At 52.2% G+C, this 69,874-nt stretch overlaps 2 protein-coding genes across 3 annotated transcripts; one reads left to right on the top strand and one right to left on the bottom strand.

Moving 5' to 3' along the window:
* The first annotated feature begins 1,433 nt into the window (after positions 1–1,433).
* Fam110a (family with sequence similarity 110 member A) lies at positions 1,434–11,988 on the top strand. Of its 2 annotated transcripts, none has more exons than XM_075962481.1 (2): positions 1,434–1,636; positions 10,475–11,988. In XM_075962481.1, exon 2 carries the CDS (start codon positions 10,551–10,553, stop codon positions 11,439–11,441), a length of 891 nt encoding a protein of 296 aa, XP_075818596.1. In that variant the 5' UTR covers positions 1,434–1,636; positions 10,475–10,550; the 3' UTR covers positions 11,442–11,988. The 2 variants fall into 2 exon arrangements, with proteins under 2 accessions (XP_075818596.1, XP_075818595.1); XM_075962480.1 differs by lacking the exon at positions 1,434–1,636 and adding an exon at positions 7,255–8,046 and having other exon boundaries at positions 10,475–11,982.
* A 19,249-nt stretch (positions 11,989–31,237) lies between these two features.
* Positions 31,238–65,761, bottom strand: Angpt4 (angiopoietin 4). Its single transcript, XM_075962479.1, has 9 exons — positions 65,332–65,761; positions 49,695–49,850; positions 48,074–48,186; positions 46,179–46,417; positions 42,579–42,694; positions 40,144–40,245; positions 37,604–37,770; positions 33,499–33,629; positions 31,238–32,435 (listed from the first exon to the last, which is right to left on the bottom strand). The coding sequence occupies exons 1-9, from the start codon at positions 65,641–65,643 to the stop codon at positions 32,275–32,277; spliced, it is 1,497 nt and encodes a 498-aa protein (XP_075818594.1). The 5' UTR covers positions 65,644–65,761; the 3' UTR covers positions 31,238–32,274.
* Positions 65,762–69,874: the final 4,113 nt, after the last annotated feature.

Below are 69,874 nucleotides of genomic sequence, written 5' to 3'. Positions count from 1 at the left end.
GCTTTGCAACTCACAGTGGCTGCACAAGATCAAACCAGTTAATATTTCAGTACAGAGCAGGGAGGGGCTGATGAGCTCGCAGCCCTAGCTGAGGCACTTTGGACAGTTGATGGCTTCTGGGGAAGGAAAATCAGTTGTTTTTTTAAAGGGTGCAGCCCTTGGTAGTTTAATCATGGTTTAGTATATAGCTCTCCACCCATGAAGAGACAGGCAGCAGATTGGACGTGGTGGGTTATAAAAAAGCAAAGGAAAGGAAGGAGAGAGAGAGGATGGATGTAGGAGGAGTTAGGGGGAGGAGAGTGGAGTAAATATGATCAAAATACATCATTTGTGTATATGGATGACATTCTCAAAGAATAGATAAAACATATTTAAGTGTAAAAGGGAAATTAGCTGCTGTCATTGCAAATAGGATATGTTTATTGTATGAATAGTATGGTTATGTGTTTATTATCTATTTGTGCTGTAAGGAGTGCTTTGAAACCTATGTTTAAAACACAATACTATGGGGCTGGAGACATGGCTCAGTGGTCAAGAGCACTGACTGCTCTTCCAGAGGTCCTAGGTTCAATTTCCAGCACCTACAACCACCGCTCACAACTGTTTGTAACTCCAGTTCCAGGGGATCCCAACACCATCATATAGACATACATGCAAGCAGAACACCAATGCACACAAAACTAAAAATAAATAAAATTTAAAAACCCTGCAACACTTCCTTAGCATTCCTCCAATATTTTTAAATGTTTTTTAATCATGTCATTTTAAGTTACTGCATAATATTCCCCACTAGAAAGTGGAGACAACTGAAGGTAGGTACCTCAGTTTTGTCGTGAGTACTGACATGAATTATGCAGAGGGCTCAACCTAGCTTCTTCCCGGGGTGGATATTAGGTACTATAACTGAACTGATTTTGATAAGCGTTGTGGGAACTACTGAATTAGCATTGCAGTAGGGGAACAGAGAGAGACAGGGGCTCGTGGGAAATCACACAGAGAGTTGGGAGTGGGGCCCAGCTTGGTGGCTTGGCAAGTAATACCAACTCATCGGTAAACTGAGGCAGAAGGATAACAAATTTGAGGGCTCCTTGGACTACAGCGTGAATTTAAGGACAGCCTGGACAGTTTAGTGAAAAAAAAAAGTTGGGACTAGAGCCTGTGCAAAACCAAACCAAACAAATCTGGGACTAGCAATTCTTGTAGCTGGGGACCGAGGAAATCCCAGCTGGAAGAGGAGGAGAAGAAAGGGAATGCATTGGCTGCCAGGGGTCGGGGCAGCAGGAAGGACGAGCGGCCAGCTGGGCTCCGCGGTCACCGTGGGCCCGCCCCCCTTCCATCTGCCGCTCCTGAGGTTGCTTGGCAACTTTGGTGGCGCGCCGTTCGAACGGAAGCGATGGGCCAATCAGGAAGTCCGGGGCGAACCATTGCGGCGACGGGGACGGCTCGCTCACTTCCCTTTCCTCCGGGCTCTGGGGACCTTCGCCCAGCAGGACCGTGGGACAGCCAGGGCCTCTCTCTCCCGAGAGCCCGTCGGTCTCAACACGCGACGGCCGCCTCAGAGCTGCGGGGACCAAGTGCTCCAGCTGTCAGCCTCGGCAGCCCGCGAAAGGCGGGGGACTCCAGACACAGGGTGCAGGTAAGCGTGGGGTGAGGCGGGGCACAGGGTCCGGGGGCAGCAGCGTCCACACACTGTCCCAGGCAAGCGTTCCAGCACAGAGCACCGACAGAGGGTCCAGGTCTCATGTCCAGTCCGGGCGGCCCGCGGAGTATCCAGGCTGTTCCCTGTCCCACCCTGCAGCCTCCACCTCAGGCAGATTGCCTTGAGACGTTCAGAGGGTCCCTGCTGGTCACTCTCATGGCTTTGGGAGGACAAGGCTCAGGGGATCCCAGGGCTAGATTACCTCCACCCCACCAGTCCTTGGAGTTCCCCTCCAGGCCATATGGCCTCCCCTTCCCCAGGGACTCTCTGGCAACTTTTCTGCCTGAATGGTCCGGAATCCCAGGGCTGCCCTCTGAGAGAGCCTCCCTGGGGGCAGGCTAGCAGGACAGCAGAGCCAAAGGGCCTGGAAGTCACGTGGGCCTCTCGGAAGTCTGCTCCTGTGAGTGCTGTGCACTGTGTGTGTGTGTGTGTGTGTGTGTGTGTGTGTGTGTGTTGGGGGTGGGTGGGTCAGCCTTGCCAGTCACTGAACTTTAGAGCCGTGGGCTGGGTCAGGCCCTCCCAAGTTAAGCTTCTGGTTTAGGCTGGACTGTGCTTCTTGCTCAGGCTGCCATTGTCCGTCTCTTTTCATAGGTGGGGAGACTGAGGTGCTGAGAAGTTGAGCCCATTGTTCAAAGTCACAGACTTAATTCTTCAGGATTCTTCCAGTCCTCGACACAGGGAAGAGGCAGATTTGATGGAGGCTCTCTTCTGAGGGGAACTTCTCGTCCTCCAGTCCTCATTCTGGCTCTGGGGGGAGTCTGTGCTTGCCTGTCTGTGTGTCCTTGTGGCGTCCCCCCTTACCCTCAGGGTCTCGCATGGGCCAAGCTGGCCTCAGTCCTACTCTGTATGCTAGACTGGTCTTGAACTCGCCATTGCCCTGGATCTGTCTTCTCTGATGACAGGCATGTGTCACCACCACGCTAGTTTATGCCATTTTTAGGATGGAACCCAGGGCTTGGTGCGTGCTAAGCAAGCACTGCACTGACTGGGCTTCCACCCTTTGGGCGTCCAATCTATCCCCTGCCTCATGTGTTCTTTCCGCATTGTCTGGCTTCCTGTGGCCTGGTCTCTCCCTGTGTGCCTCGTTTTTCTCAGCAGTGTCTGGTCCATATTGTGCACTAGGTATCTTGTTAGGTGGTTTATTATCTTCTTCACAGGAATGTGTCAGACAAGTGAGATGCTTAACACAGGCACAAAATGTCAGGGTGCCTGAACCTTCCAGAACCAAGATGATCAAAGCCAACATCTGTTGGCCATTTGCTGTGTGGTGTCCTGGGGGTGGAGCGGGGTAGGGTGGTGTCCGCTCTGGCCGACTCTGGCAAGCATAGGCATCACTGTTAGAGTAAACGCACCCCTGCAACCCCCCAATCCAGTTACCTCATTTTTAGGCAAAGATGACAGGTACCACAATGCTGCATGGCTTGTAGCAAGCAGGGACTGGACAAACGCGCAGCGGCCATCAGTAGGGGCTGATGGGAAATAATCAGAAACTGCTTAGGTACTGATGGGCACCAAGAGAAACGTGGGCTACTGAGCAGAGGAGCTGAGTGAAAATGGCGCGCGTACCATGACACGCTTTGCCGTCCCAAGCTTCCACCGCGGGTCAGCTAATTGAGAAGCCACTAAGTAGATATACTGATGACATCTACAGAAAGTTATGAGGTCACGGCTCTGCCTGTGATTTGTCACTGGTTGTGTGACTTTGGGCAAGTTTCTTCACATTCCGAGCTGGGATAAAACACTGCATGTGAGCTCAGGCCTCGACAGGGTACTGTAGGGCAGGAAGTGGGTGTGACCACAGGTCTAACTCAAGCCTCCCATCCCCCATAAATCTGCCTTTGCTCCCACTTTGTCAGGGTGCAAACTGAGTCCCCAAAGTCTGAATTAGTGGAGGAGCATATATGAGGGAGGGGAGATCTGTATAGATGCTCACTGCCCTAGGCATTCACACCCACGCCCCTCCCGTGGTGGCCCACTCATCACTCCCTCCCTGAGGTTCATGCAAAGTTACTCTGAGCAAGGCTGACTCCCGGGCAGGCCAGGGCATGATGCTGGGGAAAACTCCAGAAATAGCTTGGAACCTGGCCTGCCCTGGAGAATGCCCAGTCGGGTGTCTCTGACCTGGACAGCTGGGCTGGCTCTTCCCCACTGCCTGGAGCCTTCTTGATCCTCCTCTGTCTACCAAGCCTGAGCCAGGTTTCCTTTGAAAGGACGGAGAAGCAGATGGGGCGGTGAAGAATGTTATAAAAATGATCAGCCCTAGAGATCTACCTTCTACTGGGAAGAAAGGATACAAAGGGAAGAGTGGGCACAGCTGCTTGGGCTCAGGCCGCTTGCCTTGTACTCAGTACTAAACCAGTTTGAGCCATGATTTCCCCCACTCTATGAAGTGAGGGGCTTACTGCTTTTATCTCACGAACACATATTCTACAACAGGCATGCGGAAGTCAGAGGACACATCTACACAGAAGCACACACTGTCTGCCGCCGTGTTCAGCTTACTGCCCTTAGCCTGGTGTCTTCAAGTTTCATTCATGTAGTGTGTGTCAGTCCCCTTTCCCTCGTAAAGGCTGAATCATCTGTTTTATGTTTCCTTACCCATTCATTCACTGGTGGGACCTTGGACTGTGCCTGCCTTTTGGCTGTGGTCACTAAGGCTGCTGCGGGTTTAGTGGGAGGATCTTTGCTGCCGTGCACGGTCTGGGTTCCTTACGACGAGCGTTGAGCGATTTCTAGGTGCTGCTCTGGTCATTCACTACTTAACCCACACAGAACTCTCATGTTGTGGTTTTCATATCCGCTGTGCAACAGGGTCCTAAAGCCGCATCTCCTAACCAACACTAAATACCTTAATGTATGTTTTGGATAGGACCCGTGCTAATGGGTGTGACACCGTGTGCTACTATGATTTCGATTGGCATTTCTTTAATGGTCTAGAGGTGTGGAACTTATTTCTTTACATTCATTGGCTCTTTAGATAGCTTTTACCTATGTGTGTATGTGGAGGGGGCCAGGCTAGTTTCGAACTCATGACCCTCCTGCCTCAGCCTCATTAATCTCAGTGCTGAGATTAAGATATGTGCCACGATGCCCAGCTTCGTTTCCTTCTTTGTGGAAGGTGCTGTTTCAGGTGCTGCTTCCAGTGACTGAAGTTTTAGCTGTCACCACGCTGCTTGCAGCGTCATGGCGGATGCCCCCTCCGGAGCTGGGCCTTGGAAGATCTGTGTGTCCAGCTAGCATCACGGTTTTCTCTTTGATGACAGCTTCGTGCCTTAGGCCTGTTTTATAGTGGGGGAAACTGAGGTATGGAGAGGTTCCCCGCAGCAGAGGTATGGGTGGGGTGAGCCAGAGCCCTGAAGATTCTGACTCTGCATCTTTGGAGGAAGAGCAAGGCTTGGCTGGAAGTGGTCAAGCTTGAACAGGGCGAAGGGATGCTGGCAGCAGTAACGTGGTGGCCGAGGGGAGACTTGGCACTCAGAGATCCCGGTCCCCGCCCACCCCCCGCTAATTATTAAGTACAAGGGGGGGATGATCAGTGTGCCAGCTGGTCACCAAGATCTTGTCAAATGCTCCTGCGAGGGACGCAGGCATGTCCATACTCCTTCCTTACTGTGTTCCTCCCTTCCTCCTTCCATCTTCCTCCTTGTCTTCCCCTTCCCTCCCCCTCTTTCCTTCCTTTGGAAATTGGAGTGTGATTGACATACAGAAAGCTGTATGTGTTTGATGTGTATCTCTTGATGCTGGCCTGGGCCTTCTTCAGCCTCTTGGACAGCAACGTTTCTTCTCGCTTGTTCCTGGGAGGAGGAAACAGCAGAGCTGTGGCGCTCAGTCCAGTGGGCAGCTAGGAAATAAATGACAAGGACGTGAACGCCAGGAATGGCAGGATCAGCAGAGGTGCTGCTTTAAGGGGAACAGGAGGTGCAAGAAGGATCATGGAGGCCCGACAGGGCAGAAAGGGAGGGCTCTCAGAGACAGTGAGGGAAGAGGTTTTAGACAGAAAGCAGCTGGTGCAAGAGCCCTGGGGTAGGAAAGATGTTTGTAAAGGACTAGCAGCCAGGAGTGTTCTGTGACTGGTCCAGGAATGACAGTTTGGATGAGGTGGTAAAGTTGGGCAAAGACCAGAGGGCCATGTGGGAGGCTGGAATTTATCCCCGGGAGCGTCTGAGGGTCAAGCACATTAGTAGTGAAGTGTGGATCTGCTAGGAAAACATCGCCATTGTCTCATGTTATAGCGGAGGACGCTGCAGCCCCAAACACAGCCTGGATGTGTTTCCACAGGTGGTGGATCCTTATGGAGACCAGGCAAGGTGGCTGAGTGGTTTTATGGGATTTGCCAGGAGGTACATTCTGTCTCTTGTCTCTCTCCCTATCAGATCCAAGCCTGGGTCCAAATCCTGGTTCTATCATTTGCTGACTGTGTGATCTCAGGCAGGTGGCTTCACTTCTCTATGCCTTAGTTATCTCATCTGTAGAATGGGCACAATAGCAGTATCTGCCTCACAGGAATAAGAATGGGATGAGTTCACATATAATCTGAGCTAGGCATGGCAGTACATAAATGTAATCCCAAAAGGGTAGCTGAGGCAGGAGGATGGAGAGTTCCAGACTGACCTGGACTATACAGCAAGACCCGTTTAAAACAAACACCCATCCTCCACCAATGACAAGGACAACAAAAGGCTTCAGACAGTGTCTGCTGCTAAAGAAATTTGCAGGAATGAGCAGGCTTCTCTTTGACAGGTGCTTCTGTCTTTGTAGTGTGCACTGTTAGGGCCTGAAGCCTGCTGACTGCCTGTTCCTCTGCTATCCCAGCCAGGCCAGGCAGTGAGCTGACGGGCCAAGGTGGGTGACTTGTCCTCTGTCCTGTAACATACAGGACTAGAGGGGCCTTCAATGCTCAGAAGGAAGGAAAGTGGACAGGAACCATTTTCTGTCTCCCCCTGCCCCACCCCACCCCTGGCCCGGCCTCCCCCTGGGTAGAGGAGTGTTTTGCCAGGGCTGGGGTCTCCTTCCCCTGGACCTCCCCCTGCCCCACCCCACCCTTGGCCCGGCCTCCTCCTGGGTAGAGGGGTGTTTTGCCAGGGCTGGGGTCTCCTTCCCCTGGACCTCACAATACCCTGGAAAGTGACAGAACCCTGGACTGGCAGAGGGGACAGCTGGATCCCGCCAGGGGTCCCTCCCAGCAGGGTTGCCGTCTCCTCTGTGAACTATGGGTTTCAGGTTGTCCCCCTGCTGGTGGTCCTGCTGTTCAGGGGTTAAATGGGCCATCTCGCGCCACTCCACTGTGGTTGCCCCTCTTGATCCTTCAAGCTGGCACAAAGCCAGCACCTCAAGCTTTGAGCACTGGCAGTAGGCTGTCCCCTAAGGTCCCACTCTTCTCATTCATGGGACTGAAGCCCAGCCACCTGCTGGCACACAGGGGAAAGGGTGGCATTGAGGAGTGGTGGGAGGGAAAGTACCCAGGTTGGACTCCCCCGGTTGATTTTGGCAAGTGACTCAGCCCGGCCTGTCTGGGGTTTCCATTAGTCAACTTGGATGACAATGGAGTTGCCTCATAGGAAGGCTACCCAGACCACACTAATTCTCACTGCACCCCGTTTAATCACGGAAAGATTAAATGTTCAGGAAGAGCACTTTCCCGTGCCGGGCAGTGAAGGCCAACTAGAATCCCGTGCAACCCAGCCTGACGTGCTGCCGGCTGTACAGGCTCCTGTTCGGATAAGAACCCGGCGGGGTGAGCCTGGGGGCCCCGCTGCTGCCAGGTTCCCGCTCCAGGCTGCCAGTCACCCATTGCGATCACTGCCTGGCCCTCTTTCCCACTCCTCGAACACTCCGGGCCGGCGGGTTCACCTACCAGGCCCCGGAAGTTGCGCAAATACCGGCTACCTGAGCCAGGTGGGCGGGAGGCGCGCCGGCTGCTGGCAGGAGGCGGCTAGCGCAGCCAGGTATGTTGCGGTGCTGGGGAGTGGGGAGCGCGGTAGGGATTGTGCCTTCAGTCCCCGCATGATCTGCTGCTCAGAGAGGAACAGCAGATCATGGGGGACTCACACAGCCTCTGCTCACCTCAAGGCTTGCCGCCTTAGTCTCCAGGATTTCTTCTAAGTGAGAAAGGGCCGAAACCAAACTGGGGCCTTCCTGGCGTACTGATCAGTTCTTTGGGAGCCTGAAGGGAGGGACAAAATCGGACTATGGGCCTGGAACAGTGACCAGAAAGGCTCCAGGTTGCTGCATTTAGGGCCATTTGCGGCAGGATTTGAAAGCCCGTGGTGAGAAAAGTCCCCAGAGGAGACGTTTAATCTCACTTGGCGACCCGGACCCAGGCTTCCTCTTGGAGGGGCCCCTGTGACGTGAGTTGGTGCCGGTCTGCTGGCTCATTGTGATCAGCCCCTACCAGATGTCTCCTTTGTCCCTGCTGGAGCCTAGATCCGCCCTCTGGATGGGGCTTAGAGATCCTCGGAAGGCGCGGGTCTGCTCACTCCTGTAATCAGAGCCTGAGTATCTGACAGCGAGCCTGGTTTATGGAGCGCTGGCCATTTTCCAGGTGCTGCGAACCCGTTTGATCTTTCCAGCGGTGACCCGAAGGCACAGGGAGGTCTATTTTTAACTGCCTTTAGCAGATAAGGGAACAGTCTGTTAAGAGCTTGTGCAAGGTGCAAGGCAGGGGCTGGTGGGAGAGTGGGGACCCGGATGGTCTGTCGCATCTGTTCCTGCCCCATTTTAATCTAGGGTTAGGTGGTGGGTATAGAAGCATGGTGGTGGTGGTGGGGGAGCTTCTGCCCTGGCCCTGCCCCTCTGACCTCCTTCCTCTTTCCCAGGTGATGTTTGGGAGGGAACTGCCTCAGCCACCACGGACGGGTTGGACTGGTTTGGGTGGCAGAGCAGATGTGGGGGTTAAGGAGGTGGGGCAGAGTCTGGCTACCTAGGCAGGGCTCTGTAGCAGCTCTAATGGCCAGACCTTTCCTGCCCAAGGTCACCTGGGGGTCTACTGGAGTGGGGCCAGCCCTCCTTTCCTGCCTATTAGGCCCCTGAGTCTAGAGAGCAGCCCTGCCCCCACCCCCACCCCATCACTTTGCTGGGGGGCTGGGGGAAGCTGACGGAAGTACAGATACATCTGCAGATAGGCTATGCTTGCCCAGTGCATGCAGCCTTTAAAACATGATGATGTAATTTTCTCACAGTTACAAACCTAGAGAGCACCTGCCCCTCTGGGTTGCCAGCCCTGGGAACACTACCCCCCCCTTACCTTGGACTCACCTGTCCACGGTGGGCGGGGCTTCTCTAGTTCACTGGTGTGCTGGTTCTCAGCTAACTCTCCTAGGCATTTCAGTTCAGGACACACTTGTGGAATATCTAGCATGTATTGAGAGCCACATCATGAAGCTGAGACCCAGTGAACAAAGCAGCCGAAACCTTTGCCTTCCTGGAGCTAGTATTTTAGGGAGTGGGGAACCATATCCACAGTAAGTTCTATGGCACCCATGATTGTAACGAGAAGAGAAGCAGGGTGTGCGTGTGTGTAGTGTGTGTGTGTAGAAGCAGTGCCACAGGAGTGGGCTCAAATCGCCTTTTTAATCTCCTCTGGGATCTAGGGAAGTCTCAGTTTCAGAGTCTCAGTTTTCCCTGCTATAAAATGGTGACAGTGGCTTCTGGGCTGTTTGAGGTGGATCAAGAGAGCGTGGCTTTGAGTGTCTGGCACACAGTGGGGAGTCCCTGTCTTGGGATGTCTGGGTGTCTCAGTGACGCTTTTCCTGTGTTTGGACATGCTCGGTCTCAGCGCAGCCATGGAGAACTTGAAGCATGGCTGGAGCTAGTGTTGTTGAGTGAATTGCCAGAGTTGGTAGTCCCTGGGCTCAGCACCCCCCTTTTAGAGACAAGAAGGTTTGACATGGGCTTCACATTGCTGCATATCTGAGGGGCTGGGGTGGTGGGGAGAACTGTGGCACTTTCTGACCATGTTTCCTTGATCTGACTGTCGGACAACTATGGGGCCACTTGAGCACCCAGGCATGGGCCTTACAGCCCATGAGCACTGTCATGGTGGTTGGTCAGCAGCATACCTCTGGGTGGGGCTGTGACCTCGACAGTTCCCTGCAGCAGCTAGCTTTGGGCTGGCACTCCTGTCTGTGTGTCTTGATCTCTGTGGTCTTGGCCTTGGAGCCATATCCTGGAAGCTACTCTAGTCTGGGCTCTGCGAGGGTCGGGGTGTGGGCTTTCTTTCTGCTCCTCCCCTGCAGTCTCTGCTTTTGTGCCCTTTGTGGGCCTGGCAGGCCCAGGCAGGTGGTTGGCACTGCACAGCTTCCTGCCTGGACTAGTTGTGGGATGTTGGTGGTATCTGGCTCCTCTGGGCAGTCCAGGTGGGATGTGGATGGTGGCCATTCAACCCCAACTCTCCTGTCTCTAGTATCCTCTATCTTGGGAGCAAGGGAAGGCTTAAGCAAGTTCATTGCCTCCCTGAGCTTCAGTTTCCCCATCCATAAATGGGTCTGTTCAGAGGACCCTGGGGCTGAGCCTGGAGCCTGGAGCCTGCTTTGCTCTCTTTAAAGTGGACCTGCCGTCTCTGCCTCTTCCCTCTCACCGGCAGCTGCGCTAGTCCTCGGCCAGTAATGGAGGGAAAGGGTGTGGGTGGAGCCATAGGCCTTCCAATGGTACATTCTGCCTGATGATTGGCTCTTCGTGAGGCAGGGGCGTGTCCTCTACCTTATAATAGCGCAGGCTTCGCAGCCAGCCGAGCCTTTGTCTGAACGTGCTCAGCTTGTCTTCTTTTCTTGCTTGCAGCCGAGCCCGGCATCCAGCTGCCAACTTTGTGCCTCTATCTGTCTCCTCGCCTCTGCCCTCGGGGTATGTAACCGCCATGCCCGTGGACACGCTGAGCCCTGCAGCCCCCGCCGCTCCTGCCCTACCTTTTCGCCTGCGAACCAAGGTCCCCAGCTACCTGCTACCAAGGCCAGCGGATGGGGGAGCCCGGAAGCTGAGTGCCGTGGAACGCTTGGAGGCTGACAAGGCCAAGTATGTCAAGAGCCTCCGTGTGGCCAACACCCGCCAGGAGCCTGTGCAACCCCCGCTGGCCCGACAGCCCCTCTTCAGCCCTGGTCCTCGGGGGCCAGTGCTCACTCCCAGCCGCCGAGTCTTGCCCTGTCCTGGTCGGCGGCCCCAATTGGACATTGACATCCTTAGCAGTCTCATCAACCTGTGTGATAGTCCTGTGACCCCAGCTGAGGCCAGCCGAACGCCTGTACGGGCAGAAGGATCTGCCCACAAGATACCACCAGCCACCCCTCCTCGTCCACCGCCTAGTACGGTCGCTGTGCGCCGAGTGGATGTTCGTCCCCTACCTGCTTCACCGGCTCGTCCTTGTCCATCGCCTGGCACCACTGCCACCTCCAGCCCGGGCCGGCCACCTGGCCTGCAACGCTCCAAGTCGGACCTGAGCGAGCGCTTTTCCAGGGCAGCAGCCGACCTCGAGCGCTTTTTTAACTTCTGTGGCCTGGATCCCGAGGAAGCACGAGGATTGGGGGTGGCCCACCTAGCAAGGGCCAGCTCGGACATCGTGTCTCTAGCCGGCCCGAGTGCTGGACCTTGCAGCTCCGAAGGGGGCTGTTCACGCCGCAGCTCTGCTACAGTGGAGGAGCGGGCCCTGGAGCGTGTCCCCTACGGCGTGTCTGTGATTGAGCGCAATGCCCGCGTGATCAAGTGGCTGTATGGGTTGCGGCAGGCACGTGACCCTCCAGCTACTGAGGGCTAGATCTCCTGGACTCAGGCTTCCTGGAAGGACATCGTGAAGAGGCAATTGGCACCTTGTCCTTTCTTGTATTCATTGGCAGCTCCCTTGGTTGAACTTGGTGTAGAGGCCAAGACTTAGTCCTAGACCAGCATCCTCTGGCAAGCAAGGACTGACCTACAGAGGCTTGCTGTTGCCCTTGGCCTCCCCTACCCCTAAACAAGGTTTGTGACACAGTGTGCTTCTGCCTGGTTCCTCTGGTAAGGCTGGATTTGGGCTGCTTCCCCTCCACTGAGTTGGGAACCAAGTACTTTGCCAAGCCTGTCTGCCCCGAGGGGCCGTTTCCTCCTTCCTTCTCTGTCCTCCTTTGCTGACTTCCTCTTCCTTACCGAATAGGCCCTGGCTTCCGGGGAACTCGCTCTGGGGAGGAGGTTGAGAGGTTGGGATCTGTCTACTGCTCTTCCTGGTCTTTGGCAGGTAGTCTGGGTGGGTAAAACTATCCCAGGAGGGACTGGCCAGGAGCTGCTGCTCAGACTTCTCTGTGGTTAATAAACACAAATGTCTGTTTCTCAAAGTCTGGTGCTTTAGACTCTTCTGTATTCACAGCGGGAGGAGTGGGAGAAGGCTTGGGATAGGGCCTGCAAAATGAAATGATTGTTGACCCTGATATTCAGGAGGCCAGTGACTTACCTGTGTCGTGCAGGCAGGCCTCACCTGCGGGATCCTCCACAGGTGAGGAGACGGCCAGCCAGTGAGTAGGATCAGAGCTGAAAGTGGGTTCTTTCCCCCTCCAAAAGGAAGGCACAAGGAAAAGGCTGGCAGGAGGCATGGAGTCACTGACCCTGAAAGCAGCCAGCCCGGCTGAGTTCCCAATGGAAGGCGGTTCAGCAAGAGAAAGCTCTGATTGTAGGTCACCAGGACTCAGCAGGGGCTGGAGGTGAGAGTTTTGGAGGAAGAGGGACTTGGGGGAGAACAACCCAGAGTGGTGGCCTTGCCTGTGACCCTGGACAGGCCAGTCCTTCTTCTGGGCCTCAGCAGAGTGCATGGTGGTACTGGTCTTTGGTTGTGACCTTAAATTCTGGGGCTTTTGAATTGCTCTATATCCCAGAGCAGCTAACTATGGAGCTATGGCCTCACATCTGACCAGTCTCCCAAGTTAGTATTCCCCATGTGGTGGAGCAGCAGGACTCTTGGGTGCATGAAGGGTGACCTGGGGGATGGCCTGACTGTCTTCCATGGGGAGGGGGACTGGGTGGTGTTTCCTCATTGCAGGCTGCCTTGGCTCCAGTCTTCAGAAACAGGAAACATCGGTGGAGGCATGGTGTCAGGTTCGATGCTGGTTTTATTTTAAGCACAGAGAGATTTCCATTGGGCTATTGACAAACATCTGGGTCAGCACAACTGTCTGTTTGCCACCAACCCCCAAAGTCCTGGGTGGTTTAGAGAAAGAAGGGGAAACTGAGGACACTCTCTGCCCACTGGGGATACAGATTGAGAAAGGCACAGGAGGGCAGTCACCTGCCACTGGTGGGTTTTTATAGTCCTCATGCTGAAAAAGGAATGGGACTGTGGAGAGATCAGGCCAGCCTTGCATAGTGATGCCTCAAGATGCTAAAGACCACTCTGCCTGTCTGGGTACCCTGTTGGCCTTGGGTCAGGGCCCCTTTCTGACTGTGATCCTCAGTGCCCTGGCCACCCAGGAGGATAGATGAGCTGACTGTACCTGTGAAGAAAGGGTTCTGGCTGAGTGGTGGTGGTGCATGCCTTTAATTCCAGCACTTGGGAGGCAGAGGCAGGTGTATCTCTGTGAGTTTGAGGCCAGCTTGTTCTACAGAGCGAATTACAGGTCAACCAAGGCAAAAAAAAAAAAAAATAGAGACATTAGTGTTCTGATTCCAGAAACAGTGGGTGAACCCTGTTCCTGGAGGAGGGGTTAGTGCTGGCCACACCTCTCATTGATACTCAAGGTGATGCTTGGAGAGGCAGGTGTGTGGTCTTAGGGCAGAAAGTGGAACATGAAGGTGGAGACTCGTGAGCCATCACAGGGCAGGACTACAAGACAGCCTGGGCCACAGTCTGTCCTTCCAGACACTCCACAGCCAGCATCACCCTCGCCTTCCTCGCTTGGCATGTGCCCAAGCTCTCTTCCTCACCACTCTTATGGTTGAGCATCTCCTGGGTACCTATGTCAGACACGATCCCCATGCCAGTGTGTGGAGAGGATGAGAAATCTGGTGGAATATAAAGCAGGTATGTCCAGGAACCTCAGTTCTGGAAAGTATTACTGGACGTGGCAATGGGGCTGGATCAGGCTTGATTTCTCCCACAGGTGCTCCCTGATTTTGGGAGAGGCCCCTCAGTCTTTTAAGAGTCTGTGGGAGCAACAGGCTCTAAGGGGCCCCTCTTCCCGGCAGCTGTAGGATCTGGGGTAGCAGCTCCTCCATTGTTCTGCCTCCATTGTAGTGTGAGAATCAGGAGTCTAAGCCCAAGTGCTGCTGCTGTTCCGCCCTACAGAGGCCCCGCAGCTGCTGCCCTGGCTGCTGGCGCTCCCAGCCAGCCTGGCCCCAGCTGCCGGTCCCTAATTAGGCAGAGATGAGCCCTCCTTTCTGGTCCTCCCCATCAGCTGACATGACAGCTTGGGAGAATGCAATTCGGCAATCCACTCCAGTACTGGAGATGTAAGCGGCCCCTGGGAAAAGCCCCATAGACCGGCCTCAGTTTACCCTTTGGCAGAGAGTGGAATATAGCTGACTGTAGGGGCTGTCTCTGGTGACGTCGTTATTTCTTCAAGCAAGGCATCCCAGGAGATTCAGGGCAGACCTCCCCATCTGTCCTGGCATCTTTGGTGTAGGGGAGCCCGGAGCAGTGAGGAGTTAGGCGATCGGCCCTTGACCTCTTGGGTTCTCAGAGTACAGTGGGGACATTAGTGGCGGCTACTCCTCATACCCAGAAGGTAGGCAGTCAGTCCAGGTGTGGACAGCTCTCCTGCTAGCTTGGTATTTTGTTTTGTTTTCTTAGCTTTGTCTTTTTTAGATTGATTTTATTTTGTATATATGAATGTTTTGCATGCCTGTGTATATGGGTCCTACAGGGGTCCCTGGTGACTGTGGAGGTCAGAAGAGGGAACTGGATTCATTTGAAATGGAATTACAGATGGTTGTGAGTCACCATGTGGTTGCTAGGAATTGAACCCAGGGCCTCTGCAAGAGCAACGAGTACTCTATACTGCGGAGCCATCTCTCCAGGCCCCCGGTTAGGTTTTTAACAATATTATATATTTCAAGTAATGCAATGGCCCATCCCCCCAGTTTGTTATTAGAAATGAACTCACCCACCTCCAAATGCACTTTAATGTTACCCTGCACCCCCCCCCCCCCATCCATTAAATCAACACTTCCTAACAAACTTCTCAAAGTGTATCAACACACTTCCTTCCAGGGTATGACATATTATTGTATATGATGTTTGTGTGCATGCGTTTGTACAGGTGAACTTGCCTGCACATGTGCACATGGAGACCAGAGGTTCATATCTGTTGTCTGCCTCTGTTGTTCTCTGTGGTGGGTTTTTTTGTTTTGTTTTGTTTTTTGAGATAGGGTTTCTCACTGGGCCTGGAGTTCCCCATGTCCAGGTGTGCTGGCTAGCCAGCGAGCCCTGGAGATTCACCTGTGTGTGTCCCTGCCATACTGGGGCTACAGACACTCATCGCCACACCCAGTGTATGTCCCCGACCACTTGTGCGTGCCCCTGCACTGCTGAGGATCCGAACTCAGGTCCTCACGCTTGTTCAGCATACGCTGTACACAATCCTGAGCCAGCTTCTCAGCCCTCGTATCGTTTGTGTGTTTGTTTGTTGTTTGTTTTTAATAACAGTGAAAACTTACAGCTCTTAAAAGGCCACCACTTTCTGAGTTTAGCCTCGTGTGTCTTGTGCCCCAAGTCCTGCCACCATCACCATGGAAAGCTACCTGTGTCTCTCCCTCCCACATCCTGCTCCCACCGGCAGACTCTTCTCTGCTTATAAATGGGTTAAACAGGCACCGTGAAAGCATCCTTCCCCTCCCAGCCTGGATCCTCTTGAGCAACCACTTCAGTTTTTTCAGTATTTTTATTTTATTTTTTTAAATTTTTTGGTATCTGCCTTTGTATTGCTAAGGAGCTTTCCCCCCTTGCTGCTGGTTGATTTGGGGGCAAATATCGATTGGCTTGGCCATCTGGTGCCTTTATAGTGAGGGCAGCAGCCTGCTGGCCTGGCATGGCTCAACCCTTCCCCTCACTGGCCATTGGGGGGTCAGTTTTCTCATTCGAAAGCAGTCCTGTCCTTTCAGATGACTGAGCTGCTGGGAAGACCTACATTCATGTGCTTAGCATGATGCACGAGCCTGGCAGGCGTTCAAACTTCCTTTTGATTAATACCAAGGAAGTTGCCTTTTATTTGCGTGCTTCTCTAACCTGGTGTGCCCCAGTTTTTCATTGTGATCATACAATGTTTCGGTCACAGCTCTACAAAGGCTGTCTCACATTGCGTATCTCCTTCGTGTTTCCTTCCATTGTTTTCCCACCAGTTGCTGTTTGCTTGGCTTTTCTTGTTTTGCCTGTTGCCTCCTAACCCGGCCACAATTCCCTCAGTTTTCCCAGAGTTGTATGACAGACGGCCGCTCATTTATTGGTTTCAGTCTCCCTTCGGAAACTCTTCAAATGCTTTTGGACAAACCGTCCTCGTGTCCTTTAAATTGGAGCCACTCTTAAAAATAGAACCTGTAGGATACTTGTAAGAAAAGCATCCGCGAGAGCCCATGAGTGCTAGGAGCCGATCTGGGGACCAAGCAGGTGGGAGCTAGATGGGTGACCATGGCCTTGGCCAGGGCATCTCCAAGATGGGTAAAGACTGATGCTGTGGCCCCTGCCCTGCACCTCTCCATCCACCTGGAATCCCAGGTCCCCAGGGAACCCAGATACATCCATATGTACAATGGGGATCACTTAGTCACTGTGCAAACATTCCTTGATCACAGGATTTGGGGCTGTGTTTTGGGTATTACATGCGTGATGATTGCCCTGTCTTTGGGGGGGACTTCAGAGAGGGGTGTGGGATAGAGAGGAGGCTGTAAAAGGCAAGTGAGCAGGGGTAGGTGGGGAATGGGTACAGGGGAACCCTGAGAAGAGGCAGGCCAGATAGGCCCGAGGATTTGTTTCCATGCTGGAAGGGTGGACCGACTGCTTGTTCCTAGGGCTGGAATGGGGAAGTCTGAGATATTTGAGCTAAAATGTGAAGCTAAGGTTAGATAGGAGCTAACCGTGATGAAGGGTAGAAACAGAAAAGGATTCCAGATGCCACGTGCGAGGGCCCTGTAGCTGGAGTATAGAGAAAAGGTGGGTTTGGACCTGGAGCACCAAGCCGGGTTCTAAGGAGCTGTGGGAGCCTTTGAATAATGGGAGAGCTCATCCTGCCAGACAGCCTGGACTACACACTCAAGTTCACCCTGTGCTTGCCAAGGCTGTCATGACCTGGGTCCTGCTTCTCCTCCACATCCCATGCTACCTCCTTGCTGTTCTAGGAGCACACTAGACATTTCTGTGCAGGGCCTTTGCACATGTTGTTTTCTGACCAGTGCTGGGGACACACATGACTCATTTTCTCCGCTGTTCAGCGTCTGTCTGTGATACCTTCGCTGAGAGCCCTTCCCTGTCCATGCCTGAGTTCACAGCTGAGCTGTCAGCTGAGGCCTCTGGGCCCCTCTCCTGCTTCAGTTTTGCACAGGCCACATGCTGTGGTGTGTTACACACAGGCCACATGCTGTGACCTCATTAGAATAGGAGCTCCATGAGACAGGGACTTACCCTGCTCTGGGGTCCCCAGCTTCTGGGGTTCAGATTCTATCTGGATCTTTCCTGTTTCTTCTTTTCCCAGTTGTGTCTTGAGGCGAGAGAGCAGCTCTAGACTGGGATGCTTAGCCCCAACTTTGAGAAGCAGAATCAGTGGCAGGACAGAGCTGGCTTTCTGTCTGGCCCCTGGGAGTTGAAAATAGCATGGCATGGCCCCTGGTGAGGCCCCTACCCTTCTATGGTGTCCTGCTGCAGCAGGGGAAGGGGCCGCTCTGTATGGAGCCTCCTGCCTGGCACCAAACTGGAGCCTGCTGGAGCCAGGTCACCCGACAGCTGCCATGTTCTGAGGCTCTGTCCGGCAAGTTGGCCTCCTCCCCACTGACCATCTTTCCTCTCTGTCCATGAGGGGTGGGATAATCCCTCAATCCTGCAGTTTGAAAAGTTTGCTCTTGCCTGGGGCCTGACTTCACTCCTATACTGCTTGGCTGGTGGAGACATGGGATTAGCTAGGATGTCTGCCTTACTGAAGTGGCATTCTGGGACAGAGCATTGCTACCATGGGAGCCCAGGCAGGCCTGCTCACCCCTGCCAGTGGATGGGTATGTGTGCATGTGTCTGTGTCTTGCTTCCAAATAATCCCCTCTTCTCTGTGGTTACTTGGGACTGGTGAGGTTCGGGGCCAAGAGCACACGGAGTCACGGGGAGTTCAGGCTCCAATCCCATCTTGGTCTCTCCCCAGAGGGTGCGCTGGCCACCCCTGCTGTCCATTCCAGCAAAGGAGAGGTGTCACCATCCCTGGCACTGTCAGGATGAGCATCCTAGTGCTACACAGGAATTTTCAACCTTGATTTGTCGTATATATTTAAACACTTGAATTGTTGGAAAGAAAACCATATACCCACTCAGTAATAAATCCCTCTGTAGCCACAGACACCCACAGAGCAGGGTGGGGACAGGATCAGCAAGAAGCAGATATGGCTCCATTATGGTCTCAGAAGGGGAAGTCACATGCTTGAGGTCACAGGACAAAGGCTCACACACACCCTGCCTCAGTTGGTCCCTCTATCTGGGTATCTGTGATCCCTCCACAGACGTGGGTGTATGACAGTGGCAAATGAAGAGGCCTACCCCAGCCCACCGTCTCCACCCGAGAGCACCCAGTCTCCTGAGAAGTGGGGCTTTAGAGCAGGCTCAGAGCCTGGTGTCCCCTCACAGTTTCAGTGTGGGCAAGCAGCTGAGCACAAACAGACTACAGATATTCCACCAGCAACTGTGGACTGTTCTTCCTCACACCACCGCTGTGCTAGCAATGAAAAATGGCCGTCTCTGAGAAAATGCTAAATTCAGGCCACGCTGTACATGAAGCCCTACGCAGCCGTCAAAAGTGCTCTATGAACATTCGGTCTGCAACCACAGAAGACTGTTCAGGGGCAGTGGTGGATGTCTGTGGGGACAGGAGCACGGCTGCAAAGACATGGGGGGTCTCCAATAAATGCTCTCCGCCGACCCTTGGAGATGGAATTCCCTGGCTGACCGGGGTCAGTGGTGGGAGAGAGACTTCTCCCTTTTGTGCCTTTGGAATCCAAATTTATATAAATCATATATAAATTTATTATCTACTCAGAAAAAGTAAATAGATTTCAAAGGAAGTAGCCAAGAAGCCCAACACAGACAGGCCCAGCTGGACGCCTGGGCTGCCTTTTGGGTTTGGCCCAGCTTGGCTACGCGGCTCCACTTCTAGAGTAATATTTTGGTTTTCACACCCACGGGAAAACCCAGCCAATAGGCATCAGGTTCTGTGCTGGGTGCCCGCCAAGCCTGGTTGTGGGTATGACGAAGTCCCAGGAATGGCGTGGTCTACATACCTGAGGGATGATGCAGTTTGAGCCAGAGGGATGGAGAGATGCCACTTTTCACAGGCTCCCAACTTGCCACTGAAGCTCTGTGCATGCCAGTCTGTCTGTCCTCCTCCCTCCCTCCCTCCCTCCCTCCCTCCCTCCCTCCCTCCCTCCCTCCCTCTCTCCCTCCATTTTTCCTGTCCTCAGTAAGGTACACTCTCAAATAGGCCCCGAGGGTATAAAGCAGTGACAATCCCTGCCTATGGAGCTCAGGTGATAAAACTTTTGGGGACCTACATAGATGTGTGCACCAGACTTGTCCACAAGCCCCAGTTTCTACATTTGCTAAAGAGTTGAGTGTTCAGGGCAGGACTTACCCCCCAACAGTTGACTGTCTGAAGACTGAAATTCTGTTTCTGCCTCTTGCTTGCTGTGTGGCCTTGGAGAAGTTCACCATGCTTTCTGAGTCCCAATTTTCTTCGCTACAACATGAGATAACACCTACCATGATGGAGAGATGCAGGTCAGATGGTACGATGTCCGAAAATGTCAGTAAGCTGCGTCATCATTATCACACCACCAGAAGGAACAGTGAGCAGAACCTCCCAGGTTGAGAGAAGTTTTGTTTCCATGGCGACAAGCGCCCTGGGCCGGGCTGGACCAGACCTGGGAAAACTAAACTAACTAGTTTCCTTCCAGCCTTTTGGCTGTTTGTGCAGCTAGCCTGGGGTCACAGCGCTTGGAGTCAGAGCACAGGGGCATTATGGGGGAAGACATAGCCTGTCCCTAACTCCTGGACTCATCTGCTTCCATCTAGAACACAATCACCTGTGTGCATGCTGAACACATGGGTGGGGTGGATGTCACCATAAAGGTCCTGCCAATCCCAGCTGCTTCACTATGTCCACAGATGCCAGCTCTCTCTTTCTTGGGCACTTGAGTCTTGAGTGAGGACAGGAAGGCAAAGGAGGTTAGAGCCATGACATTCTGGTGCCCTGCAGAGGAAAACCACAGGCTCTGGCTAGTCTCCAAAGGGGCTCTATCCTGCTCTTGCAGGAGGAATAGCCTGCTGGACCCCTAGGGTTCACCCAGATCCATTCTGGGAACACTGGCCATGTTCCTGGGTTACTCCCTCTGTCACTCAACTCCCCCTGGCCAAGGTAACCAGAGAAGCAGCACTGTGGGAAACCTTGGTGACCTCTGGCCTGGGTAAGCAGTCACACACATCTCTGGGAAGAGCACTGACCTTGGAATCTGATTCCCCTGAACATACCGCTGAGTGGTTTAGGGGAATAAAAAATCACTGTTTGTGTGGAATGGAGCAGTCGGGGCGGAATGGGAAACCTCGGTGAGCAGATGCAGTGAAAGATACAGGGAGGGGTTTAGGGCAGACCCTGGAGAGCCACACCTGCCTTTGAAGACCCCCTCCTAGGTTGGGAAGCTTACTCCTCTTTATCTCCGGGGTCTGCTCTTCCCTGAACCCCCAAACCCTGGTCCCTGTGCAGTTCCTAGCTCTGGCAATTACCTCAATGTCCCATGATCTGGCTGGGCAGACGGGGCAAGGACATGTTCAGTGTTAAACTGCCACTTCATGGCTGAATTAGAGTCTGAGGCAAAACCAAAAAGTGGGTGCTTTTTGCTTGGAACTTAAATGGGAGTTGGGATGTGAGGGGAGCTTTGTGAACCTGACCAAAGAATTTTGAAATGGTTTGCTCTTCTGTGGCATTGATCCCTGAAACAGTAACTCACAGAGACCGTCAAGACACGCCATCAGCTAAATGTGGGCAGATCCCATCTGACTAGCCTTGCATTTGGATTTTGGGTCCTGCTGTGCATGTGTGTGTGCATGTATGTGGTGTGTGCGTGCGTGCATGCGTGTGTGAACTATGGGCTAGGCACCATGCTTTGTGCCTTTCTTCTGCTTTCACCGATGCCTTACAACCCTCTCAGACTGCTAACATTTTCACTTCTCAGATCAGGAAGTCAAGGCCCAGAGAGGTTGAGGTGCTAACATCAAGATTCAATAGCTGAGATCTAAAACCAGGGACTGTGATCAGGCCTAGTGGATTTCACCACTGGTCCCTGGCTCAAGGGTGGGGAGGAGAGATTGGAGGTGGCTTTGCTATGCACAGATGAATTCCTACCGAGGAGAAGCTGTGTGTTGCAGAGGCTGGAGGTTGGAAGACATTTCTCTGTGGGTGAGATGGAGCCGCATGGTGGAAAGACAGAGTCATCAGCACAGTTGGGTGGAAGGTGGAATGACCTGGGATAATGACCTAGGATAATGCAATGGCATCTTGTTGACCGCCCCACATTCACGCTATGGGTGGCAGTTCAGGTTCAGCAAAGCAGCATCACCATGGCATTGGCTAACCCTGTCACAGAGAAGATAGGGCAGCATGGTCCAATGGTCAGGGCCATGTGCTCAGGAGTCGGGAGCAGTGTGTGGTGTATATATGTGCGCACATGGAAATCAGAGGTTAATGTTGAATGTCTTTCTCCGCTGCTCTTCACTCTATTTTAATTAAGTAATTAATAATTTAAATTAATAATTAATTCAATTAATCTATTATTAAATGTATGTGCATGATGTGTATGTGCATGATGTGTGTGTGCGTGTGCATGTGGGTATGTGCCACTGTGCATGTGTGGAGAGTGTCTCTGTGTAGCTCTGGCTGTCCTGGAACTCACTCTGTAAACCAGGCCAGCCTGGAACTCAGAGATCCAACTGCCTCTGCCTCCTGAGTGCTGGGATTAAAAGGGTGTCCCACCATACCTGGCACCCACCTTATCTTTTGAGGCAGGTCATCTCTAAACTTGAAGCTTACTGTTCAGCGCCCCTGAAATCCACTTGCGTCTCTATCCCACAGTCCCGAGTACTGAAATTACAGATGTTCACCGAGCCCTGCCGTTTACGTGGGTGCTGGGAATCCAGACAGGTCTTAATGTATGTTTAGCAAACACTTCACCCTCTGAGTCCTCTCCCCAGTCACCAAGAGTCAGGACTCTGGCTTTGGATGTGACATCCTCCTTGTCTGGACCTCAGGCTATAGGAAAGTCACTCATTCTCTTGACCCTCAGTGTGTTTGTTCTAGTCTGGTTTCTGTTGCTATGGTAAAACAATGGCCAAGAACCAATTGGGGAGAAGGAACTTTATTTGCCTGAGAGAAGTCGGGGCAGGAACTCAAGCAGGGCAGGAACCTGGAGGCAGGCACTGAAACAGAAGTCACAGAGGAGTCCCACTTGCCAGCTTGCTCCTCCTGGCAGTTTGCTCTCTTATACAGCTCAGTACCACCAGAGATGGTGCCACTAGCAGTGGGCGGGGCTCCCTCACATCTGTCATTAATCAAGAAAGTCTCCTCAGGTTTGTGTGTAGGCCAATGGGACAGGGGCATTTTCTCAGTTGAGGTTTCCTCTTCCCAGATGACCCGAGATTGTGTCAAGTTGACAAAAACCTCAACCAGTACAGAGTTCATCTCCAAAACAGATTTAGACCAGCCCTCAAGGGCTCCTGCTTGCCTCTGCGCTTACCCTGCTCTCTGCCTCTTTGTTTTCCCAAATCTGTCCTTTCCTTCCTCAGTAGACTATAGTGCCGGCCACTCTTGAAGCTACTGGCCGCCAGAAAAATGCAAATCAGTAGGTGAGAATTCTCCAAAATATCCCTAGGAGAGGCTTGCACTGCGGGAGGCAAAGCCCTTTGCTTCTTTCTCCTCTTGCCTAGGGCTCAGGCATTATGGCTAGAGCCCAGTCACCGTCTTGGATCAAGAAGTTAAAAATGGATCACTTAAGTCAGGCTGAAGCAACCTGAGGTTAGGAAGCAACCGAGACTGGATCAACTCTGCTCAGATTCTTTCTGTACTTCTCTCTCTTTTTTTTTTAAATGAACAGCTAGGGACGAGATGGCTCTTTGGATAAGAGCACTTGTTGGTGTTGCAGAGGACCTGGGTTCTTACAGGGTGGGGTGGCTCACAACCATCCATAACTCTAGTTCCGACCTCCACGGCACCAGGCATGCATATGGTGCACATACATACATGCAGACAAGAGCTCATACACATAAATCTGAAAACGGCAGCAATTCCCAGTGATGGACTAGAGACCTGATTCAGGGATAAGAGCCCTGGATTCTCCTCCAGAAGACGGGGGCTTGATTTCCAGCCCCCGCATGGCAGTTAACAGCTGTTTGTAACTCTAGTTCTAGGGGATCTGATGGCTTCTTCTGGCCTCCGTGGACACCAGACACACATGTGGTACACAGACACTCATGCAGGTTAAACACCCGCACACACAGAAACAGAAAACTTGTTTTAGAGCAATTTTGCATTTAAGAGTTATTCCAAAAGTCAGGCCTAGTGGTGCACACCTTTAATCCCAGCACTCGGGAGGCAGAAAAGGTGGCTTTATTTGAGTCTGAGGCCAGTCTGGTCTACAGAGTGAGTTCCGGGACAACCAGGACTGTGTAGGAAGCCCCGACTCAAAGAAAGAAGCCAGACAGACGACAACCAAAGAGTTATTTGAAAGCTAGTGAGGTTTCTGCCCGTTCCACAGCGCTTCCCCGACCGTTAGCCTATTAGTATGTAAGGGCCCCGGCAGGGGTGAAGCGCTATTCACCCAGGGGTGAAGCTATTCTAAGGAGAGACACCTGTCTCTCTCCTTTAGGCTGCTGCTACACTATTAAAATCATGGCCCTTAATAAATTGGGATCTCCCCAGGAGTCCCATGCTGGGAAAAGGACAAGGATACAGGCAGACTAGCCAAGGAGGAATTGTCTCCAGGAGAGAGACTTCACTGCTCAGCTATGCGTACTTCTGCCCTTCCATATGAACACAAGCCTCATGTCGGGACCCCAAGAAGGGCTTGTGGGGAGGGGACTTGAGTGGTCCCTGATGTCTTTGTTCCTCTTCCCAGTGGGAACTGAATGCATCTCCTTTCTCGGCTTTTCACTATGACTTTCTCTTTAACTGGCCTGTTGAGAATGGGGGTCCACACATGACTCGTCAGAACCCATGCTCAGATCTTAAGAACCTGTATACTGCATCCATCAGTAACATCATATCGCCTGTATCCCAATTAACCAATATTATCACATTATCCTTAGCTTGTACGCTTAGACCACATCATGTTTAGGGCCCTGGGTCTTGGGCTGCTTCCCACCCAACTGTCGTGTCTCCTTTGGCTCCTCTGGGATGTGGCATACTTTGTGAGCTTTCAGATTACTTCCCGGTGTTTGGGCTCTGTGATTGGTGAAGGGCACCAGCGCTGGCCACACCCTCCCCTCTTGCCGCCTTTGGATGTGCTCTTAGGACTTACTAGTCCTCTGGCAGGTTGTCTGTCACAATTGCCACTCCGTTTTCATCCTCTTCTGTCCTAAGTGCAGTCCATGTTTTGGGGGTGGGCAGTTCCGTCGGACTGGTCTGGGTAGCCCCTCGTGCACACGCAGAGTGCTTCTTCATGGGAGTTTATCTCTTCTTCATATCTCATAATTGGTTTATGTAGACAATGACTCATACATATTTATCTGGAAAGTTGGAGTCCACTGCTGCCCTCCGGGCTTGTGCAAATGATGCTGTCTGGTCTTTAGGGCTTCGACTGGTTCTGCAGACTCCTTGACGTGGGAGAGCAACACCCTGAGGTGGGCATCTCCCAGCAGCCGTGTGAGAGTCCTTCCTCTCTCCTACCGTGGAGGCCCCTCAAAGCCTGGCGTTTTTTTATCTCTTCCCTCTGACCTTCATATTATCTTGTCCTGACTAACAGGAGGGACCAATCACCCTGACTAACAGGGAAGGCCCAAGCTAGACCCAGGCGAGTACCATTAAACCCAGCCAGGCTGCTGGAGGATAAGGCTGTGTGCGCCGCAGCCGAGCTGGCCTGCTGACCGCAGCTGCTGCGGATGCATGGTCAGAACCTGCTGGCCCCTCCCCTTCAGAGCCTGTCCACACAGCCAACAGGACCAGGCAAATCCAGAGGTCAGACCCCGGGCCTCACACACTCTAGCACCTTGTTTTGTTTGTATGTATTTTTTTTTAAACACCATAAGCCATCTAAGTTCCAGTGAGGCAGGTGATTTTTTTTTTAAACATAGCAAAAGCGTAACTGCTAAACGAGGGCTATTTGAATTTCCCTTTTTGTTTTGGAGACAGGGTCTCTTTATGTAGCTCTGATTAGCCTGCGCTGAGATCTTTCCGCCTCAGCCTCCTGAAGGCTTGGGATTTCGGGCGTGTGCCGTCACCTCTGCCTTCATGCTCCATTACATGCGACCCAGCCTAATGGTAAGTGGAGGGGATTGCATCCCTCCAGGGAGGGCGAGTTCTGAGAATTGACTTCCTGAAGCAAGGAGTGTATGAGTGCAGAGGTGAGGCGAGTCAGTGATGATAATTATCCATAGCTATGCATACACTTTTTTATTTTCGAGACAGGGTTTCTCTGTGTAACTTTGGTGCCGGTCCTGGAACTAGCTCTGTAGACCAGGCTGGCCTTGAACTCCCAGAGATCCACCTGCCTCTGCCTCCCGAGTGCTAGGATTAAAGGCATGTGCTACCACCGCCAGGCAATATAGTTCTTAATATATATTAATTACTTTATTTTCAGTCTAGAGAGCTCTAGCCTAAAACCCCGGGGAGCACTCTTACAGTTTTTAACAAAGATCATTGCAGCTGCAAGCGGCTGCTGTCTGGGGACCTGTCAGTGGCCGTAAGACAGGTTTGTGATGGGATCTGGGCCAACTAGGTGACTGTGAAGAGGGTTTGCGGATGAGCTTTGCTCTGGGTTGGATATTGAGATTTGGGGGAATGTGGTGTCTTAGTAAACCTCTGTAGGAGAGGCACACAGGACAGGATCTAGACCAGCGCTAACCCACATGGAAACAGTGGTCTCTCCTCTTAGGCACGATTTGGAGAAATCGAGCCAGGTTTGTGGCCTAGACATGGTCATGTTGGGTATTGTACAGACACAGTGACAGAGAGGACTTGTTTCTGTCCAGTTCATCAATCACAAAATGGTATCTCCTTTGATGGTGCTGTGTGCCCTTGGCACTGCCCTTTCCCTTTTATGTGGGGTACAGTGTGATGGTTGGAGCCCAGCACGAGACAAAACAGCTGTAAAGGTTTGGGGTTCTTTTCATGGAGGAGGTGACCTGTCAACCTTTGCCCACCTTACATGAGAGATGGATTTTTACCTCATTTAAACTGCTCTGACGAGACACTGCGGCGGACATACGTGCATCCTCTCTTGCCCTCCATTTTCTCGCTAGATCAGCTCTGCCAGCTAGGGACCTCCATGATCCCTGGCCTTGCACCAGGCAGGAAGGGCCGTTCTCTTGTTTTAAGGCTCTCTTGTCATCATGTGGAAAATTCTTATATTTGAACCTGATGTCAGAAGTGAGGTCTGATCAGGTGACGTGATGTGCGCGGGAGGCGTTAAGTGGGTGCCTGCAGCTCACAGGTGGTGAGCACGATTCCCCGCCAGCATAGAATTGTGGGGAGCTCGTGTGCCTGGACACTTGGCGAGACCCAAGTCAAGCACAGGGTAGTGTGTGGTGGCCACCTAGGCCGAGGCTGCTGTGCTGGAGCCCATGGGCTCTCCTTACCACGGAACCCATCAGTGGGACAGGATACAGAGTGCTTGCTCTTGCTGCTAAGACAGGAGTTCTGGGATATGCACAAACAGTATAATTTATTCATCTGGGTTGAAGCCAGTCTTTTCTTACCAGAAGCACAGTGTGTCCATGAGGTATCGGGAGGATCCTAGAAGCTGGGATACCCACGTCACTGGGAAAGGCATATAGAGTGTAACTGCCTCAGAATTCCTCTACAAAGTCGTGTTTTCCCCAGCACGGCTTTCTTTTCAGTTTCAGTGTGTGTGAATACATCTGGTCTCTCCTCCTCACATGCCTGCTGTTATATAGAGGCACACTTAGGGAAAAGTGTAAGCACGCTGCATGACCTGATGGGGGTTCTGCAAACTGATCACAGCGGCAGCCCTCATGGAGGTTGGGAGGCTAAAGTTCCCAGGACCCTGGGTGCTACTCCAAGCCTCCTACCATGGGCACCCCTTCCACTGAATTGACCAGCATTCACTCATTTCCTCCTGATGCTTCTCAGAGGCTAATGTGCCTTCTGCCCTCTGATTCCTGTGTCCCTTAGGCCCAGGGACACAGAGGTAGGGGTGTTAGATAATCTTTGACCTTTCTATTGGGCTCATTCTCAAACTGTGTTCCCATGGAGCCCTGAAGTCCTTTCCCAAACAGCAGGGGAAGAGCAGGTTCCTGGATTGGCTTCTGTGCTTGAAATGGGCCCAAGAGCATTTGAGGCCCATATCTGAGATTCAGTAGTGACAATGAGCAAGAAGAAGGCGATGATGGGGGAAACACAGCTGCACCTAGACCGTCCTTAGCACAGTGGTCACCAACTGCATCTCGGTGTGGGTCCTAGCGCACTGTTTTCTTAATCTACTCTATCCCAAGGCACAATGGCTCCCAGATCCTGGATGGGAACAGGGCAGGTACTGGCCACCCAGGAAAGAACTGGACCAGCCAGGAGGCACTCAGGATCCCACAACCCTCCCCTGCTCCCAGACCAGAATCAACACAGAGGCTGCCCAGCTAGGGCTGGGAACATAGTGCAGTAGCAGAATTCCTGCCTGGTGTGTTCCTGTGTGTCCTGAAACCATGACAGGACAGTCAGAAAGTCAGAAATCCAAACAAAGACCCAATCTCTTGTGAGGCAAGAGGGCCCGGCAGTGAATTTTGTTTTCTGTGGTAAGTTCCAGTGCTGGTTGAAAGCGTCCAGGAAACACCCAGTGTTCAATTGTGTCCCTTTCAGCAGGTCACAGGGCAATGGGAAGGAGACAGGATCTGCTCTGGAGCAGCTGGGTTGGGTCTACAGTGTCCCTGTAGCCCCTTGCATGAGGGAGGAGAAGGAGGAGGAGGAGGAGGAGAGAAAGAGGAGAAGAAGGAGGAGAAAGAGGAGAAGAAGAAGGAGAAGAAAAAAGAAGAAGAAGAAGAAGAAGAAGAAGAAGAAGAAGAAGAAGAAGAAGAAGAGGAAGAGGAAGAGGAAGAGGAAGAGGAAGAGGAAGAGGAAGAAGAAGAGGAGGAGGAGAGAGAGAGGAGAAGAAGGAGGAGAAGAAGAAGGAGGAGGAGGAGAAAGAGAAGGAGAAGGAGAAGAAGAAGAAGAAGAAGAAGAAGAAGAGGAAGAGGAAGAGGAAGAAGAAGAGGAGGAGGAGAGAGAGAGGAGAAGAAGGAGGAGAAGGAGGAGAACAAGGAGGAGGAGGAGGAGAAGGAGAAGAAGAAAGAAGGAGAAGGAGGAGGAGGAAGAAGAAGAAAAAGATCATCTCCTTAGGGCTGGGGAGATGGCTCAGTCAGTAAGGTGTTTGATATATAAATATAAGGGTCTGAGTTCAGATCACCACCACATTGAGAGCTTGACATGGTGGTGCACGTCTGTTATTCCAGCACTGGCAAGGCAGAGACAGAAAGATTCCTGGTGCTAATTGTCCAGTCAGTCTGGGAGCTCCAGGTTCAGTGAGAGACCCTGTCTCAAAACAGTGTGGAGAGTGTTGAAGGAGACACCTGATGTCATCCTCTGGCCTTCCCAACACACACACATGAAAGGGAACACACACACACACACACACACACACACACACACACACACACACACACACCTATGTCTCCTTAGAAGTCCCTGAGTTGTTTTCTCTGCAATTCTCTCTGGTCTGTCCTGTGTATTGTCTACATTTTGTGGTGTATTCTTTATTCACTTAATCTTGACTACATTTAATTTGCTCCTTTGCCGTCTCCCCTAAGTCTGTTCAGTTCAGCGGGGTGGGCTGTAGACATCTGTTCACACACTGCCCCAGCCCCACCACCCAGCCAGGCCTTGGTCCAGGTGGGTCTTCAACCAATCACAGCTGTGCAAGTGAGTTCACCCGTGAAAGAATGTGTGAACACTGATGTCCAATGCTGGTTCAATGCTGAAAAGCTGCTCCGCTAAAGAGGCTGCTACTGTTGCCAAGGCAACAATGCCTGCCTTCCAAAGCATCTTTACAAGCGAAGCAAAGGCTTACAGCCTGTGATGGGAAGGAAAACCCAGAGAAGTCTCCATTCCTGAACCCTTCCACGAGGGCTGCCTGCTTCCTATCTTGCTCCTCCAAGGGCCACCTTAACTGTTGCCCCTTGTTAGGTCCCTGGCATGAACACAGTGAACTCCAGTATAGAAACAGCCTTTTCTGGTCCCACACGGTGCTCTTAGGAACAGTGTGTGCTGCCTGGCTGGCTCCACCAGGACCTACCAGGACTCCCCAGGCACCAGTGAGGGCAAGCTGGTCTTGGAGGTCTTTCTAGAAAGTTCCTTTAGCTCTTGTGGTGCGCAGCAAGGACAACACGTTAGCATTTTTATGGTAGGTGGCCACGTGTCTCCACAGAGCTCAAGGAAGGGGGCAGCTCAGGGCTGCATGTGTGCCGGAGTGAGAGGTTATGCACCTAGACAAAGCTCTCTCCCTCCACCTCAGACGTGGAAGGACTCTGAGCTGAGGCAAGAAGAGGTGACAAAGATTTTGGGTAGGAATTTCAGGAACAAATATCCCCGATCCAGTTCCGAGGAACTGCAGCCCCAGGAGATGGAGCCTGATCCCCAAGTCACCTCTGTCCCTGCGGGGTTCCTTCAGCAGCTGTGGTGAGCCAGAGCTGCCGTCCTCGGACTGTTGGTGGGTGCTTCACGAGACACTGATGCTCAGAGAGGACCAGGGCTCTTCAGCAGCTGTGGTGAGCTAGCGCTGCCATCCTCGGGCTGTTGGTGGGTGCTTCACGAGACACTGATGCTCAGAGAGGACCAGGGCTCTTCAGAACCACATCTGCATCTCTGATCCGGATGCTCCCTGCTTGCTGGGATCAGGAGTAGTAGCACACACTGGAAAGAGGTAGCCTTCCTCTGTCCTTTGGCCTTTTGGGGAACTAGTGTGGGGTGTGTGTGTGTGTGTGTGTGTGTGTGTGTGTGTGTGTGTGTATGGCAGAGGTCAACCTCAGATGTCATTTTTTAGGGGCTACCCTTTTTGTCTTTCACTCAGATCTGATGCTTACACAGACTGACTCTCCAGTGAGCCCCAGGGACCCACCTGTCTCTGCCTCCTCAGCACTGGGATGACAGGAGCAGCCACTGCGCCCATCTTCTCACATGGGTTCTGGAGATTAAGCTCAGTTTCTCATGATGTGTCCACATGGGCACTTTACTGACAAGGTCATCTCCTCAGCTCAGGAACTAACATTCTGCCAGGAGACCAGGACATGTTACGTGTGGCGTCGTTCCTCCATAGTACAGCACAGCTGGAAAGGAACATTACTGGGTCCATTTCTCGGGCAGGAAAATAAAGGCCATGGGAAGCTGAACCACTGGCTTAGGGTCTCAGAGCCAGTTTGACCCTCTCCCTTACCTTTCCCAGTCTCATACAGTAGGTGCTAAGTAAAATTCTGCTGGGTAAATGCGGAGTAAGATGATTTGAGCTTTCTGTGCAGCAGCCTGTTCCTAGATCTTTTCTGGTTCGGCCAGAGATGCCCCTGCATTGTTGGACTCCAGGGAGGATGGAGCCTATCCCTGCAGACCTACCTTGCCCGGGAGAACTCAGAAAAGTGATTCCTGGCTGGGCTGGGTGTCAGGGGTGTTAACAGCTCTGTGAGGACTGTGGAAGGGGGCACAGTGAAACACCAGGCAAAAGCACGCTGTGTGTCCCCTTTCCAGTTAGAGCATCTTAGAGGCCATGGGGGCGCTGTGACTGCTGAGGCCTCATCTCCTCTGGAGACAGAGGGGCACCGCTGTGTTGGACGAGGCAGGAAGGATCCCTTGGCACTGATGTCAGGCCTGACAGTTGCCGGAGTGAGCCAGTGTGGCTGAGGAGCCCCAAGGGCAGTTTCTTGGGGTCGGAAGGAATCCTGGAGGAGATGAACTCCTAGCACAGAGAGGGTCTCTGTTCTTGAACCGTCTTTAACGGCATGTGTCTATTTTAATACAAGGTTCCTGCTAGTTGTATTTTAGGGGTCGTCTGAGGCCTCCCGATGGTCCTTGTAGTCAGCGAAGGTGGGGCAGTGAAGTGGAGAACTTGTCCCTAGGGACCCTCCCCATGTCAGGTAAGGGCCAGCTTTTCCAAGGGAACTCATGGCCCTGAGATAGAAAGAATATGACTTTATTTAAAAACAAACAAACAAACATACATGTGGAGGCCAGAGGTCAACTCAGGTCTTCCTCAGCTGCTTCTCCACCTTAATTTTTTCTTTCACTGGTTCAGCTAGGTTGGCTGGCCAGCAAGCTCCAGAGAGTCACTGATCTCTGCCTCCCTCGTGCTGAGTACAGGTCCTCATGGCCACACTTGGCTTTCTACGTGGGTGCTGGGAGCCCGAACTTGGGTCCTCATATTTGCAAGGTAAGAATTTTTACCAATGGAGCCATCTTGCCAGCCCTTATTTTCAAATAAGTACATTTGGAGAAAGCTGCTTCCCCTACCCCTTCATGGGTGGCCACAAGGCTTGGGAACACAAGATTCTGACAAGTAATGCAGTTAAGGAAACCTATTCCTTTTATTTGACCTGCTGGTTCTCTCACTTCCTCCTACGTACTTTAGAGAGAAGCCTTGGTTATTACCTGTGGAACACACTCTAGGGCACGCTGGAGTCAAAAGATACCTCTCGTCCTTCTAGAACCTTCTGAGAAACCAGGTCTGACGGTTAGCCATTGAAGTCCAGGAGTCATGGAACACTGAGAAATAATGGCTAGCACTGGGGGTGTGGGTAGGGGAGTTGGAACAGTGTCTAAGCCTTGGAAAGAAAGTCTGCAGTCATCTCAAGGCTGGAGAAACTTGGAATTGGAGAAGGGGAACAGAGGAGGAGGGCACCCCCAGTCTGCAAGCTTTTCCCATCTGCTGTAACCCTGCCCTCTGAGGGGTCAAGTTCAGTTTTCCTCTGGTTGTGGCGAGTCCCTGTAGGTGGTGGGAGGAAGTAGTGTATAGTGCCTCAGGCACCCAGCACTTCACAATGGAGGCCACAGGGAGGCAGGCGACTCTTTGTAATTTGGGGGCAAGGTGAGCTGGCTCTGATGTCCTAGAATGTCAAGGATGAGCCCTGGGCACTGATTTCTGGGCGGGGCCGAGCTTGCACAGAGCCGGCTGGGTTGAGCGTCCTCCCATGGCATCAGTCTCTGCAGGGCTGTGTGTCAGGCACCCATTGGCCGCAGCATCATGCGTGTGCTTTGCAATGAGTAGCTGGGGCCCCGGAAGTAGTGCCAGCGGATGCCATTGAGCTTGTGCAAGTGTTGACGAACTGGATAGTAGATGCCATTGAGGTTGGAGAGGCCACAGGCATCAAACCACCACCCTAGTGGAAGAGGGAGGACAGAGTTTGGAGGAGGTGGGATGTGTTGGCCTAGATTCTAGGAGAGTAGGGCTGGTGGGCTGTCATCTTGGGGTACTGGCTTGCTGGAGGTCATGGACTGGGTATGAACAGAGGTGAAGCCGGAGCTTTGGAGGTCAGCAGAGGCTGTGGCCACGGCTCAGGCTCTTCTGTGACTTCCTGCTCTCTTCTGACACCCTATCCCCTCTTCTTCCCTTGATGAGTTCCTACCATGCTCTATCACACCTTCCTGTTGTTCTCTCTAGAGGGCTCTGTTTGTGGATGTCCCTCTCTGTGTCCTCTGTCTGTGTCATCGGGCTCGTGTGGTTTCTGTCCTTCCCCTGGGGCTCTGTCTCCAGTGCACTCCGCACACCTCCTGTCTGTCTCCTCCCTCAGTCTGCGGTCACCTGCACCTCTCTGCCTCTACCACTTTGTGTCACTCTTGGCCTCCTCTGGCCCTTGTCTCTATGACTTGAGGCTCTTCTATCTGTTTTTCCCCTTCCCATCTCCGTCCTCTGATTTTTGTCCCTACCAGAGCCCTGTCTGACATAGACGTGTGGAATGGACCTGCCGTTCTTGCCTCTAGTCTCCCCGATGCTGTTTCCATCTGGCCTGGGGGAGTGGGGAAATCCTCAGACAAGAGAGTGGCATGGATGGGCATTGTGCTTTCCTTGAGCTACTCTTGGTGCCTCCCAGCTAATCCCTAAGGAATTCTAGGGGTGTTGCTATAGAAGTACCCATGGGGACTCTAATGATCTGAAAGAGGGAGGGTTGGCTAGAGCCTCACCAGGAATGCCCACCTCCAGATAGCATCTGAACATACCCTTCCCCCCTTGAGATGTTATCTGGGTACATCTACCCCCAGGCATCATCTGGACACACCCACCTCCAGACATCATCTGGACATATCCTCCTCCACCTCCAGATGTCATCTGAGCAGACGTCATCTGGATACCCCCACCCCCAGACATCATCTGGAAATACCCTCCTCCACCTCCAGACATCATCTGAGCACACCCACCTCCAGACGTCATCTGAGCACACCCACCTCCAGACATCATCTGAGCACATTTGCACATGCAGTTATCATTGTCCATGTCGCTGGTGCTGAACTTGGTGCCCTGCGGAGCCAGGCTGTTCTTGAACCCTGATGAGCTGCTGCTTGCATTTACAGAGAAGCTAGAGGCCCGGGAGAAGGGAGTAGGGTAAGAAAGAGGTGCAGAGTCAGGTTGGTGTTCTCCAAAGAGTTTTGTTCTGGCAAAGTTTCCTTCCTGATGTTTCTGCAGGGGAAACAGCCAGCTCGGATGACCAGGCCATTGTCCCTCCTCACTTGCTACTCTGGGGTCACAGCACTTACTGCTGCTGGCTCTTCCTTATTTGCTGAATTTGAGTCCTAAAGAGCTCTGGGTGGGAGGCACAGAATAAGGACAGCAGCTAGCAGCCTTTTGAGCATCCGCCCTGGGCCAGACATTGTTACAGTGTCTTGAGAGAGCCAACTTGTTTTCATTTAAATCTCACAATACTTTGTTCTACATGAGGATGTGGGGAAGCAAGAGCCAAAGGAAGATGTTCAGTTCTCAGAATCAGTAGCCATCAGAGCTAGACTCTTGTCTGGAGTGGCCTGGTATGGGCACGGTTACATCCTTTGCCCACCAACTGACAGCCCAGCAACCTCCGTGTACCGCAGCCTTTCTATCCCACACCTCTTCCTGAAAGCCTTTCCTGGACAGGACACACCAGCCCCCATGGATCAACACTCAGGAAACCCCCAGCTAGGGGACAGAGGGCTTTTGATTCTTTGCCAGACTCTCTATCCCTGGTAACTATGCCAAAGCCTACAGTGTAATAATAGCCATGGGAATGGGGTAGGACACAGTGCCTGGATTCAAACCCCAGCATGGCCAGTTGGTCACTACCTGACTTTGGGAAGGCATCTTCACCCCACTGAGACTGGGCGTCTTCACTTTTTATGTAAATGGTGACAAGAGACTTACTGTGACTTTGTTCACCTTGTGATTTAGTGACATCAGCAGGCAAAGTGTGCTGAGGGGTTGGGGGGCCGTTGGTGAGAGCTCCATACATTCAAGACTAGTGATTTAGTCCTGGGGACAGGTCAGCCTGACTGAAAAAATGAGGGGAAGCTTGCTTGAGCAGCTGAGGCAGGAGCTGACTTGAGAACCACTAAGATGCTTCTGTACTAGAGGGAAGCAGATGGAGGGAACAGCCAGGGCAGCTTGACTCAATCCATGCCTCTCATTCACAGGCTCTATCTTTCTGTGGCAAGGCAGGGTATTCATAACCAGCCACGAAGGCCCTTAACCATGTTACTCTAGCTCCAGGGACCAGTGTTGTACAGAGGTGTGACCGGCTAGGGGCTCCAGGGTGGAGACTCACAGGTTGCCCACCCACTGATAGGCTCTGGCTTCTTCCTCTGGCCATTAAACTTGGGGATGTCCCTCTTCTTTCTGGGAACCAGAATGGGAGTCAATAATTCTCTGGGTACCTCTACCTCAGTGTCCGGAAAACCTCACTTTGATTACATGTGTCTGAAGAAACCCAGATGCTTGAGTCTCTAGTGAATCCCCAAAATGAGAGCATGAAGGGTGTCCCACTATGTTCTGAGCAGTCCTGTCCCTGCATCTGACATACAAGGGCGCCTCCTGCCTGTTGCTGCTAGCCCTTTCATCCCTCTGGGCTCTCCTGCGGGTCCTCCCACCTTAGCTGCTGACCTGGGTTCCAGTGCAAGTGGTCATCCTTTTCCCCTGCTCCTCCTTTGGTAGTTTTCAGACCTTTCAGTAGTTTCTAGGACCCCCATGCCTACCCTAAGTCTTCCTGGCCTCAGAAGCCCTAGTGAACATCTTATTCGGGCTTGGGGAATGTGTAACCCAGCGGGATGTCAACTCTTTGCCTTTTTCAAATGTGTGTGTGTGTGTGTGTGTGTAGATGTCTTTGTGTGTGTGTACAAGTGCACATATATGTTTGTGTGCACATGGAGGCCAGAGGACAATCTCGGGTGTCCTTCCTTAGACGTTTTATTTTTTGAAACAGGGTATTTATTTCATTAGCTCTGTGAGCTTCAGTGATCCTTTTGACTTTTTCTCCAGCACTGGGCATATAAGCATGTGCCATCATGCCTGGCTTTAAAAATTTGGGTTCTGGAGATTGAACTTGGGTCCTTATGCAGGAAAGGCAGGGGCTCTATTGACTAAGCTATCTCTCCATCCCTCTCTGCTGTTTTGGAGAAAATCTCATTTTCTGGGATTCCCCTCCAAAAGAGACTAATTTGCCACAAACCTTTCCTCTCCTAGAAAACCTCTTTGAGTGTACAGGATCTCTATGGCCCTGGATATTGTCCCTGCCAGCTACTGCCTCTCTGGAGGAAGTGGGTTGCCTGTGGACATGTTTATCCCCCACAACACCATCACCACACTGGGATATGAGCAACTTTGAGGAAGTTGGTCCAGGCCGGAGTCTTTCCTAAGTGACCAGCACATGCCTGACACAGGGCAAGTTTCAATACCCTGTCATTAGGGCTCTGCAGCTATTAAGTACATGTTGCTCTTTGAGAGCCAGTAGTAGGGAGCTCTCCATGGTTCAGAGGCAAAGCCGGAGATATATAAAGCACCCAGTTTACATGTAAGAACTTCAGGAGGGCGGAGACCTGAGCACAACTTTGTATGGTAAATGTGAACCACCTACACTGTTAGACAGATGTTGGGGTGGTGGAGTTCCGCCTTTGAATCAAGCATTTACCCAGCACTCACTGTCTGCTAGGAGCTTTACCACAGGTTATGATGCCAGACTCTGGCTCTCACAGAGCAGGCCAATGGCACATGAGGGCTGCCAACAGGAACAGCTGTTACAACACCATTTACCTGCCAGGTACTGTGAGGGTGCTTTAGGTGGAACCCCACATTTGAGCCCATACCCCCTGAGCTGGGTAGGGAAGTATGTTCAGAGTCACTCAGAAAGGGGTGCAGGTGGGACACGGCTTTTCTTTACAGGTCAGCGGCATCAGTAGGCACACGCAGGGCATGCCAAGTTTCCCCTGGAAAGCCCTGAGGATCTGGAGCTCCTGGTTCAGCCCTGCGCAGCTCAGCCTTAGGGATGCTCCATTCAGCTCTGCCTCCTGCACCTCAAGCCTCAGGGTGGGTCCCACAAGGGAGGCTGGCAGGCCCGCTCGGCTGGAGGAAGCAAGGACCTTTCATAAGAAAAGGGAAGCATGGGGGAGAGATGCCAGGGAAGGTTCTCAGAACTACATTTCCGTGAAGAGTCATTTAGAGATTTCCCTGGGAGGAAATAAGAGTCTCCCCAGCTTTGTGGAAGTTGTCTGCAGCTGTAGAGGCGCCAGGTGTCAGGGGACACCCTTGTAACCCCGTGGGCGAGTCCATAAGCTTATTCTAGCCTGATCCAAAGATAGCTAAGATACTGGCTTCATTTGAAAATCAGTGAGTGCCCCAGAGAGGTGACATCACAGTGGAGACACAGTGGGTTTGATAACAGCGAGAACTAAGTTCAAATCCCAGATCCACCTAACTTGTCACTTTAAAGATTCAGTTCCCTCATCACCAAGCCATAGAAAGTAATGTCCACCTTACTAGCTTGAGGAGAGAGCTAAACTGTGCCCAGAACACAGCAGGTGCCTGGGAAATGCCTGCTGCTCTTCCTGATCACATACCTTAAACCAGACAGAGGGAGGGGCAGGAGACCCTGATGACTTGACCATACCCCTGTGCTCAGCACTGCTAAGGAGCCCAGAGAATGCAGACAAGGATGGGCCCAAGTTTTATTCAGAGCTGCAGATAGCAGTGCTGGGAAGTGTTCTTTCTCCCAGTGTGGGGACTTTCGCACCTCACCACAGGGCACAGACTGAGAAGTCAACCCCCGCTCCTGCTGCCTGTAAGTAGGCTGACTAACCTTGGAAGATCCCTTCTTGCTCTAGGCACGGTGGCGTCCCTGACAGTCTCTTCACCCCACCCAGTGGCCGAGATGTGCTGAGTGCTAAGCAGCCACCTCCAGATCCCGTGACGTGCGCCCAAATAGGGGCCAGATGGTGGAAGCAGGAGACGCCCAGGGAATGACCCGTGGTGCCGACTCTGCAGCCACTTGCCTTGGGCCCCCGAACCACCCACAAGCCTGGGCCCCAAGCCCACCTGTACCGCTGCCTCTCACTGCCCAGCTGGAAATGCTCATACTCGATGGAGGTCTGGAGGCCTTCCCAGTCACGTAGCTCCACACGCAGCAAATAGGCCGTCCTGCTGGTGAGGTGGTGCACAGCCTCATTGCCCAGCCAGTACTCTCTAGCCACGTTACCAAAGCCCTGTGGGGAGGAGAGGAAAGTGTGGCTGTGTGCTGAAGAGGGAGGTGCTGTCTGTGGCTGAGGAGCTGGGCCAGCCCAGGCTCCGTGGCCACTTATCCGAAGTCAATGCCTAATGAGCAAGTTCATAAGAACAGTGTGCACAGCCCTGGGACAGGAGATCCCTCCAGGGAACAAAGATAAAGTGTTTGTGAAATGTAAGCCCATTAAAAATAATCGAAATCACATTCCTCTAAAGGCAGAAACACCCAAAACTCATTCGTGGTGACAGAGATAGGAATAGCTGGGGGAATGGCTCAGTAGGGGAAGAGCAGATGCTGTGTAAGAATGCGGGCTTGAGTTCGAACCCCCGACACCCCTGGATATTGCAGAGACAAGAGGATCACTGTGGCTTGCTGTTTGAGAATGCGGGCTTGAGTTCAAAACCCCGACACCCCTGGACAATGCAGAGACAAGAGGATCACTGTCGTTTGCTGGCCACCAGTCTAGCTCTAGGTAAGAGATCCTGACTCAAGGGAGTGAGGAAGAGCGCTACAGAGCAGGACACCTGACATCCTCCACTGGCTTCCTAGCATGACTGGGAACACAAACCCACATGTGTGCGTACTCCACACAGGTAAACTCACACCCACAGACAATAAGATAAACGTAAGAAAGGAATAGCCCTACTTTGGGGACACAGCTAGGGAGAGGAGGCACAGGGGGACTTTCCAGGAGGTTGGGTATTTGGCTGTGCATGGAGATCACACGGGTGAGCCTGTGGGAAAATCCGCGGAGCTTTCTGCTTTCTAGTTATGGACTCAGCTGCATGCAGGTTAAGCCTCAGCAGGAAGGAATGGCTGAGCGGCTGAGCCAGCTGCCAGGCAAGTGTGGCAGGAGCACATTTCCCCAGAGGCTGGAGAGAGACCCGACAGTTTCAGCAACAGAGAAATGCAAGGCTACACATTCTCAGAGTGTCTTTGTGATCTGAGCTCCAGGGTAGCAAGAAACCGATGACCTTGGCAGAGAACTCTCTCAGGACCAAGGACAGGGGTACACAGTGTACTTTGTGCCCTTGATTTGCTGGCTGCTTAATGTCAACTACTGGCTGGTGGATACCAATTGCTTGAGTCCTTGTGAATATCTTTTTCTATTTCTTTTGCTTTTGAAAACTTTAAGGGCTTTTAAGTCAGCTTGCCAAAAATCCTGTGTTCAAAATTTAGCTGAAAACGTAAAATTGGAAGGCAGTTGAGCCATCCTATACAGCGTGTGTGTTCCTTGAGGCAGCAGTCCCACCTTGGTTAATCACCCCCTATAAGCCTAGCATTGTGAAGGTGGAGACAGAAGGATCAGAAGCTGGAGGTCATCTTCAACTACAAAGAGACTTTGAGGTCAACTTGAAATACAGGAAATCCAGAAGAGGAGGAAGAGGAGGAAGAGGGGGAGGGGGAGGAGGAGGAGGAGGAGGAGGAAGAGAAATTTGTCTTGTAGGTGTGTTACAGATGTGTACAAAGATGAAGAAATTTGTAGAGGCTAGTGGCGTGCACCTTTAATCCTGTACTCAGGAAGCAGAGACAGGTGTGTTCGAGGCCAGCCTGATCTACAGAATGAGTTCCAGGAAAATCAGTACTATGTAAAGAGATACTGTCTCAAAAAAAATCTATTTAAGCCATATAGTCAGGGATAATGGGATAAGTTTTTTTCCTGTTTTATTATTTGCATTATTTTTGTGTATATGAACGTGTGTATGTATGTGTGCTGTATGTGTGTGCATATGCGTGTGCATGTGTGTTTATGTGTGCTATGTGCGTGTGTGCACATGTGCTGTGTGCATGTGCTATGTGTGTATGCTGTGGGTTGTATGTGTGTTCGTGCGTGTGCATGTGCTGTCTGTGTGTGTGCTCTCCTCTTTGTTTTGAGATAGGATCTCTCAGTGGCCTGGAGCTGGACAGTTCACTAGGTTAGTGAGTCTTGAACTCCAGAGATCTGTCTGTCTGCATCTCCAGATCTGGAACCCCAGGTGTGTGCCACCCTTCTTGGCTTTCTTATATAGATTCTGGGGATCAAACTTAGGTTCCTGTGTTCACCTGGCAAGCATTTCACCTACTGAGCTGCCTCTCCAGTCCCTCCTTTGGGGTCTTTGAAAAGAGTTACCAACATGCATGTGATACTTTTCCAAATATTAAAACAAAAATAAAAGTACATTCTTTGGGTGCATGAGAAATGTCAAAAGAGGACTCAGTTTGAGGCCGGGATTTGGAAAAACAAATGAGCCAGGACAGTTGACTTTAGGTGAACAGGGCGTTCACCCTGGGGAGAGGTAAGGGTGTACCAGTCCCCACCCACAGCATCCCTTGCCCAAACTCTGGGCTGGGAGCCCCCGGGACAGCATATTACCTCTTTGTATTCTTCCCAGTTCTTCTGGAAACTCATGCTTCCATCCTGCCTGCGCTGGATGAGAGTCCAGCCGCCTCCATCAGTCTCCATGTCACAAAACACCTGGCGGGGGAAACACAACACAGCTGGAAGCTCTTGGAGGCGCTGCCAGCCAACTCTTAGCCAGCCTAAAAGTAACTCGGCTGAACTCTGTTCCTGTCCAGCAGCAGTGAACCTGGGGTCAAGGGCATCAGGAAAATACAGACCCAGACTCCCCACCCAACTGCCATCATCTCTCAAGGAGGCAGGTGAGAGATACCCTCTCAGAGCCTCCTCCTCGTTTGCCAAGTGGGGGTGATAATACTGTGACCTCTTCACGTCCCTGTTCTCCACAAACAATGCAAACTATCACAAACATTCTGAATAGAGGCTGCACATACACGGGGTGCTTCTCAGTTGTTAGTACTGCAGGGGTGCAGCCAGGGTCAGAGTTCATGCTAGACACCTGGCAGAAACAACTCGAGGGAGGAAGGACTTATTTTGCTCATGGCTTAAGAGTGTTTTCAGGGACACAATTGCTTGGCATTCTGTCCTGGGACAAAATGCGACAGGTGCATGTGTGTGTGCGCATGTGCACGTGCATGTGCTTGTGTGTATGTGTGCATGTGTGTTGTGTGTTTTATGTGCATGTGTGTTGCTTCAATTCATGGTAGACAGGAAGCAGAGAGTGAAGAAGGACTGAGGTTTGACAGGTGTGCTCCTACTGACTTCTTCCAACTAGGCTCTACTGCCTGTGCTTTTTGGAACCTTCCAGAATAGCACCACCAGCTGAAAACCAAGTACTCAGCTCACGACCTCATGAGGTCGAACCATAGCAAACAGAGGGAATTTGGATACAGTGTAGACTCGGAAGTGCTCTTCCTATGGAAAGACTGGATGAAGGTCTTCTGAGCGCCTTCATGCTAACCTCTGTTTAAGACAGGGGTTGGATGTGTGAATAAGACACAAGGGCCTTTCTTCCAAAGGGCTTGCAGCCTAGCACAGCTGACTCTTTCAAGCCTGACTTTGCTCACACACTCTTTCAATTGGTTCAGTCCATGTTCATCAAACAATGAGCATGGGTGTTATTGGTAAATGGGAGATAGATAGATCAACTCGCAGAGTTGGCTGCTCTGAAGGAGGCTCTGACAGGGCAGGCTGGCTACTGGGAGTGGGACTGCTTGAGTAGCTACAAGAGACAGTCCCTGGAGACTCCTGGAAAGCTTCCTGGAAGAGGTGCTTCTGGAAGGGGGTATCAGATGATGATGTGCTTCTAAGTAGAGATGGAGAGAGAGAGAGAGAGAGAGAGAGAGAGAGAGAGAGAGAGAGAGCGAGCAGGAGTGGGGCTCAGCAGGTCCACAGAGGGAGGGAAGGAGGGAAGGCAGGGCACCTGTTGTGGTGAGCGCAAAGGGTACAGGAAGCCCAGAGAGGTGTGCAGCTAAGCAAGACCAAAGACACACTGAGGTCTGAGCTCAGAAGGCTTCCCTTTCAGGCCAGCTCCTGTGTCTCCATCAGGGGTCCCAAATTCCAGCCATTCACACCTGCCCACATTCTACCACAACTTACTCAACTTCACACGACACATTTACTTTCAAAGTGCTGGCATTTCTGGGCTCACACCCACAGGGTAAACACCCATTGGAAAGGAAGACTTATCAGCATTGCAAAGGGAAAGCCAGAGACACTCGCTCTGTCTGGATGGCAGTGAACAGCGAGGGAAGCAAGAGTGTTGTGAAGAAACAGCTAGATTCTGCCAGGGCAAGTTCCTTGGCTTGATCTCTGTGTGGAGAGGGGAGTGTGGCAGGTTATAGAGAAACACAGAAGTCAGTCTGGGGTCAAACCAGGCTACTGCCTCCAATATATGCAGAAAAGTCAGTTTGGTACCGCAAAAGGACCACTCCCATTCCCTCTCGCCTGCCCTGAACCTTGCTCCTGACATCCGTACTTCCTCTGACTCTCTATCGTGGATGAGTGTCAAGCTCAGGGCTACCTTGGAGCCTCTCACCAGATGGCACCCCACCCCCAGTCAGCCCATCACCAGCTTCATAGACCCAACTCCTGCTTCTCCTGGACTGTGTAAATGGAATAACTTGCTTGGACAAAGACAAACAGGAGTGCCTAGGGCTGTCAGTTACATGAGCAGCTGGCCATCTTTACCAACAAAGAACAATTTCCTGAGATTCTGCTTCGAAGCCTGCTTCTGGAGAAGATGGTGATAAAGGCTATACTGCCGGCTTTTGTCAACGTCTGCTTCCTCCCTTCCTCAGAAACCTGCCTGGTGAGAGTTTCCAGAAGCAGGGCTCCCTCCTTCTCTGGGCTCTCAGATGGTGATAAAGCCTAGTATTGATGGGGTGGGTGGGGTGGGAGAGTCTGTCAGAGAAGCCCTCAGTTCAGCACCATCTCCAGGAGCCCCTAACCTTGACAGGCTTTGTCATGTTGGTCACATGGATGGTGTAGACGCCGCTGGCATTGGCCCCGGAGCGCTTGATCTCTGCACAGTCCTGGAACAGCTGCTTAGGGACCTTTAAGGAGACTGCAGCGGGACAAAGCAAACATCAGCTGGAGGGCCAGGCATGGCAGTGCACATCTGGAACGCCAGCACTTGGGTAGCAGAGGTAGGAGCTTCTTGAATTTGAGACCTACTTGGATCATAAGATCTTGTTTCAAAATAAAGGAAGGAGGGAAAGGAAGAAGAGAAGGAGAGAGAAAGACTGAGAAAGGGAGAGAGAAGAAAACATCAGCTGGAAGTGAGCAAGGAGAGAGAGGAGACCAGGCTGCCACACCTGCCTGCTCTGTGTACACTCTGGCTGGGGTGGTATGGAGACAGGAAGATGAAGGTCTCTTCCGGGAGGAGATGGTGAGCTGGGACCATCCACATGAGGTGGGGGGTTTGTGGAGGAGAACAACATGTTATCAATATCCCCACATAGGAACAGCTCTCAGTGCAGGGGATGGGGCGAAGGAAAGTTTATCTGTGTCCACTGTGAGATCAGGGGACACTGGCACAGACAGGGTGAGGAAGGAATGGACAGCAAGAAGCCTGGGTTTCTGCAGGTTCAGCAACTTCAAATGCCAGCCAGAGAAACCTGGCTGCAGGGCTGTGGCACAGTGCTCTGTCTAGGTGGATTGGCTGGAGCAGGATGCCCAAAGCAGGCAAACTGGAGCTGGGCTGCCAGGTTCCAGCACATGGAGAGGGCAGGTGACACCTGCCACCCACTGAGACACTTCCTACATCACAGGGCAGGAAGGTGAAGCACAGGATGAGGACTGACTCACGGGCTCTCAGCCTCTCCCTCCTGTGGAGCCTGGGCTTTCCTGTGGCCCACAGACAGGCTGGATCCCCTGCAGCCCCAGTTAGAGACCACTCACTCTGCTCTTCCTGTCTTCAAGGGCCCAGCCTACTCCCTAAGCAATGTGTTCTTGAGACCAGGAGGCTATTAATTTAATGACTAGAATCTATCATGACCCTCTGGACACACAGGGAGTTAAAAATCGTCTGTCTCACGTAGTAGGCTTGGGATGGGATTCCACTAGATCCCAATCTCTCTGGGAGGCAGGTACCGAAGGATGGAGTTGAAGTTGCGGAGGGGTGATTATCAACACAAATAAAAAGACAGGTTGCTACTGGGGGCGGGAATTCCCTTTTGGGCCTTACACCTGCATGGTGGCTCCCAAATTCTGGCATTGGAAGACATCTGAAGGAGGCCGTTCCATACCATAAATGAAATCCCAGAATGTTTCCTGAGCAGGGGTCTCCAGTGCCAACATGTCAGCAGCCCCCAGACCCTCACAGCCCATGGGAATTGGGAGGCCAGACAAATACAGGGGAGGTATTGTCTTAGAGGTAAGCAGGGACAGGACATGCTGTACCTAACACATCAGGGCAGAGCTGGGAGCTGGCCTGGGTTCTCTAGCTATTCTCTCCAGGGTTCTGCTCACCGACCATTTCCTCAGTGAGCAACAAGAGCAGCCCAAGGACAGTGCCTTTACTTGGAACCATTGTGCTGGAGGGTTTCCTAGGAAGTCAGCTTCTGCTGAGAGCATCTTGGGGTCCAGAAAAATAATTCAGGGGACAGCATAAAAATAAAACGGGACTGATATGTCAGTGAAACAGTTGGGTGGAATGTGTACCCGGTGCTAACGCTGTCCGGTTCCACCCCCTTCTGGCTCTAGGCACCATGCGAAGCCCCTGTGGTCTTTGGTGTGTTCTCTGCACAGGAGCTTCTGGATGCTCCTGTCCTATCATGCAAGTGAGAGAGGTTGGGTGAGTTATGAGGTGAGGGAAGTAGCCAGGCTTGAACTTTGCTCCCTCTACTGGTTAGCCCCTTCCCCCTCCCCCCTTTCCTGGGGTTGGGTGTCTCATCTGAGTACAGGGAAGCTGGGCAGATGGATTGCTGCACGGGGGTTGCTATCACATGGACGGGGCTGTGTCCCTGTTCTCACTTTGTGACTCTGAGTCTCTGAGATAGCCAGGAATTTTTCCCCTCTTCTCCACAGCCATCACTGGCTGGGAGGAAGCTCTGCAGAGCAAGAGGCTGGCTGCCCACCCGGCTTCTGCTCGTGCTGTCCCATCCTTCCCTCAGCTCCTATTCACTCAGCCTCCCATGGGTTCTCCATCTGTACGGAGGGCAAAAGCAACTCCCAGAAGTCTTTTCCTGGTGACAGTCAGGCAAGTGGGCAGGTGTTTGGACAGCGAGGGGTGGGTGCTTGACACACCCTCCCCCTGGGCTCAGGGAATAGACCTTCAGCCACAGCGGGAGCAGCCTAGCTGCAGGCCTGCAGGGAAAGGCACCAGCCCTGGCCCTGGTCCTGTCTGTGAGAAACCCACACATGGGACTCATTCAGATTGTCTCGCTGCCAAGGCTGTGCACAACCCCATAATGGCTCTGGTCATTGCGTATCCTGTGGGTTAGAAGGCATCTACTTCTCCCATTCAAGGCTTCCCTGGCCTGCTGGGCTTAGGGAGAAGCCAGGAGTATCCTTTGCCCCACTTCTCTACCAGCCTGGAACTCCTCCAAGTGCTTAAAGTTGGGTACCTTACCAAAGGCCCAGCCTCCCTCAAGGTGGTTGCTGATTGCCCTACAGCAGGAGGCCCTTTGGTATCTCACCACCAAGCCAGTATCCATTCCATACAACCTGTGTTTTCTGAAAGAAGTCCTACCCCACCCAGCCCCTCTCGTGCCCCTGCTGGCCTTAGGCTGAAGTACCCTCTTCCTGGCTCAGTCCCTTAGCCTTCTGAGCTGTGGAAGCTGTCGGTGGACAGCTTAGAGTACCTGGCATACAGTGGGCCCTCAATGGAGAAGCGTTAGTCCTCCTTCCCCTGAGACCTGCCAAGCGGTAGGAAATTTTGCAGGAGTCAGTGACCGTGACAGCTGTGTGCTGCTGAGTTCCTGCCACCCAAGGCTCTGCCTGGCACACAGTGGGTGCTCAATAAATGCTTATTGTCTGGGAGACCGCAGATGGAACTGGACGTGCTAGAGAGGACCGTGGAGCAAGGTGGGCATGTTTCTGTGGCAGCCTGGGTTTACCACATTCTTCCCAGCTCCATATGGCTCTCCAGGCCTAGCGGCAGTAGCGCTAAGGGGAGCAAACTCTTGGGACTTATTGTGTCCAACCCCTCCATTTTATGGGGAAGCTGAGGCCTGGAGAGGCATGTAGCAAGCGAAGCAAGAGGAGCTGGGTGGCAGGGTATAGTGGCACATGGCTTTAATCTGACACTTGAAAGGCAGAGGCAGGTGAATCTCTGTGAGTTTGAGGCCAGCCTGGTCTACGTAACAAGTTCCAACCCAGAGCTATCAGTTAAGAGCTGTTTTAAAAGAAAAAGAAAAAAAGAAAAGAAAAAGGGGAACCGAGACACAGACTAGTCTGCATAGGCTGTGGTTGTCTGTGTTGTTACCTCACTTCTATTCAGCAGATGGGGAAACTGAGGACAGGAGTGGAACAGGGGTATAGCCAAGGTCTCTTCCCTCCCCTCCTTGGATCTCTATCCCAACCCATGCACACCCACTGCTGTTTACCAGTGCGCTGGTTCTGGGCTACAATGCGGGCCAAGCGTTGTACTAACTCCATCAGCTGCTGCTGCTGCTGCTGCAGGGAGCTGGAGTTGCTGATGAGGGCCTGCAGGTTGTTCTTTAGTTTAGTCAGGGTCCCTGTCTGCCGGCCGAGGAGGTTCTGCAGTTGTTCTCTCTTGTCTTGGAGGCTGTTCATCTGGGTCTCATGCTGAGCTTCCAAAGCCTGCAGCCTGCTCTCCAGTGCCCTGCCAGGTGGGACACAGGGAGGCTCATGTCTCTTGGCAGGGATGCAAGGTCTCTTCCTCCAACGCTCATCCCACCCACTGCTTCCTTGGGGCTGAGTATGACAGCTACACACACAGTGCAGTGGCTCAGACACGCTCAGTCTGTGACTGCTGCAGGATCACACAGCCTTGTAGTCTGTGTCCCCTGCAGCTCGGATCAAGGAGGAGAGAGAGGCCATGGAGTCACAGGAATAGGAGTGAGTAGAGGGACAGGGACACATGACTGGGGTGCATTGCTAGTGTTTCTTTAGTTGCTCACTTGCAGGGCTGGGGTGGAAGTCAGGCCCTGGGTCATACTAAGTGAGTATTCCACTTCCGAGTTGAGCCTCATACAGCTCCATTAGCACAATAAGCCCAAGGCATAACCTGGTATAAAAAGCAAAGACACATTTAAGAAAAGAAAGCTTTCCAGTCATCTCTTCCTCTCTAGGAGTTCTCTCCTGTCTGTGGGAGGTGAGGTATGAGAGCACTAGTTGCATCTCTGGGCGGATTAGTGAGAAGCTGGAAATGGGGACTGGGAAATAGACTCGGAGCAACTCTGGGAAGCTGGAGAAAGGAATAACATGTGCATCACTCAACTGCAGAACCACGCTCTGGGCTTTGGGTGTTGGGTTTCCCTGCCTTGTCTCTACCCCAGCGCTGTTTTTGTCTGTGTAAATTCAGGTGTCCCCAGTGCACACTAGTCCAGAGCACCAGACTGACCGTGAGGACAGACACTGGGGACTGCTTTCTCCAGGACGGGGGCGTGGATGGTCAGGTCAGGCTCTGTACTGACAGTTATGGCAGCCAGTTAAAGTTCACAATGTGGACTGAAAGGTGTGAAAATTCTATCTTAATAAAGTAATGAAAATCTAAAATAGGCCAGATAGTAGTGGTGCAGGCCTTTAACCCCAGCACTCGGGAGGCAGAGGCAGGTGGATCTCTGTGAGTTTGAGGCCAGCCTGGTCTAGAAAAGCTAGTTCCAGGACAGCTAGGACTGTTATACAGAGAAACCCTGTCTCGAAAAACCAACAACAACAATAAAAAAAAATTAAAACAGGAAGAGAGAGATGGGTGGGGGGGGGCACAAGCCTATCATGCCAGTACCAGAGGCTGAGGCAGGAGCATATTAAGTTTGAAGACAGCTGGGCTACATGGTGAGAACCCACTTCAAGCAAAACAAACTGACAACCAACCAACAAACAAACAAACAAAACCAACAACATGAACTCCAAACAAGGGCAGTGTGTGGGGGCTGGGGGGAGGAGACTGAGGGTTGACGCAGAGGTGGAGAGCTTGTTAGCATGTGCAAGGAACTGGGATCTATCGCGAGCACCATGACAAGAAGGAAGAGTGGAAAGTGAAAGAATCAAAGGAAAATGACAGTCTGTCAATACCAAATCCGGGAGCCAGGCCTGGTGCTGCCTGGGCTGAGCCCCACCCTATCATCACCAGGGCTTGTTTGGATGCCAAACCTAGTTCTGATCCTTATTTATCCCAACCTCACCCCAGCTTTGTCCCTCATCCTAGCTCCAGGCCACAGTGGTCCTTCACCCAAGTGCAAATCCAGGCCCCGGCCCCATCCCAGTGTTGGGGAGCTCTAGCTTCTCGCCTAGCTCCAGCCCCGCCCTCGCTCACCTGTTGCGACTTTGTAGCCGCTGCAGCTCTTGGCTCTGCATCAGCACCTGTCTTTCCAGCTTGTTGGTGGTCAGTGAGTTCTCCAGCGTTATGTGTGATGTCTGGTTTGGGACCTGTCTCAACAAGCAGGAGGATTGTGGGGGCATTGCTATATAGGCCCAAGGGCCTGCTGCCACTCTTGAAACTTACTAACCCACTGCAACCTAAGCTATGAGTTTCCATAGCTACTAGCTAACTACTATTCACAGGCCCTCCCTCATTCATCCAGTTTCTGATTTGCCCTTCCACATTACTGCTATTGCACGCCAATGTCAATCTTCTAGCCGTCTGGGCTCCAGAGGCATATCCTTGACCCCACATGAAATGGGTCTATCAGCCCCATCTTCCAAATGGCCCCTCACCACTTCCTTTCCCCCTAAGGCCACGTCGCATCTTGGCTTCTCCTAGTTAGCTTCAGCTGTCAACTTGACAGTCCAGAGTTCTCGAGGGAGTCCCAGTTAGGAGAGTGCTTCTCTCAGATTGGCCTGAGGGTATTCTGTGGGGCATTTTCTGGATTGTTGATTGACTTAGAAGGGCCCAGCCCTCTAAGGATGATGCTACTCCTGGGCAGGTGGTCCTGAGCCGTATAAGAAAGCAAACTGGGCCCACCGTGGACAGCAAGCCATTGTGCAACATTCATCCATGGTTCCTGCCTCTGTTCCTGCTTGAGTTCCTGCCCTCATTTCCCTCGATGATGGACTGTTAACTGGAAGCAAAAGTTAAATAAACTCTTTCTCCCTATGTTGCTTTTAGTCATGGTGTTTATCATAGCAACAGAAAGCCAGCTGCCTCTCATCCAGTGTCCTGTGCTGGCCTCACCGGGTTCCTTGCTCTTGCCTTTTCCCCTTCATCCCTTTCCTACAAAGTGGTCTGAGGCAGCCTTTCATGCTGTGGCCCCTCTGCTCAGAACCCTTCCATGGAAAGCTCATCCTCACTGGGCCCCTGATTCAGTTTCCATCTATTGTTTCCTTGTTCTGTCTCTCAGGCCATTGCCCTCCTCCATATTCCTGGAGCAGCCCAGCCTCTACCTCTGAGCTTTTATGCATGCTGTTCTCCCTGTCTGGTGTATTCTTCCTAGCAACTTGGTACACATCCTATTAGCACTATATCCCGGTGTCCTTCTGACCTTGCTGTCTGGACTCATAGCCTCCCATTCTACCCATGCACCCAGCACACCCCTCTTTCTCTCTGTGCCATGCTGGCTCCCTGGCGCCGCCACTGAGTAACACACAGGGGCCGTGTATCCCACTTGCCTTCTTGGTGGGGTCCAGGTCAACAGAAGTTTGACTGCTTTGCTTACGGCTCTAGCCTGGATCTGGGGTCTCACGTGGTATCTGGCACACACGAGGGCTTTAGCAAACAGTTGCTCCTTCCTCCCCACTCCCTTGCTCCCTCCTTTGCTCCCAAGTGCCCAGTCCAGTCTTGTCACTGAGCTTTCACAGAGAAGTCTGACCCAGGACTTCAGTCTAGAGCAAGATGACCGGCTCTGTGGATGTGTCATCAGAGAGAGGAGGCCAGGGGACTTCAGGCCTCACTGGGACAGTGGCAGAGAAAGGAAGCCCTCTGGTGGCTCTCCTGTTACCTGGGCCTCCACAGAAGTCAACTTGTGGGTCTGAGCCACAGTCTGGTTCACGACGTCGGCACCTGGTGCTAGCACGGTGCTTGTCTGGTTCGGGACTGTGTGCTGTTCGGCCTCCACCAGGTTTGACCTCAAGCTCCTCAGGATGGACTTCTCCAGCTGTAGGGAGACAGAGGGCTGCAGTGACAGGGCAGGAGCTGGGAGGAGCCTCCTGTCGCTCCCTCCCACAAAGCTCCATGGCAGAGTACGGAGCAGCAGCTAGGGTAGACCCCTGGCTGAGACTGTGCCCTGTCAGGCCAGTGTTTCCCTTCCCTAGGTTTCCCCCACTGGCTTCTGTCTTTATTCTTGTTGCAAACCATCTGTCCCCCGCTGGACAGCCAGAAGGGTCCTGTTGAAACTAGGTGAGCCACACCTCTCCTTTGCTCTACGTTACCCCAGGGTTCCCATCTTATAGGAAAAGCTAAAAAATCTGGATTTGCTGTTTCCTCCAGAGCCAGTCCACTCCCTCCTCCATCCTTCCCTTCATCTCTCGTTCTACTCCAGAGGCTGTGCTCCACGCATCCTTCCAAGACAGCCACCTGCCCACCTTAGGCCTTTCCACATGCTACGTCCCCTGTACTCTCTCCAGAACCTCTCCACTCACACGGTCACTCCCTCATGTCATTTCACTGACATCACACTTACAGTCCTTAGTACCCTCCAGAGTGTCAGTTACAGGAAGCCAGGGATACAGTCTTGCTCAATATTTCATCTCCAATATCTAACACACCACCAGGTATACAGTGGCTACTCAATAATTGTGTTCAAGGAAGTGATAGGAAAAGGGGTTCAGCAAGGATCAGAGTGTAGCCCTCATGCCTTGCCTTTCCCCAGCTTCCTAGGGGAGAACTGGCCTATGGCAGAGGAGGGTTGGGTGGGCTCACATCTTTTCTTTGTACAGGTTTCCTTGTCCATCTGCCAAACCGAACTTTCTTTTAGTCCGGCTGTCTGCCAAATGGCTGAACGCATAGCATCCAAGGAAGGGCCCTGGATGCCTTGAGCTGGCTTGCTTTTTTTTTTGGCAGGGCTGTTATTCTTCCTGAGAGGCCATGGTGCTGGAGTGCTGGGAAGCCAAGATCAAGCAGGAGAGGTGAACAGCAAGTCCCCAGGCTGAGCCTCTGCTTCACTGCTCCTGGCTTCACTCACTGACTGGGTCCCTCTGTCTCTCAGGCCAGAACTCAAGCTTCCTTAAGATCCACAGGGGCCACTCAAAGGGGCCCTTGGAAGGCTAGGGCTCTCAAGGAGGGATGGGGATCTTGAATGGGGGTCTGGCTCCCTTGGGCTGATTCTTTCTTCATTCTCTGACTCCTCTGCCCACCCTCCCTCGTCTCTCCTCTGCCCACCCATCTCTTCCTGCCATGAGCACTTCCCGTGTATGCTCCACTGCCAAGACCCAGCGGGCATAGGAAGAGCACTGGGAAAGCCTAGAGAGTGGTCCATGGATCAGCCTCACCTGGAGCTGGTTAGAAACGTGGGTTTCCAGACCTGGTCCAATACTACCGAATGTGGAGAAGCTGTGTGTTCTTTATAAAACTGAGACCTTATGGCTCAGTGGTTAAGAGCATTGCCTGCTCTTCCAAAGGTCCTGAGTTCAATTCCCGGCAACCACATGGTGGCTCACAACCTTCTGGAATGAGGTCTGGTGCCCTCTTCTGGCCTGCAGACATACATACATACAGAATATTGTATACATAATAAATAAATATTTAAAAAAAAACTGAGACCTTGAAGTGGAGACACAAGGAAGACGCGTGGAGCAGCCTGGAGCATCGCCAGGCCTCTGCCCTCATCTTCCTTCTTCCTCTTTTTTTTTTAAAGATTTATTTATTTATTGTGTATACAACATTCTGCCTCCATGTATGCCCACACGACAGAAGAGGGCGCCAGATCTCATTACAGATGGTTGTGAGCCACCATGTGGTTGCTGGGAATTGAACTCAAGACCTCTGGAAGAGCAGCTAGTGCTCTTAACCACTGAGCCATCTCTCCAACCCCCCCACCCTCTCTTGCAGCACATGGAGGATATGTGCTCACAGATCCATCTAATAACTAGGACCCGCTCCCTCCAGTTGCCTCCCAGTTTCTCTATCCCCGGAGTCTTGGTCTTTACCTTCTGTCTTGTTTGAGACAGGGTCTCTTGTCTACCGCTGCTGATTAACTGGCCTGAGAGCTACTGGGGGTTTTCTCCTGTCTCAGTCTCCCCTGTTGCAGGAGGGCTGGAATGGCAGACATGTGCTACTAGCACCTGGCTTTCCTTGGGTTCTGGGGATCCAAACGCAGGCTTGTGTGGCGAGGGCTCTATCTGTTGGGTTCCATCCCTAGTCCTGCCAAGATCCTTTAATTCACCTTGTCATGATCTCCTTGACCCCTTATCTCATCTTGTAACTATCACCAGCATAGCTGCAGGACGCACATACAATCAAACACACTCTCCTCTTACAACCCGGGCATTGCTGAATCCTCCTTCTCATGGTTCAGTCTTGGTCTCTTTGCCTTTTTATTCCTTCTTTCCCTAGGCCAGGGGTCCTCGATAGGGGACCAGACAGTCTGTGAAGAGATTTCAGGAGTCCACGGCATTGAGTGAGTGCAAGGTGACACTGAACATGGATTTGTGATTGCAATTTGACATTTCCATCAAATGTAGTTCAGGCCACAAAGATGAGCTGGCCCAGCATGTCCTGTGACTCCATGACAAAGAAAAAATATGAATGCTTGCATCCTTAGCCGGATATCTACAGAACCCCCTTCCCCCACCAGTATGACTATGGAATTATAGGAGTTACCAACCCACCACTGGATGGGGCAACAGCTTCACTGTCAATTTGGTCTTTAATATTTAGATTATAGCTACAGTATTAGTAGATGCTCTTCTAAGGGCCTTGATTTTAGTTTTTCTTTTGTGTGTGTGTTTGTGTGGTTTTTTGAGACAGGGTCTTGCTCTATAGCCCAGAACTTAGGAGACTGGTCTTGAGTTCACAACAACCCCCCTGTTTTAGCCTCCTGAGTGCTGGGGTCATGGGCATGTACCACCATCCCTAGTTGACTGTATATGTTTCTAAGAAAATGCATAGGCTCTCTCTGGGGCCAGACACTGAAGGACTCAGCGCTCCAAAGCCCTGGGATACTGCACGTGTGCTTTGGCCACTCCTGAGACTTTCATAGTTCATGACTTACCATTTCCTATGAGGAATTCTTCCTGGACACCTCTCCATAGCTACCCGGGTTTCAGACAAGCATCTCTAAAACTGGATATGGGAATTCCAGCACTCAGAGGTAGACAAGGGGCTGTGTAATATAAGGGTATCCACAGCTACCTAGTGAATTCAAAGCCAGCCTGGGCTACCTTGAGACCCTGTCTCAAAAACAAATGTGTAGAGAGAGAAATAAAGAAACGAACACCAAACAACTAGCTTTTCCCGTGCCCAGCAGAGGCCCGAGTCCTCCCTCTTTCCCTGTCCCTGGATCTCAGTCCTCTCCCATTTGTTCCTCTCAGCGAATGGCCCCACCCAATCCTAAAGGCCCAAACCCAGACCTTAATCTTGACTTCTTTTCTGTTCATCCCACACATCCTGCTATTAAGTCTATGTGCTGAGCTCCCAGGAAGAACTTCCAGTCTGTTCACCTCCTCCCTCAGCTCCCCAGGGACACTACTGGGTGGCTGGCTGGGGCCCACCAGTGGCTCGGGTGCACGGAGCAGTGCCAGGTCTGCCTGTTGACTCTGCTCAACATGAACCTTCTAGAACTTGGGTCAGATGCAGACTCCAGGGCCCTGAGCTTCTACTTAGACAGTCAGCAGCAAGTTCATTTCTGAGTAGAGAACTTTCCAGAGAGCTCTCTACACATCAGGGCTGACGTGGATTCTACACACTGTAGGTTTCAAGTTAGAACCCACATATAGGAAAGCCCCGGTTCCATGAGGCCTCCCTCAGTCTATAGAGCCTGGCCGAGGACTCAGGGTGACTTAGGGCCCTTTTGAGTGATTAGGGCTCCCTAAAAGCAGACTCACTGATTTTCCCCACTGGGCCTGTGACTGTAAGTAGTTGGGCGGGGCTTAAGCCATCCACAGCTGCATCCTGTTATCCAGTCGGCTAGCCCACCCACTGGCCTGGGCCCTCAGCAGATAATCCCAGCCAGATGGCCTGTCAGCCAGGCTGGGGTTCTGGGTACTAAGACCAGCCTAGACAGGCAGCCAGGGCTGGCCAGGCTGAGGCACCCGTCAATGGATGTGGAAAGAAACCCTCTTGAGAACCTGACCCAGGCAGGGTTCTGCTGTTATCCGGGTATCACTCCACTAGGATCAGACCATCAGAACCTTTCCTAGCCCCTCGGAGCCGCCAGTTCTCAGAGCCGAGCCACAGCATTCCCTATCACCAGCGTGCACCACTCCTTCACCTGCAAGCCCCCACTCTGCTGCCTTCCTCTTTGTGCGCCCTGGAAGCGTTCCGGATGCTCCTGGACCTCACTTCCCAAATATGTTCTATGGAGGCAGTAAGTACAATCCTCTCTTTGGAAGAAGGCATGTGGAAAGGGCAGAGGAGAGGAGGGGAAAGGAGATGTCTCAGCAGGCAGAGACTAAGGAAGAAAGGAAGGGTCCTCCATGCAAATCCCAGTATGTAGTTTTGGTGACTAAGCAGGTCCAAGTGAGCCTGCTTTATTGCTGTTATCTATATAGATGTATCTTAATTGGCTAAGAGCTGAATAGCTGAGCCCCAGTCACCCTGTGGGCTCCACTCCAAGAGAAGGAACAAACGAGTCCTTAGTGTACCCAGCCACAGTGACAGGCTTCCAAAGCGAAAAACACAGACTCAGTGTTTGCAGATGTGGGACCCCACCAGTGGGGCATTTGAGCAAGTCGTAATCTCCATTCACCAGGCCTTGAGTGGGCATGTGTGTCTTCAAAGGGGCACGAGAACTTTTAGGGTTGCTGGCAATACCTTATACCATGAGATGGCAGTACATGGATTTTGCTATATGTGGATTATGCCTCAATAAAAAAAGAAACCCAACACAAGGTTCTAGAAAATGTCCCAGATAAATATGCATTATAATTTGAACTGTTTTCTTTTACCAACATGGGATCTTGGGTTTTGAGCACATACCCACTCAGGAGTATTTTTTGAACCCTTGCTACATAACCGGCCCTGCCCTTAGTATAGGGAGTCAGGGATGAGCAAAATCAACAAGTATTCTGTTTTCAGGGCCCCTACTAGGCAAACAAGTCAACCTGCAGTAGTGATATACACCATGAACAAAACCAGGCAGGACGAACACTCAAGGCAAGCTGGCCAGGGTCATTTGGGCTAAGAGGAAGAGATCCCAATAGCTAGAGAAAAGTCAGGATGGAGAGGTTTCGGGTGGAGGGAAGGCAAAGATGAAGGCCCCAAAACAGATGGGAGTATGTGTGGGATTTGAAGGTCAAGGCTGGTGAGAGCTATATACTCCATGTGTCTTTTTGAGGTGCATGAGGCTCAGAGTTCAGAAAAGCCACTGCTATAGAAAGGGGGTCAAGCCTTGGATCAGCGGTGGCCACCACTTGGCCTCAGACAAGCGTTTCCATCTACCCGAGACTCTTCACTGAAACAGGGATAATCACAGCTTCTACCCCCAGGGTTTCTAGGAGTGCTGTTGAGATGACTGGGTAAACAGCTCTGTGTGGTTGTGTAACCAGCAGGTGACAAACCCTAGTACACGTATGCTACAGTTACCTCCTGGCAATGCTGCCCGACACCACGGCCGAGCCTCTTCCGTGCTCCATTGTTTCTCTTCAGATGTGCGTGAATGAGCATCGCCACGGCCAGACCAGAGCGCCATCCACAGTGCGGACTCACTCCTGCCACAGTGGAGATCCACTCCTGCGTGACATGGCCCTTCTCTTGTGGAAGGAAGATGCGGATGATGCATGACAAGGATGGCAAGCTGTTAGCCAGCGTGACCAACCTCTGGGGAGGAGTGACAGTGGGGGGACAGCCATCTTCGGTTTGTATTACACATCTCAAATATGTTTGTATTTTAAAAGCGCAATGAAAGGCCAGAAAGATGGCTCAGTGTGTAAAGGAGCAGCCAAGCCTGATGACCTGACTGTGATCTCAGGAGCCCTCATGGCAGAAGAGAACCACCTCTTGCAAGTTACATTCTGACCTCCACACATATGTATGTGTGTTCGTGTTTACATGTACGTGCGTACACACACACACACACACACCGAAATCAATAAACGTCAAAATTATATTGTGATTGAATACAGGTATAATTAATGTATTTAGCAGCTAGCATATATGCCAGATATTCTTCTGTTCCTTTGAGACAGTCTCACTATGCAGCCCAGGCTGGCCTCAAACATGTGATCCTCCTGCCTCTGCCTCCTCAGTGTTGGGATCATAGGAGTGTCCCACCTTGCCTGACACTACCAGGTGTTCATTTTTTTTTCTCAAAGATTTATTTTATTTCTAAGTGTGTGTGTGTGTGTGTGTGTGAGAGAGAGAGAGAGAGAGAGAGAGAGAGAGAGAGAGAGAGAGAGAGAGAACAAGTGCAGGTGCCCACAGAGGCCCGAGGAGTTGGATTTCCAGGTAACTGTGAGCTGGCTGATGTAGGTGCTGGGAATTGAATTCCGGGCCTCTTGGAGAGCAATTATGCACCTTTGTCTGCTGAGCCATCTCTTCAGCTCCTCCACTAGTTAGTTTTCACTTGTGTCCTTGGGTTCCCAAAGAATCTCTTAGTAGAATTCAGGGAATCTGCACACTAAAAAAAAAATGATATTTTCCCTCCAAATAATCTCTTGCTAAAGCGAACTTTTCTTATGTGGATGGAATTAGGCCAGGAGCGACCAGAGTGGTCTGGTCACCAGCGGAAATGACAGATATACTCATGTGTCACATACCTGTGGGTATTACGACGGAGGTGTGCCTCCAGCTCCTAGTGACAGAAGGGACGTGAGTCCCTCGCTAGATCATCGTGCGCCTGTGATTGCGCACAGAACGGAGCAGCTCTACTACCAGAGCCACGTAGTCCAAGGATGAATAGAGAAGCAGGATTGGCTGGACCAGACACAGATGTGTTTCTAGGAACTCGCAAGACACTTTGTTTCCTTTGTTTTGAATTTAATGTTGCGTGTGTATGGGCCTGAGTGTGGAGGCCATGGGTCAACTCAGATGTTTCTCCTCAGGTAATTCTCTCTCTCTCTCTCTCTCTCTCTCTCTCTTTCTCTCTCTCTCTCTCTCTCTCTCTCTCTCTCTCTCTCTCTCTCTCTCTCTCAGTTTTAATTCACATGTCTCTAATTTTAACTCTTTAATATGTTTCTTTTTTAAAGTCAGGTTCTTATGTAGCTCAGGTTGGTCTTGAACACCCAATTCCTCCTGTCTCTACCTCCCAAGTGCTAGGATTACAGATGGGCTCCACATTTGGCTGCAATTTTAACTTCTTCAGAAGGCAGATATAAAAACACACGGTTCAAACTTCCAGGGAGCCAAGAGGAGTAGTGTGAACAGCAAGTCCTCCATCCCTGTCCAGCTGCAATTCCTCTTGCTGTGGCCACTGGGAGAGAGGTCCCAGTGGCCATCCACATAGCTGAGTCTATTCACACCCCCTGCTCTGAACTTACTCAGTGCTCCCTTCCAAGGGGAATGGCCCCGTTACAGGAATGCTCCGCCAGGCCATGCTCTGCAAGGGCCCCTGGGCCAGAACCACTGGGTGGTACAGAAGGAAGGGAGCACTTCGCTCTGGAATCTGGTAGAAGCTTTCGCCTCCTACCTCCCCCGAGAGCCGACAGTTCCAGCACAGTGAATATTGACTGTGCAGGCTGCCAACACACAGACGGTATTCTCTTGATATCAAGATGTTTTCAAAGAAGAACGTCAAAATAGCGATGAGTCACGCTTAAGGTCTAAGCACAGAAGACCTCCCTCCTTTCCCCACTGTAACCTGCAATTTGTGAGGAATCTTCAAGAAATGCCATTTACAGTCAAAGGAATGTCGTAGGCCCCTTCCACCCGTATGACCCATGGTTTTATCTTATGAGATTGTTTCCCATTCTAAGAGCCCTAGAACTATCCTATAACCCCATTTTTTTATGAAGAAGGAAAAAGGAGAAAAGTTTCTATGCAACCCTCTGAGATGTAACCCTAGAGTCATCAAAATCAAAACCGAAAACATGGTTTCTGCTGAGACGCTTGAGCGAGACCTAAAGGATCCACACTTGAGGGTGCAGTCTCCTTTTCTAAAGTGTGTCTTTCTGCTAGTCCCGTGCTTCAAGTTTCTTATTAAAATAAAATCCAACAGTGCTTCATCCTGAATTCTTTCCTGCACCAAAGTCAAGAATCCGAGCTTCCCCTGAGTAGGTCTGTGAAAAGAACTCAAACAGGAGTCCCTTGCCTTTCCTCACCCTGCTTGTGATATCACCTGCAGTGACATCACCTGGGCTGTGATCTAGAGAGCTGCTTCCAGCACTCTTCTTCCTCCCTGCTCAGCTGCAGTGCATGGCTCTTCCCTAATCGGGTCCCCAGCATCCCAGAGGGGAGTGTGATGGTCCCCCCAAATGAGTAAGCCGGAGCTGGGAGAGCCCAACATTGCCCCTGAAGCTGGTAAGCAGAACTGCTTCTGCAGGCCTGGCCTGAGTCCTTAGCAGTCTGAGGCAGACTCTGAAGACGGCACGGGAGAAGAGAGCAGGGCCAGGTACAGGGTCACGGAGGAGTTGATGTGACCGTATGTGGCAGAGGATGTACAGCTGACGGGCAGGGTTTGGGCCCAGCTGCTTGCATTTCCTGCTCGGAGGAGATGAGAAGAGGCTGTGCACCCCAGCACAAAATACAGAATGGCTTTTTATGCTGGGAGGAGGGGGCAGAGGCAGGAGCATGATGGCCTTGGTGAGGCTTTGTCTTTGTAGCAGGATGCTTCCTCTCCCTGTCTGTTTATATACACGAACCATTTCAGCAAACACTTAAAGCGCCCAAAGGAATGCAAGGAAACCAAGCTGGAGCTGATGAGGAGGCCCAGAAAGGTTTTATGCGTCTCCTATAAGCTGAGCAAATGGGCGAGAATGCTGGCAAGGAGCAGACTATGCCAGGCCCATGGGCAGTGCTGGCCCCCTCTGAGATCAAATCACACCGCTGTAGAGCTTCCTGAGGAAGGTGCCACAGTTGCTCAGAAATGCTCTTCTTTATTCACCCATGCACGGTGGACCTGCTGTGCTATAGACCAATGGAGGCTGGGCTAGGGCCAGGAGTAGGGGTCCACAGGCTCTGCTGGTCTAACTGCCTGAGGGAAGTGGGTCCCCAGGTATCTCTTTATCTTGAGACCCCACCAGATAGTTTTTGGGTCTCACTTTACTTTGTCTTTACCAGAGGAATTTATTATAATCCCCACTTCGCAGACGAGGAAACTGAGGCTCAGGGAGTTTTAAAAAACAGGCTCTGTGTAAGTGGAGAGACCTGAGCTGACCTGGGTACCAGTGCCAATCCCCTGCCTTCTCCAGCTCCACGGTGGTGTTTCCTGGGAGACAAGCCCTGCCCGTCCATCAGCCTTTTTGATATCCACACTTTAGTGCCATCTCCCCTCCTGAAAACAGAACAGGTTGCTGCAAAGACAGTTGGCAGGCATGCAGCTGGGATCCCCAAGTCATCCTGTGGCCTGGCCAAGGATGGAGCAGTACAGCCGGGATCCCAGACAGAGGATCTGCACCCCCTGGATTTCAAGCCTCTGCAGCTATGAGAAATTGGCCTTGGTACTTAGATCATGGCTCTCCTCTGATCTACATTCCCTGACCCTGCGATCGTGGACGGGTCACCCCATCTCCCGGTGCCTGCTTCCTCATCACTGACAGTCTCATCTCCTGGGGTCACCATGAGAAGGAAATGCTAAAATCTACACAAAGTACACAGCACAAATGTGTGCTACACAGAAAGTGCCCCGTGAATGTCAACCTGAATTTCTCCTGTCCTTGTCTTTGGTTATGCTGGGAGCCAGGGAGTACGCTGACTTTCACTTCCTAAAGAAACCAGCCATACAGATGATTTCCCCCAGAGGCCCTCAGCTGCTCAATGCACCCTCAGGATGTGCTCCTCACCACAGCTGTTCCAGGCCCTGAGGAGTCCTTCGGGTCAGCACAGCTGTATTCCAGGGCCCCTCGGAGGCTGAAGTAACTGAATGTGGCTGAGTGTGAGGTGACCGAATGTCGCGGAGGAAGTACAGCTCATGGACCCGTCTGGGGCTTGCACTTCCTGTTGTCAGGAAACAGGGAGGATGTGCATCCTAGCTCGAGCTCTCTAGGCACTGGAGGAGACAGAGCTAGACACACGTGGCCCTGGCCCACAGGCTCACTGGCCAAGCCACATGAACAAATAAACCTGTCCCTCTGGGGACAGGATGGGCCTTAGGCAGCCGCTGTTGCTGCCTCCAGTTGAGTATCAGCCAACTGCTCGTCCTGGGCCAGGACTCCCGGAGAAGCAGTTCTTGAGCCCTTCTTGGAAAAGTCATCCCGTTCCTCTCAGAAGCAGAGGCTGCTGCTCCACCCATCCCCCGCATCGACTGCCCAGAAAGCCAGTGGAGAGGTTAGGAAACCAACCCCAAGCTATTTCATTCGGCAACCAAGATTTATTTCTTGTGGCAACTGAGATTTATCTCTTGTTTGCATAACCGAAGGCTGAAAATGCCAAGAATTTACAGGCAGCCTGGGGAGGCCAGGGCTTCTGGGAGCCCCTGTCAGTCTGGGAGGGTCTTGGGTGGGGCCAGGACCCCACACTAGGTTCCTGCTGAATGCCCTCCTGACCCTGGGCCTGCAGGCCAGGCCACCGGGCTGAGGGGCCCAGATAATCTGTTTGTTGCCAGGAGCCTGCACACCGGTGGAGCCAGCTCCTCTTCCTGTGGCTGAGGACAGAGGGGGCAGAGGGACTCAAGCCAAGCAGCTGGGATGAGGGTGGGCACCTTGGGGTCCTGGGTCCAGCTCTCCAGAATGGACATCCAGAGAGGTAGAGGCAGGAGAGGTGGCTTAGGAACTTTGGGGGAGAGCCTGAAGGAGACAGAAAGTGACAGGGAGAAGGAGAGAGAAGCGCAGGGTGACAAGGAGGAAGAAAGGAGGGATGGAGGGAAAGAGACAGAGAGACATAGAGAAAGAGAGACAGATAGACAGGCAGAGACAGACCAGACAGACAGAGACAGAAACAGAGACAGAAAGAAAGCTAGGAACAGGGAGGCAGAGACAGATTGTGGGGCAGGCCTCAGAACCCTATGGCAGTGCTCACACAGAGCAGACGAGGAAGCACAGGACCTGAGTTCTATGGGTGATGTCTGTTCTTCCCCTGTGGCCTTAGAGACTAGGGAAGACACGCTGCTCTCTGACAGTGGACACTGGCTAGGGCCTCATCCACAGACAAGAGATGAGGGGACAGAGAGAAGCCAAGGAAGGCACTCTATGGCTGGAAGACCCTAGACTGGTAAACACCGTGAGAAGTAACGGAGAACCCCGATAAGGAAAGGCAGGGCTATGGGGTATCAGCTGTGGTCAGGCGAGGAGACCTTTCCTGCTCTTCATATCTGCTGTCCCAAGCAAAGGTCCTGGTCATCCTGGTAGGTCTGTGGCTAACCATTGCGCCACACTACTCAGCAGGAACTCCTTTCATTCACTGTCCATGCCCGCCCCTCATCCCTCCTGGTCACAGCAGTTCATCCAGGTAGAGGCACGGAGCTGAAATGAGCATCGTCCAGCCCACGATAAGCATTGTGGGTCATGAGCCACTGAACAGAAGCTTTCTGGGAGGAGAGAGGGGTGGGGTGAGTAGGGTAAAGAAAGGCAAAGGAGGGGTGCAGGGAGGAAGAGTGCGAGAAGGAAGGTGAGGCTGGGGCTCACACGACTGTGGGTGGTAGGACCCCAGCAGCCACACAGCGGGGAGGTGGTGGCTACAGGCTCCCTCCAGCATTGCCCTCCAGCGTCCAGCTTCCACAGTCAGGAGAAGACATATGCAGTTGGACGTGCACTTGCCGACCCCTCCTGCCTCAGGTTCCTCATAGGTAAACCGCAGGAACAGACAGGGAGCTAGAGATATGCAGGTCGGTGCTAGCTGCTTAAGCCTACACCAGGGAGGGGCTCCCTTGCAGCTCAAGAGAAGGACCTTGTGGTGGAGTACTTGGGCAGGCTTAGCAGCACTTTGTGAAGATATGATCAGGGAATGTTTCCAAACTCTTAAAAAAAAAACCCAAAAAGGAAACTTGAAGTTTTGATGGCCCCGAGACAATGCCAGGAAGGGACAGGAGCCGAAAGAAAGTCCCAGTTGCAGCCACAGAAGGCACAACTTCCCTGCCTGGGATGAGAAGCATGTTCAAGGGGTATGAATGTGTGTGTGACAAGGTTGTGTGTGTGTGTGTGTGATTATTCAAAGGAGGGGTACACATCTCAACTGGGGGCAATGAAAGGCTCAAGCCTTTCATTCAGGGTTCACGTCTGTTTGCAGAGGACCCTGGAGCAAATACCCTGAACTCACCGAGGATCCACTGAGAAGAGAATGCCCTGGGCATTGTCAGACTAAATCTTCCTAGAAGAGGGCAGTGCTATTACTTGGTGAAGCCTGGGGAGGCAAGGCCTCTTCTCTCAGTCATGAAGGGAAGGAATAACTGAAGCTCCAGAGTCAAAGTTCTCCTCTCTGCTGCCACCCAAGGAGGTAACATATTCAAGCCAAGAAACCTCTAGGCAGGTGTAGGTCCATGGGTCTGATATGTAGCAGGTTTTACAGGGGTTGGGGTGACCAGGTGTGAATGCTAAGGGCTGTGAAAGAATGTGCTCAAGCCAACAGGCCCCTTACCCAGAAGATGGCAAGACTACCCACCAGAGACTGGTCCAGGCTGGGAACCTGTTGAGAATCCAGCATGGGTGGGTGACATTCCTTGCCTGAAGGGATGCTCACCGCCCTTTGTTCCATGTGAATAAGAGGGACCATGACTGAGGTCAGAGTTGGGGTGACTCAGGTGTGGACTGTGCTGAGAGACTACAAACCCATCAACCCACTGCCGCTGCACCAACTGCATGGTACTGGTGTCGTTCCTGCCACTGGGACACAGCAGAAAGGGTGCCTGAGAGTCTCATGGTGTTCTCAGGGCCCCCTGACCTACTGTGAGATAAGGAAATAAGCTTGTTCATCCACAACTAATCAGGGATTACTGGCCCACCAATGTGAGGTCAGGCTGGAGGACTCTCCCATCATTCCTCAGTCCCACAGGACTCCCTGGATTATGAATCTAGGTGGGTGACACCCAGGTAGGATTCTGACCTGGGTCAAGTGATGGGTCTCAGTGATCATCAAATCAAAATCTTCTACTGACTCCACTATTTCCCAGACGCTAGTACTAGTGGGTTCAAGATACGAGAGATTGGGACTTGGGGTAAAGGTGGTGTTTAAATGAGAGATGGCAAGTCCTGTGTAAGCGAGCACAGAGAAGCCAACAGCTGGTACAGGTGGAGCCAGGAGGGATAGACTAGGTATAGGGAGAGTGCTTCTGGGCAGACCTGAGCGAGAGGATGATGCTGGCTGCCAACACTGCCCTGAAGTCTAGGAAGTTGAGCTGAGTTGTGGGCATAGGATTTGGGACCTGGGAAGTGACTTGAGGAGGAAGAGGAGGCAGAGTATGGGTTATAGCTGCTGCTGTTTCCAATACCTCCAATTTCCTGAGCATGGGGGATGCTTTGGGGATGATTAAACGCGGAGGAGCAGACCAACAGAGAGAGGAAAGTCCCTAGGGACGTGGGGGGTGGAGATGAGGAGATTGAGGGCCTCTATTCCCTCTGAGCCTGAGGAAGGCCTAGGGACTGGGAGGCATGGGACAATCCCCATAGCTTCTACGGTTTATTAGAACAGGGGACACATCTGGTGCGAGGTGGATGTGGAGGGGAAGGGGAAGGTTAGAGAGGAAGGCTTGACTCAGACATCTCATAGAACTTGGGGACAGCTGCCCACAGAACCAGGCTCCGAGCAGCATGGAGCAGCCAGTGTGGGAAGTTGAGAAAGCCTTCCATGGGGACAGGGACACAGGATGGGGGTGGGCTAGAGATGCTGAGGGGCAGGAGGCAAGAAGCAGCATCTGGGATACAGCAGGGACCGGAGGCTGCATGTGTGGTGGGGGTGGGCATGTAAAAGCCTGTGGGGACAGGGCTTCAGTACATGTAGCATAGCCTGCTCATTACAGGGGGGTCATCCAGGTGCATTATACTGATATAGGCTTGTGTGTGTAAATCCTGAATGTGCATCTTCTACGTGAGAGCAAACCTTTCCTACCGAGTGTATGATTTAAGAAGTTCAGGGTCTAGCAAGACAGCTCAGCAGATAAAGGTACTCGCTAATATGCCTGATGACCCAACTTTGAACTCTGGGACCCAGGTGGTGGAAGGAGAGACGTGACTCCCACAAGTGTCCCTTGACCTTCACATATGTGACATGTGCATGTACACACAGATAAGTTAACACATGTAATAACAATGTAAAAAAAAACCAACAGTCTGGAAACCACAGGGGTGAGAGAGGCATTCTGGATGGCCATTGTTCTGTTTGGCTCATTGTCTACCAGGCATGTCTACTGTCTGCCTTGTTTTAAACCTCCATGGATTGGTTCAATCCACTCTCCCTGCCCCCAGTGGCTCTAGGTCTCCTTCTCTTTCTTAGTGGGTGACCGCATCCAGGTCCCACAGGACAGGATCCTGCCCACACGCTCATAGACCAGTTTGTCTTCGACTCTGTACCCAGTGCTTACCTAGATTGACACCACTCGCACCATCTCCTGGAAATGCAAGAGGACTGTCAGGTGCCCTTCTGGTCCTGGCCCAAACTGCAGCGACGTACTCACCGTTTGGTTCTTGGTTCTTTAGCTTCAGTTTATCAAGGAGCCTCAGCATGAATCAGAACCAGATAGCCATTCTATAGACTCCAGACCGTCATGTACGGAGCTTGCAGTATCCATGGAGACCTCACACCTCCCAGAGGCCACTCTACCCAGTATGACTTTTACTTAAACCAAATCTACTAGTCTCAGCCTGCTCACAACACTGTGGTAGCCAAGTCACTTAGACACCAAAATCCCAAAGGGCCTTTGCGGCCCCATCATCCCTCCATGAATGCCCCTTCCCCCGCCCCAACTTAAGTGCTCTTCTAGCCTCACCTCTGCTAGGATGCCCTCCAGGTACCCATTTGCTCTCTTCACTTCCTCAGAGATTCTCCAAGGATCTGACTGGGAAAGCCAACCTGTGCCTTCTTCCTATCTCTGCTTGTGTGAGGCCCCACACAAGCAGACAACTTTTTCGCGCCCTTTCCTCAGCCCATTAGATAAGAATGTACTGTCCTGTTCCTGTGGGGATGCCCGGCACTTAGAATGGTCCTGACTCATATTCAGCAAATTCCTCTTAGATGAATGAACGAACATCTGGCTTCCCGGCCACATGGTGCTCAGCCTTGCATATGAGGCCTGATAGCCATCCTCATCCCACGTCCTCTCTGAACCCCACATCTCAGAGGCTCTATGCAACATAAAGCCCCAGCCCCTCTGGCTTGGGATGAACACCTCTTGATGTTCCACCTGATAATAGGGCAGTCTCCTAGCCACCCACTAGCCCACCACACAACCCCAGCTGTACCTTCAGCAGCCACTGCGTGTTATTCGCTAGTATCTTCTCCAGCTGGCTCACACGCTGGGCCCGCTGGGCTCGCAAGTCTGATGGGGGCAGCCTGGAGGCCGGCAAGTCCCCCTGGAGGCTGTTGGTTTCAGGTGCCACAGGCACCAGCTGGCAGAGATCAGGCTCCGGCAACACAAAGGTGTAACTGCACTGGCCGTGCTGGACCCGGTAAATATTGCGGCGCCCACCGGCTGCTGACCCTCTCTTCCGGGCTGTGGTCATGGTGGCCAGCAGGAGGAGGCCACCTAGCAGCATGGTTGGTTGGCAGAGCATCTCAGAACAAATGGTGATGAGAAGATCTTGTCAGAGGTACCGGGGTGGGCACCCACCCACAGCCAGCACTTGCCCAGATGTGCTGTGCAGCTGGGCAGCTGGGGCCTGTGAAGACAGACTGTGGCTACAGATTCCTACTGCTATAAGTCCTGAGGGCCAGCTCTTCTGGGCTATTTATACTCAGGGCAGCCACAGCTGCTGGCTTCCCCTGTGAGGCCTCGCCTCCTGCTCCCCCCCCCAACCCCCTAGGCACCTCTGTCCTCTCTCTGTCCCTTTCTGCTTCTGAGGCTTTGATTGTGCAGTGGGGCCTGTCCTCCCTGGCCAGACTCGAGGCTGCCTATACACACACACACACACACACACACACACACACACAGGCACGCACATGCACAAACTGGACCACAGCTCTTGCAAGGCTCCCTCCCCAGTGGGAAGCATCTGAATCTTCTTCCTCTCCTCTCCCCAGTTTTTTCTTCCTTCCACCCCCACCCTTGTCCCCCAAAGACTGGTTCTCAAGTTTCGGCCCCTCCACCACCTTCCCCTTCTGATTCCAAGTTAGGCTTGGAACACAGGCAGTGACCCCCAGAGCAGCCTGGGGAAGGAGGGAGCAAGGCGAGGCTGGGGAAGCAGCCTGGAGACAGAAAGCCTTCCAAGCCTGGAGGAGAGTCCTGTGGGTGCCCAGCACGATTGGCTCCTGGCCTCCCTTCTCCCTTGGGGCCTGGGGCGGGGGCATTCTGCCCTGTGGTGGCTCTGGCTTCGTGGTGGCGCCAGGAATCAGAAGTCTCCTGGGTAGGTTGTCCCAGGACTTCCTGTTCTGGGTGGTAAGTCTTGGACTGGGGAGTATCCTGGCCAGTACCCCTAGAATCAGAGGTGGCTGGCCCTAAATCTCACACTCCTGCTGCAAAACAGAGCAAAGCCCAGCTCTTGTTTGAGGAATGCTGTAAGTCCTGGCTCACTGAGGAAATTTTCAGTTTACAGTTCAAAATCTAGCCCTACCGTTTACCAGCTGTGTGGCTGTCGCGAAGTCGCTTAACCTCTGTGCCTTGGCTTCTTCTTGAGCAAGAAAAATGCCAGTACCCACTTTACAGAGCATGAAAGCAATCGAGTCAGGCCATACCGTGCAGGGACACACTAGGGAGGCGTGGTGTCACCACATGCTTGTGTTTCTCCCTCCTACGGATATTGCAGTCAAAGTCTGAGAATGCAGAGCTCTGTCCCTGGGGCCATGGCCACTGGGGACTGATAGCTGTGCTTATGGGCTGTCCTTGGGTCCTGCCCCTCAGGGTGCAGTTAGTGTACCTTCATGGTAGTGTTTCTTCTCTTTTGTATTGTGAACTCCTGGTAAATGAATGAATGGATGGATGAATGAATGACTGAGTGGATGGATGGATGGATGGATGAACAAGAGCTCATTGGGGCCTGGACCCTGGGCCAGGTGTGAGGCTCTGGTAGGAAAAAGAGCTGTAGATGAGGACAGCGTTCAGCTTTCAAGATGCCTGCTTAGTGGGCCACCTCTGCCTTGCTCGCCTTGACTGCAGATGAGGCCGTGGAGGAGGAAACCTATGAATTCAGACTAGGAGCACAGCCTCGTGCGTGTGCCGGATACACAGGAATGTGGACTAAAGGGCAGCCGTCATCATGACTCTTGATTGACACACTTCTTGACCCCAATGAGGCCTGCAGGATTCCTCTCCATTTTACCACAGAGAAAACAAAGCCCGGCCCAGAGCAATTGAGTTATTTGTTCAAAGACACATACTCTGAAAGGCCTTGCGCTGGATGGGGGTAGGGAGGGAGAGGAGGTCAGGCTCGGCAGCCATTACCTTCCCCCCTACCCCCGCCCCTCACCAGTCCCACTGTTCCCTGCCTCTTTGCCCTGGCAGTGGGCAAGACCCTCCGCCACCCCAGCCTGTCTGCGATCGACTTGGGAAATATTCACAGTGTGAATACTCATCACACTGTGGGTTGTGATGTGGACTCCAGACGACAGTGGAAAGTGTCCTGCACAGGAGACGCCTTTGGTGATGGAGAGAACAAATGAACGAGGGAATGGAAGAAACACGGCTTCACTCCCTGCGCAGGGTTTGCCCAATAGACCCAGGGCTATGCTAACAGCTCTCTCTCAGCAGAAAGAGGAGACCGTCATACTTCACAAAAGAGCATTGGTAAGACCAGACGAAGAGCTGGGTCTCCAGTGCCTGTGCTGGGGTGGCTACCTGTCGGCCCCACTACCTGTGACACATCCTGTCTTCTCTGAGGGCCTTTGCACATGCGCACATGGAACATTCTCTGTCCAGAGCTCTGCTGCCCACCTACTCTGCCTCTCCATTCATCACAGCACCTACAGGGGGCCCGAGTGCTTGGTGGCTTTAACCACAATAACTACTTTCATCTGTCAGGTCAGGAGTGTGAGTGTTCCCTGAGGCCTTCTGCTCCAGTCCTCCCCACAGCATACTGACGGTTGGTCAGGTTTTATTTGAAGGCTTCCTCTCTCATCTGTCAGCAGCTGGCCTTCCGGGTCTCTTCAGAGTCGTCACCAGCATAGTGGCTTCAGGTATGCAGGTTTCTCACTAGGCCACTGAGGGATACAGAGGCACACAACTCCAGAGAGCCAGGTGAAAGGCCGAACTACTTCTCACCATTGGGCTTCAGAGATGATTTCAAGTGTTTCCATCAAGCTGAGCGTAACACCATATGATGTCTAAAAGTTCTCAATGGATGCACAAAGAGCTTGGCTTGGGTTCCATGTGGGAGCCTGGGCTGTATAGCTGGGCTTGCTCAGGAGCCATGATCTCCCTCTGTGTCTCTGCACGGTCCCACATCCAGCCAGCTTTGCTTTGCCCTGTTCTAGTTCTGCGTGTCCTGAGCCCACTGACCGGTCTGGCCTGTATGCAATTCTAAATGGCCTGTATGTCTCTGACTGTGGCCATGGCCAAGTGAAGTTACCTCACTGACTCTTTTTCTTGTCTTGTGGGGCTCATAGCCACCATTGCCTGATAATGTCAGTGCACAGTGCATGATAAATGACCAGCTGTCACTCCTCCCTGTGGTCTGGAGATGGACTGTCCCCAGGGTTTGTAGGTAGGCACCTATTCAAGTCTATGTATCAACTGGAAAGGCCTTGGGAAGGAGGCTAAGGGAGGAGAGGGCAGGGCAGGGCCCCATGGACAGGATTAACACCCTTGGAAAGAGGTCCAGAAGGGCATGGTAAGCTTAGGGTTTGGTTCTTGGTGGTGGTGGTGGGGATTGCTGAGGAGAGAGGTGTATTGATTTTGAGTGACAGTTGGTGTTGCTGAAGTGCAGAACGTTGTTCTCAGATGGCTTTCCGGCTAGCCTCTTGCTTTGGGTTTCCTGAAAGAGTTCCAGAACTGCAGCTCAATGATTTCTGCTCCTTCTCAGCCCGTGTGGACCAGAAAACTGCTGTGACTGTCACAGAGGGAGGCCTGTCTCTTGCTGGGAAGGCATGCCAGTCTGTTTCCAGTGTGGCAACCAAGTGCTCTCTCCTGCGCACTCATGGACTCACCCTCTCTTCTCAAGTCCAGACTGGTGGCTCACAGACCCCTGTGGGACGGTCTGACACCTGATGGGGTCCTCTGTGTGTGCTCTGCCGCCTGAGGCTTGAGGCTCACATTTCTGTATGAAGTTGTACGGAAGTCACCCCATGTACATCCTGCAGTGCCACTTCCCTGCTTTGTCTACCCCTCTTATTACTGCTCCAATGGCCCCGGCCACAGTGTCCCTACCAAAGCACTCCCCTGCCTCATAAAGGCTCGTGCTTGAACCCAGGCTCAGCACCCTCTGGCTGTGGCCGTTCTTTCTGCCTTAGTGCCTGGTGCCTGTCCAAGGTCAGCTTCACAGAAGCACGCATAAGAGTTTATTGAACAAATAACTCCCACCGTTGGGTAGGAGCTGGCTCAGTACAGTCCCAAAGAGGAACTAGAGTGTCAGCTTTCTCCTTCAGGGCTGGGGTGGAGGAAGATTCCATTTGGGCCATTCTAAGTGTCTGGCCTCCAAGTGTAGAAGACTAACTGATTTCTAGGTGAATTTTCATTTTGCCAGCATAGGGGTAGAGCTTGTAGAATGCACTTTTGATATTTAGCACTTCGACTTTTGCTCAAATAGTTTGTCAAAGAGAGAGTTTGGTGAGCAATGCAGCTGAGAAATCAGGGTCTAGCATTAGAGATGGTTGGGTCTCGGAGCTTAGACAGTAGTGGGGATTTTTTTCCTCTTC

The sequence above is a fragment of the Microtus pennsylvanicus genome, chromosome 2, assembly GCF_037038515.1.
Source record: "Microtus pennsylvanicus isolate mMicPen1 chromosome 2, mMicPen1.hap1, whole genome shotgun sequence".
Taxonomy (NCBI): Eukaryota; Metazoa; Chordata; class Mammalia; order Rodentia; family Cricetidae; genus Microtus; species Microtus pennsylvanicus.
The sequence above is the reverse complement of the archived record's forward strand: the minus strand, read 5'-3'. Positions and strand labels throughout refer to the sequence as shown.

Coding starts and splice junctions, on each gene's coding strand:
- Fam110a (XM_075962481.1), top strand. CDS start 10,551: ATGCCCGTGGACACGCTGAGCCCTGCAGCCCCCGCCGCTCCTGCCCTA.
- Angpt4 (XM_075962479.1), bottom strand. CDS start 65,643: ATGCTCTGCCAACCAACCATGCTGCTAGGTGGCCTCCTCCTGCTGGCC. Junction 46,418..48,073: donor CGGCTACAAAGTCGCAACAG/GTGAGCGAGGGC, acceptor CCCACCTGGCAG/GGCACTGGAGAGCAGGCTGC. Junction 37,771..40,143: donor ACTGGGAAGAATACAAAGAG/GTAATATGCTGT, acceptor TCCTCCCCACAG/GGCTTTGGTAACGTGGCTAG.